This window comes from Podarcis bocagei (genome assembly GCF_964188305.1).
Source record: "Podarcis bocagei genome assembly, chromosome: 3".
NCBI classification, from domain to species: domain Eukaryota; kingdom Metazoa; phylum Chordata; class Lepidosauria; order Squamata; family Lacertidae; genus Podarcis; species Podarcis bocagei.
Genome location: NC_138127.1, coordinates 32,741,195 through 32,813,283, shown reverse-complemented (window position 1 = coordinate 32,813,283; position 72,089 = coordinate 32,741,195). Strand labels below are relative to the sequence as shown.

The window sequence follows — 72,089 nt, the reverse complement described above, 5'->3', positions numbered from 1 at the left end:
TCCAATGGTGGGGAAAGTCACACCTTCAGTGGAGCAGAGGGGGAAGGGGGGGGGCCGAGCGACGGGAGGGCTCGAAGATGCTACTGGGAGCCCAAGCACCTCACCTAACTCGGCTGGCCAGGAAACAGGCACGCAGAGGGGTGAAACGTAAGGAGGGGAGACGGAAATTTGGGGTGTCTAAGTTCTTATGTTAGGGGAGAAACTGGAAGGGGCCACTCCCAGAATCTGCAAGTGACTAAGACGGACATGAACTTTGTGGTTCAGCATTGTAAATAGTTTGCACAAATAAAAACCTGAAAAAGACAGGTCGGAGTCTTGCCTAGTTACTCGAGAGCAACCACCTCACCACCTGGCACATATGTTTGGGGGAAAGTGTGCATTAAAACTAATATATTAGTGAAAATACAAAAATACATTGCTGGCAAAAATGTGCGGATTAGTTAAAATGGCATACAGATTTTGTTCATTAGGAGAAATTCACACTAACATGCGGATGAATTTTTTTAAATTTAAAATTGCTGCAGAAATATGGAGAACTGAATTTAAGAGTGGGCAAATGAGTAACAGGGGAGATCAGAAACTGACAGTTATTTCCATCCTTAGCTGAAGTATACCATATGTTCAGGAAGGGCTTTGGAGAGGGTTATCGTCATTCTCAATCCTAACTGATTCTCCTTTTTAAAAGCTTATTCTGTTTGCTAGGTTAACACAATGAAAGTTGGAAATGGCAAGAAATAGTTAGATGTGGGATCCTCTATTTCTTTTAAAATGTCCATCAGGCTGTAACACAAGTTCACAGTGAATGTGTCACTGAAAAGCAAGGTCTTCTTCTTCTTCTTCTTCTTCTTCTTCTTCTTCTTCTTCTTCTTCTTCTTCTTCTTCTTCTTCTTCTTCGCCACTCCACTTTCAAAGCTCTTCTATACATACATGCAGCTTGTCAAGTGCTTTAGATTGCTGTGTTCATGTCCCAGCTAAGACCAAATACCTGTTTACATGTACTTGAAGGGGTGTGACAGTTGGCTCTACTCTGTTGCTTCTACACCAGGCTTCCTCAACCTCGGCCCTCCAGCTGTTTTTGGCCTACAACTCCCATGATCCCTAGCTAGCAGGACCAGTGGTCAGGGATGATGGGAATTGTAGTCTCAAAACATCTGGAGGGCCGAGGTTAAGGAAGCCTGTTCTACAGCATTCCCAACAACCTCATCTACATCCATGTGACTGAAACAGATTATGCTTTCTTACTGAGCGATCTACACAGGCAGGAAAGGAGACCAGGAGCAACATGGGAACAACCATAGAGATGGCAGCAAATATGCTGCACCAAATCATGCATAAATCAGGCAAGAGTGGCAGGATCCAGTATCAATTTTTCCTGCCCACCATCCCCCCTCTCTCATTATTACTGAGAATGCAAATCATCAGTAAACATTCATGTGAGATCTGGTGTAATTATCTGTATGAATATAGTTAGATAATACCAGAATCCACAAGAAACTTAAGGAGGAGGAGGTAGGAATATGGTTGAAGGTGTGGAGTCCATTCACACAAAAAATGCCACAGGTAAGGGTGAGATCAGAGTAATTTTCTATTCATGATCCCCCCTTTTTTTAGCAGACATGAGACTTGGGAAGAAAAACCCTTCTCTCTATTTTGGGGGGGGAAGGACAATGATAATATATATAAACAATACATAAAATTTGTACCTTCTTAACTTAACTGACCTCTCCGTTTGGTGCTTTCTTCCTTTCCTGTGTCATTCACTGCATTTCCGCTTCTTTCATGAACTTGGCCTCGTTAAAAGCCATGCAACGAAACTAGCTACCATCATTATGTTCACTCAGACTGATAGTTGTGATAGCCAGCACTTACACTGTTCATAATAACTGCCACTTAGACATTGCAGGGCCCCTACTGGCACCATGGCGGGTTTGTGTATACGTGCCTGTGCTTCTCTCTCCCGTACTTTTGAAATTTACATGTCTTCAGAACAACTAAAATTCACAAGAACAAACTAATTAATGGATTGCAGTTTTGACAGCTACAAGAAGACAGATGAGAAAGTAACATGCTTTTGGCAGCGTGTTATCAATTGGGAGGCAACAGTGCATTGCCTCTATGTGGTACAGTGAGCTGGAACAGACACTGACAGATGACACAGTCCTTGACAGTGAAGTCTGTACAAGCTGACAGCTCCACTTGCAGTCAGTCAAGTCCACATTTTGCACTGGAAGTGAACCAACTTGATTTGCAGAATATGCTTTTCTTTATCTGCCTTTCTCAAGGCCTGCTTTAGGGAGAAGGATGCCATTTTTGAGGCATTTGCATTTAGCACTGGATCCCGGTATGCACTGCAGTATGTTAAATACACCCACTTAGCGCCGAGTCGCTGTGAAAGGACTCACAATGAAAAGCAATTCATAAGCACTCCAGATTTTGTAAGGTAAGCCTTGATTTCATTTGTCACTTTGTTCCACTTTGGAAAATGAAGGGAAAGCCTTAACCCTTTCCACATCAGATACTCTTTTATATAAGGGGGTGTAAAAAAGAACAACGTTGTTTTGAAACCTAGCCCTGGTGCACAGCACTGGGATTATATCTTCAGGGGATAAGTAACAGCATGGTGGTTTTTGAAAAACAGCTCTCGTCAAATCCCTGTCCAAATAAAAATATTTCTTCTTTCTGAAATTTATAAAACTATTTTCTCTCTTTTAAAAAGATCACTGTGGTATACAATAGATGAAATATAACAATAGCATAAAATACAACAGAAACAGTCAATGCCTGTTTAATACCTAGGGGATGAGTGTTTTACAAAGACACCACTATAACCCTGAAGCTGCTACCCATGTGACCACAAGCATGCACCACTACTAAGAAGGTTTCATGGGCTGGCCGGAGGCCAAGGAGCCCCAAAGGAAGAAAGCTCAGAGCCTGGGATTGGTGGTAGGACAATGATGAGTCGTCAGAGGGAGAAGAGGGAGCAGACTGGGAGGAGGAGGAGTTGAAAGCTGAAGAGGTAACAAGCTTTAGTGAGCAGGAAGAGTCTGTGGCAGAAAGTAGTCCAGAAGCAGAGACAGAAGTGGAGGATGGGGGGGGGGCAAGAGGCTGAGATCAGTCAGGCTGCTGAAGAAGCCAGGGTTTCTCCTCCTGCTGCTGTGACCAGCTCCCCTCCCCTCCCCACCCCCAGTCACCCAGAAACAGAAGGGGTATGAAGTGGGAGGGAGCAAAGACACGCACGGCGACGGAGCCTCATATTGCTTGGGAAGAACCTGGGGGAGGAGACTTAGACAACGGTGGGAAGGTGGTGTCCTTCAGTCTCCACAACTGCTTCATAGGGGCAAGTTCTACTGAGACAATTTGCAGTGGTCACTAGGCCTGGCTTTCTGAGTCAACTTTTTCCTTGAATAAAGAGTTAACTACACTGATGCCATGTGATGTCCTGCTGCCCTGCTCCTGGCACCTGTTCCTGGCAGAAGTCTTCTTCTGTTGACTTCAGTGACTGAATGGGGAAAAGGTGGTCTTTTATGTATCCTGGTCATGAGTTGTTTAGGACTTTATAACCTAATAAAATAACCTTAAACTTGGCAAGTTCACATCTGTTTGTTGACTCGTGTATCACTTGCAAGAGAAGGAAAAAGCTGACCTCCTTCCTCCTTCATGAAACTGCAAACCTCTCTAGTGTTATCTGCCAGTCTGGAGAAAACCTTCATAGTTCTAAATATGCAGTTTGAATAGTACAACTAAGCGTAATGTGTCAGTTCGGTCCCAGTATCTCCCATCAGTCACATACAAGGAATAGATGGATAGAGAATGGAAGCTATGCTGCTGCCCTCCCCTTTTAAAAAATGACAAGCTTTGTACTCTCATGCAGGAGCTACCAAGAAAACACTGCATCTAAATATAAAATAAAGTTTTTTGTTTTTTTTTAAGGTTCATAAAAAGGCAGGTCACAGCCATAGGAAAGGGGTAGCTATTCTGGTGTTTGGTATTTTAGAAAGATATTACTGTATGAAGTGCTCTTACACTGGCCTTCTAGAGTAGAAGACTCCAGAGACTTCACAGAACCTCCCGTTCATAAAATAGTGCAGTTGTGTACAGAGAAGTTGTGGCAGCCATCATTAACGATGTCGCAAAGTCTAATACATGCCAGTGACACTTCCACAATGATGTTCCACAAAGTAGTCACGAGAGGAACAAATGCTTCCCCATCTGGGTGAAACTTTGCATTTTTTGATACAAAATGTTGCAGTTTGATTTATTTGAAGATGTGAAATGCCTGCAGTGCAAATGTAGCCTTGATGGAGAATGTGAGATCTGTGTGAAACAATAAGAGACGGGATGTAGAGCTTATGCAGACCCAACTGGCACAGAGCGTAATGCACGTCTGCAAAGCATTTTGAGGATGAAATCACTTGCATTTGCTGGGATCTTGATGCTACTGTTACAGCAGATGAATCTCAAGAGGTGTCTAGAGCACTGTCTAGTCCTGTTATGTTGGATAAGTTTCAGTTAATAAGGCTTGAGGATGTGGATGTGCTTGGATCAGTCAAGGTGACTACTTGCGCTCTGAACTCTTGCCCCTCTTGGGTAATAGAAACCAGCAGGGAAGGGACAGCTGGCTAGGCCAGAGAGGTGATTAATGCCTTCTTGCAACAGTAGGTTGGTCCCTGCCTGCTTGAAGGAGGCAGTGGTAACATCACTCCTCAGAAAACCCTCCCTGGATTCGGAAAATCCAAGTAATCACTAGCAAGTGGCCAACCTCCCTTTCTTGAGCAAGTTTCTTGAGTGGGTGGTTGTGGACCAGATCCATGTGCTCTTGGAGGAAACTGATTTTCTAGATCCATTTCAATAGGGGTTAAGGCCCAGTTTTGGCACAGAAACTGTTTTGATCCACCTGTTTGATGACCTCTATTAGGAGAGATACAAGGGCTTTCTATACCATCAACCACGGTATCCTTCTGGAGTGGCTTTCTGAGTTGAGAGTGGGTGACACCATTTTGCGGTGGTTCTGGTGCTATTTGGGTGGTAGTTCCAGAGCGTGGTGCTTAGGAGCCTTCAATGTGGGGTTCCTCAGGGTTCAATTTTATCCCCCATGCATGTAACATCTACATGAAACGGCTGAGTGGGGTCATCTGGAGTTTTGGATTATGATGTCAGCAATATGCTGATGACACACAGCTCCTTTACATTTGCAGGTGTAGCAGTGGATGTACTGGACCACTGTCTTTTCTTGGCAATGGACTAGATGAGAGCCAATAAACTGAAGCTCAATACAGATAAACTGAGACACGGTTAGTGGGTGGTTCCCTAAGCTGCTCACGCAGCATATATATATATATATATATATATGCAGGTTTTGGTGTCTTCGGGTGTCTTCCCGTGTAAGAGTTGGGGTGTCTAGGCGACGTTTCGACGAGGTCTCACTCGTCATCTTCAGGCTGGTGCTTTCGGCTTCTTGTTACTAGAACAGAGCAGGATCTCAGTGTTTGAGTTCCTATAAATACTGTTGAGGGGGTGTGGTGTATAGCCTCCAACGTTCTGGGCAGAGAGGAAGTTCCCAGGTTAGTGTGCCTTTTCTTCTTTTGTTCATTAATTACTTGAGGGATATCTTGAGTGATTTCTTGAGTGATATTCTGAGTACCACTTAGGAGGGTCATTAGGTGTGGATTAGTTGCTAAAGCTTTCGTGTCTTGACCTCTTGAGCTTGTGAAGAGTTTTTCTGAGAAGATGGCTGTACTGCACTTAGTTGTGCTCTGGCTTGGCTTCGTGTATAGGGGCGAGCTGTGGTTTTGTGCCCTGTGCCAGCCAGATCTGTGTAGGGATTGCAGGGGGGTGCAGCATCCGGAGGTGCCACTATGGTTTGGCTACTGGATGGTGTCTGTAATTTATCTGTGGAGAGGGTCTGGGTTTGGGTCTGGTGTGGTTGATTGGAGATGGCGTTCTGTGTGCCTCTGGTTCTGGTGTCGGTTTTTGTGGGGAGGGCTAATTTCCAGATGTCTGGCAGGCGGGACGTGTCGTCACGCTTGTTCATGTTGTGAGGGTGTTTCTCTATCTCGATGGCTTCCATGATTATTCTCTTGTGGTGATGTTCCATGTTAAAGAGCAATTTGGAATCTGCAAAATTAATTTCGTGTCCTGTTTCTTTCATGTGTTGGTAAAGAGAGGAAGTTTTTTTCTTCTTTTTTGACGGCATTCTTGTGTTCTGCGATACGTGCATTTATTCGTCTGTTTTTTTTGTCCAATGTACGTGGCTGGGCAGACTTTGCAGGGTATTTCATAGATACACCCTGCAAAGTCTGCCCAGCCACGTACATTGGACAAAAAAAACAGACGAATAAATGCACGTATCGCAGAACACAAGAATGCCGTCAAAAAAGAAGAAAAAAACTTCCTCTCTTTACCAACACATGAAAGAAACAGGACACGAAATTAATTTTGCAGATTCCAAATTGCTCTTTAACATGGAACATCACCACAAGAGAATAATCATGGAAGCCATCGAGATAGAGAAACACCCTCACAACATGAACAAGCGTGACGACACGTCCCGCCTGCCAGACATCTGGAAATTAGCCCTCCCCACAAAAACCGACACCAGAACCAGAGGCACACAGAACGCCATCTCCAATCAACCACACCAGACCCAAACCCAGACCCTCTCCACAGATAAATTACAGACACCATCCAGTAGCCAAACCATAGTGGCACCTCCGGATGCTGCACCCCCCTGCAATCCCTACACAGATCTGGCTGGCACAGGGCACAAAACCACAGCTCGCCCCTATACACGAAGCCAAGCCAGAGCACAACTAAGTGCAGTACAGCCATCTTCTCAGAAAAACTCTTCACAAGCTCAAGAGGTCAAGACACGAAAGCTTTAGCAACTAATCCACACCTAATGACCCTCCTAAGTGGTACTCAGAATATCACTCAAGAAATCACTCAAGATATCCCTCAAGTAATTAATGAACAAAAGAAGAAAAGGCACACTAACCTGGGAACTTCCTCTCTGCCCAGAACGTTGGAGGCTATACACCACACCCCCTCAACAGTATTTATAGGAACTCAAACACTGAGATCCTGCTCTGTTCTAGTAACAAGAAGCCGAAAGCACCAGCCTGAAGATGACGAGTGAGACCTCGTCGAAACGTCGCCTAGACACCCCAACTCTTACACGGGAAGACACCCGAAGACACCAAAACCTGCATTCCTGTACCCGTGAAAATCTACGAAAGCATATATATATATATATATATATATATATATATATATATATATATATATAAATAATTTATGTGTGTGTGTGTTTCTTATGGTCAGATTCTACTTGGGTTTTTCCACTTGGACTTATTTTAAATGGCTCATATTTATATGTAACAGCTTTATATTTATGTTCTGCCTGGTTTGCAGCTGAATTTAAAATGTCATCTTGAATTTTCAACACATGCTGATTGAGTCAGGTGGCAATCTTTCCATAAGAAAATCCTATTCTGAGTAACACTAAGACTACTGAGAATGTTGTTCTAACTTTTTAATATGTAACACTGTGTTGAGTCGGTTCCCCCCTGCCCCCCCGTAGTGTGTACCCTAATATATTTCAATAACTTCACTGGTAATGTGGTTTATCAAGAGAATTTCAATGAATATCCTGCCCAGATTTTCTGCTCATGTTATGTGTGATGCTCCAGTAACTTTAATAGAGTTATGCATTTTTCACCCAATACTAGCGCTCTGGCCTTTGCTCCCTTCCTGATCCTTCAGATTACAGAGACTGAAATAAATCTGTGCCTCACAGCGCCATGTATCATGAAGCGAAGTGAGGCAAACAGTAGAAGAAGTAGCCAAAAAAAGAGTTGCGTTCTTTTGAATGTTGTATAGTTTTGCATAGCAACAAACCAAAATACATAGGCAGCCTGCTGTATGGATTTGTGCAGCAACAGCTACAGGGACTTCTTACACAATTCAAGAAGGGCACAGATCTGATCAGCTCCCATAATCAGACCTTTCACCTGCTGCAAGTGTTTGCACTGATGCCATTCGCCACTACATGTAGCGCTGGGGTCAAAGCTCAGTGGTAGATAAAGGGAACCGCCAATTGTGATGCTGTCTGTGAGGCAGAGGGAATGGCTGCAGTGGTTGGAAGGGGAGGCAGCACTTTCCACTGCCTCAGTGTCCTGTGCTCCTAGAGAGCTTCTTGGACATTGCTGGACTTGTGGGCAAAGCCTCACAGTGTGAGGCCGGGATTTCTGGCCATTGCATGGCGCTGTGTCAGATTTGTAGCCTTTTTCTGCACTGGTGAGCAGTGTGTTCTACCAACAACATATGGTAACCCAAGACTGAGGCTCATTGCTCTCTTGGATTTCTTTCACATCCTCCTGAGTAACAGGAGAATAGGCATGTTTTTCACCATTATTGGACCTAACATTTCTACATCTCAGTAGTCATTTGCATATAATAACCCTCAAGACTTGGCTAGTGGGACAGAGCGGGAGGTAGAGAAGTAAGCCCCATGGATGATGAGTTTAGCCACTTGTCTGAATGTTATAAGCACAGGGACTGAACAATTTCCCCAGAGCTGGGAGATTCCTGTATTCAGCCTACTGGTAGGTCAGGGTAGGAGGTGCCCAGAAGATCTGGGGGGCTGTTGGAGAAGGGGCATGCCCTCAGACTAGCCAATGCCTCAAAAACCAATGCTTACATTTCACTGGTGACTTCCACACGAAACATTTAAAGCACAATTAACACACATGGCTTCCCCTTAAAAATCCTGGGGACAATCATTTCTCCCCACAATTTCCAGCACCCTGAACAAACTAAAGTTCCCTGGATTCTTTGGGAATAGTCATGTGGTTTAAATATGCTTGGATGTGCTTTAAATGTATGGTGTGGATCTGCCCTCAGTGCATTGTTCCTACAATGGAAAAGTGGGCTATACATAATTGAAATAATTAAATACAATTTCTCCTCTATGCTTCAGTTATTGGACTGAAACTTCAAATCCATTTAAAACCTAACAGGGAATATACTATTGTGTTTTATATGAATCAAGTGGCAGGCAAAATAAATACTGGCAATTTCCCCACCATTCTTAGGGATATCACCCCCCCCCCCATATTGTGCCCTGAATTGCATTCAAAATATTGAATGCAACTTGAGGTTTTTGTAACAATTTGGGCTTAATGATCTCAAAATGTTGTTCGTATAATAGTCTTCCATCATTCAAGAACAAGGTAAAGTGATGCAGTTGCTATTGACTTTGGCAATGGTGGGTTCAAAAGAGACATTTGCACAAATCCTTGAATCTTTGTTCCAGTTCATAAAGTTGGCCTGCCTCCATGTCTGCTCCAGACAGTGAGATCATACAGTTTATTGTCTGAACATCCTCCCACATTAATATTATGTTGTTCGTTCTCACTATAGTACTTGATCTACTATGAATTTTTAAGTGTTCTATGCATTAGCCACAACAGAGCATGTATATATTATGGACTGTAAAATAGCACATCAGCAAACTTGAGTGCTACTTAACCAAAGAAAGGTGGGAGAAGAAAATATAACCTACAGTGGTACCTCGGGTTAAGTACTTAATTCATTCCGGAGGTCCGTACTTAACCTGAAACTGTTCTTAACCTGAAGCACCACTTTAGCTAATGGGGCCTCCCATTGCTGCCACGCCACTAGAGTGCAATTTCTGTTCTCATCCTGAAGCAAAGTTCTTAACCTGAAGCACTATTTCTGGGTTAGCGGAGTCTGTAACCTGAAGTGTATGTAACCTGAAGCGTATGTAACCTGAGGTACCACTGTACTTATTTACCTAACTTCCTAGTGAATTTAGTGCTATAAGTTTGGGTTTTTAAGCTGGGTACCAGACCCTTCTAAACCCTGGATCCAGCAAGTGTCAGAATTAAATCAAGGCTTCTAATTCTTGGAATAGCCAGGCTAGCTTTCTGGTGAGGTGATAACTTAATGGGGATTAAGGGGCTCAGTGCTGGATGGCAAATGGGTAGGGCCCCTTCCCTCCACAGATAAAGCCAGAGTTTAGAGTAGAAGGTTTGGGGGAATGTTGTGACCTAGAGGTGGGGCAGCAAGTTGGAGAGAGAGTCAGAGCAACATTTGAAAGCAATGTTTGGTTTCTGTTTGAATCCAAGACTGCAGCTATGGGAGAAATAAGACACTTTTGGGGGTGCCAATGCTGTGAATCTATTCATTGTAGGCTCGGGTTGTAGATATGTGTAAACAAACCATAAAGCCATCACAGTCTCCTGTCCCTCCTTCCAAACACAAACCTTGGATAAGCTCCTGGAGCCCCTGGAATCTGACCCTGCTCAAAGGTTGGGGTGGTGTGCAAGATAATGGTTGATATCTACAAATTATGTTAAAGAGCATTTAGATATTGGTCGGGGTTGGATAAATATTAGCAAGAAGACTTTTTGGTCATTTAGCATTCTATTTACATGCAAGTGGACAATGTTCTCTTTTTAAGCATTTGAAATAATGGAGATGCATTCAGAGGTCCAAAATCTACTTAGAAGCCCTTGAAACAAAGAAGTGGACTTTAACATATTGTGGCAGAATTGAACTGCATAACTACAAGGCAGTAAATGGTCTTAAGTGGAACATAAATAAATAAAGCCACAGCATACAGCTCATGTTGGTTTTTTGCTTAAGGATGGATTTCACCTTGAGTGAGCATTAAATACAAGCAAAGAAATTTAGGCAGCTGAACACACTTGAATACATCCTAGTTTCAGCAGATTCCAGCTAAACTCTCTCGACATTCTTTTTAAATCCAAACATTATCCTCACAAACCCCTTGCAGGGCCCTGCTGGCATTTTACAGCACAATCCTATGCATATTGGCTCGGAAGTAAGTTCTGGTGAGATCCATGAGGCTTATACTCAAGTAAGGCTGCAATCCTAATGCCATTTACCTAGGAGGTAGCTCCATGGGACTTTCTTCTGAGTAGACCAGGCTAGGAGAATATCAAGATCCCCACTTTATTAGACAAAAACCTTATTCATCCAGTATCATGTTTTCCACATTGGCCAACCAGATATCTATGTGAAGCCCACAAGAAGGGCATGAATTGCCCCTAATATTACTTTGTCTCTAACTACTGTGAGGTACCACTTTAGGCATATCATCAGAGTGATGGGCCTGGCCATATAAATTAAGATGGCCAAACTCATGGCAAAATAATCTGTACTGTTGAAGAAAGACTTAGGTAATATCATGCTAACCCTTGGGCTTAACGGCACCTTTGTCTTTCTTCAACCAGAAGGGCATTCCCCAGGAGATTTGTGTGCGCTCAGCGACACTTACTTTCAAAGAAACGTGCTAAGGATAAGATTTAGAGTATTTTCCCACCAGCTATTTTTCATGCTATAAGAGATGAACTATTTGCATCAGAGGGTGGTTTTGAAAGAAGTGGAATGGTTTCAAGGTGGGAAGAAAGAAGGCCAGGATTTCAGGTAGGATTCTCTCCCACACCTTCCTGGAGCTACCGGGGATTGAACCTGGGAACTTCTGCATGCAAAGGCAGGTGTTCTACCACTGAGCTACAGCCCTTCCCCAGTTACAGTAACTATGAAGAGTTGTATTCAAGGTGAATGTTCCATCAGTGCAAGGGTTTCTCCTTATGCAGTGAAACATTCTCATCCTCCACCTGTGCAACCCTACACTTGTTCTGGGTATCCTCCAATCGTCTGGAGCAGATGTGAGGATGGTGTGGGGAAGGAAAGTAAGGGAAATAAAACAATAGGATCTTGGGTTTCTTCTGGGTGCCATGCACCACACTGAAATAGAAGTGGTTGTTAATAATAAAGCTTTTTCTGTATATTCATTTAAGCAGTGTTCAGTATGGGGTGGTATGCCATACAGCTGTTTCTTAGGTGAATCTATAACCATCAGCCTTCTTTTCAAGCTTAGATAGCTGTGTCTGGCCTATCTGCCTTCTTTCTTCCCACCTTGAAACCATTCCACTTCTTTCAAAACTACCCCAATTACTTCCTCCCCCAGCTCATTTTGGGCACTGCATATAATTGTTTATTACTGTAATCCTTGACATGGCTAAGAACAGGCAATATAAGTTCTGCAAATATACATGAGCACTGTTTAGATATTTTGCACAGTGTCCTAATAACAAAAAACTTATTTTATTGTACAGCCAGTGTTGACTGTTATCTGTACTTCCTTTGTGGCCTTTAAACTTCTCAGAAGAATTTTTTTCCATAATGAAAAATAACCAAAAGGCCTTTCATTCATGAAAATATGAGCGGCATCTGAAAGTCTGGAATATGTAGGAGTAATGTCCTGTTGCTCTATTTTGCTTTTTGAAATATCCCATTTAACCCATTTTCCTATTGAATAGAAGGAAGCATGTCCAGAAAACCATGGAAGATGGTGGAGCCATATTTTGAATGACTGAACAACTAAGCACTGGATGTCAACGATTCAATGGTAACTTTAGAGTTTAAGTTATTACACTAGGTGTAAGTTATGAAACACTAGGCAAACACATAGACTTGCTCACATTTTACTAATCTGATGTGTCATGTATTGCCCTAACATTGCATATTAACTAGACATGGGACAAGATGGGGATAGGCTGGGAGGGCTACTGAACATATACAATCAATGCAGACAGAAAATATGAATATCAGGTACTGCAGAGGATATCATTGCATCCCACTTTTTGTAAACATTAGCTGTGGTTTTATAATTATATATATATTAGGTAAAGGTAAAGGGACCCCTGACCGTTAGGTCCAGTTGCGGACGACTCTGGGGTTGCTTTATTGGATGAGGGAGCCAGCGTACAGCTTCCAGGTCATGTAGCCAGCATGACTAAGCCACTTCTGGTGAACCAGAGCAGCACACGGAAACGCCGTTTACCTTCCCGCTGGGGCGGTACCTATTTATCTACTTGCACTTTGACGTGCTTTCGAACTGCTAGGTTCTGGGACTGAGCTGGGACTGAGCAACGGGAGTTCACCCCGTCGCGGGGATTCGAACTGCCAACCTTCTGATCGGCAAGCCCTAGGCTCTGTGGTTTAGTTAATGCAGTTAATTAGTATATATTAATTAACTTTTTGTATTGCAAATATTACCCTTACATATAAGAAGCACTGACTGAAAACTGTTGCCTTAAGGTAAGTCATGTGTTAAAAAGCTTGGCACACTGGATATTTGATTAATTGATATTTGATTTTGTATTGTGATTTCATATGGATATAATGAGGTGTATTTTGGATTTTTGTAATTGGAAACTAATAAAAATTATTGTAAAATAAAATAAAATCTTGGCACAGGATACATAAAGTAAATATAAAGTTTGATCGTGATATTAATTGGCCCAGTAACTGAAGAAGTTGGTCTATATCAACTTTTTGGAGTGGATTTTAGAGAATAGCCTACCACCGTTCCAACAAGACGGATAGTTTCAAATGAAATTCAGTGACAGAAATTCATGAAAGATACCAGCTTTGCACTAGTGCAAAACACTTTCACGTGCACAAGGGCACAGCACCTGATTTTGCTGGTTTTGCACTATACAGCCTTATGTGGTTCAGGATCCAAATAACTCAAGGCCCACCTTTCCCCACATGAACCAACATGAACCTGGAACTTCTCACCTGACACTGTCCTCTGTGTGCCCCCTCTGAGGGAGTGTGAAGGGTTTCAGCACAAGAATGGGCCTTTTCATTGGTGGATCCCCACTTGTAGAATACCCTACTCTTGGAGGTATGCCTGGTGCCAAATCAACAATTTCTAGGCAAGAGCTTTTCTTTTTACGCAAGCTTTTATCCCATCTTTCGTGGTGGTTTGTTGTTGTAGACTCTCCTTTTTTATATATACTATGGATGTGTTTTTAGGTTTTTGATCTTGGTTTGTTTTTTTTATAGCTGGCTTTAATGTCTGTATGATCTTGTAAGTCACTTTGGGTCACGGTTTGTGTTTGGGGGAAGGCTACTAAAAATGCAGTAAAGCAACAGTGGCCCTTCAAAAGTACAAGGAGGAAGATGACACCTGGGCTGTGTGAGGAGAATTCCATTTTATTCTGCAGTGGAGGCAGCAATGGTACATGGTTAAGAAATGCTACCTCCTGTTCAAAGACAGTCCCTGTCTCAAAATCTTTGAATTGCAAAGATTGGCCTCCTGACAGATCAGTTTGGGGGCAATATTGTGTACACCCAAAGCATCACTGCTGGTATGTATATTTTATTTGCCTTGACTGACACCTGCAGTTTGGCATCTGCCGTCTTCATGACTGTACTCTTCTCTCTCCATCCCTCCTGCCCAGAAATGCTGCAAAGTCATTCCTTAAAGGTATTGTGTGAAGATCAAGATGCTATGGGCCATGATGTAAAAGTTGTGTTGCTTGCACAGAGACATGTTGTGTAGTTATTTCTTTCAAGTGTCAGCATGTAGAACTTTTGCACTGCTTAATTCCACTTTGGGGGTACACCAACTTTGGTTCACAAGTACATTGCCTGACATATATAATAATTTGCCAGGATAACATTTGGTGGAGGATTATTGGCTTTGACTCTCCATTCTAGTCTTAGCAACAAAAACCCAGCTTACGTTTAAACTGCGGTGAGTATCCATCCCTCTTTGCAGGGGCTCTGAAGTAGAAATGCGCTCCAGGCCCCCAAACCCCAGCATAACCTTTGGCATTCCAAGGTATCTCTGAATGTGTGGAGTTCCACAGCTGTTACTGAGGTTCTTTCACAAGGGCAAGCCTTAAGGGCTGGAAGGCACATTGACCAATCCCATCTCACAACAAGCACAGCATTTCAGAACCTAGCAGCTCCCTATGCTGCAGATTACCCAGCCACTGGAACATGTACACAACCCACATTGATATGCATACCCAGCATAGATCTCCCCAGAGGACGTCCATCTTCACAGTGCTCCCTGTACATCAGTTTTGCTCCAGGTGGACCCTCCTCATGGTCACGCTGTGTGTCTGCCTGAGCTCATGTGGTCTTGATGGCTGGTTGCATAAAAGGTTCCCTTCTAGAGTATAGAATGTGATGGCAGTGTGTTGGGGAGGGTGGGTGCAGGTATTGGCAGTACTGCATACCTAGTCCTGTGTCTGATTGTCTGCATGGAGACCACATGCCCCTTGTCTTCACATGCATGTCAAACCATTCTTCCTAAATCACATCACATGTACTATGAAGATTCATCTATTGTTAGGTTGATAGTAAGTGAATAAAAAAATAAATTAAGAGACGCCTGCTCCTTGGAAGAAAGGCGATGGCAAACCTAGACAGTATCTTAAAAAGCAGAGACATCACCTTGCCAACAAAGGTCCATATAGTTAAAGCCATGGTTTTCCCAGTAGTGATGTATGGAAGTGAGAGCTGGACCATAAAGAAGGTTGATCGCCAAAGAATTGATGCTTTTGAATTATGGTGCTGGAGGATACTCTTGAGAGTCCCATGGACTGCAAGAAGATCAAATGTATCAATTCTTCAGGAAATCAGCCCTGAGTACTCACTGGAAGGATAGATCCTGAAGCTGAGACTTCAGTACTTTGGCCACTTCATGAGAAGAGAAGACTCCCTGGAAAAGACCCTGATGTTGGGAAAGATGGAGGGCACAAGGAGAAGGGGATGACAGAGGACGAGATGGTTGGACGGTGTTCTCGAAGCTACAAACATGAGTCTGACCAAACTGCGGGAGGCAGTGGAAGACAGAAGTGCCTGGCGTGCTCTGGTCCAGGGGGTCACGAAGAGTCGGACACGACTAAACGACTAAACAACAAGTGAATAAACCATCTTCCCAGTTTCCTTTGTTAGTCCACTTCTGCGCTGGACTCCATTGGACCATGCCATCTTGCTTGCTCATTGACTTTCTGAAGTCCAACCTGTCCTCACAAAGTGTCCCTGGACTGTCACATTTCTTCATATGAAAAGCCTTGCATATTTTGAGGCTCGCCGTCAGTTGTATAGTCTGAGCACTGAGAGGCGCAGCCAGTTCTATTTGTCACATAATTTCACAAACACCAAATTGGATGAGACATTTAAAATATATATCTGCCAAATCTGAACTATTAATGGGATTTTTCATCTCCTCCTGATGTTGGTCTTGACAAGCCAAAGAATTAAATGAAAAATAGACTTGGCACTGACAAAGAGTTAGAAAAGACAATGTTTTTTGGTGGGTTTTTTTTAAGAGTTAAAGGGAAGATATTAGATTGAGCTTTATTCCTTTGACTGTAGAGGGAAAGTATTGATATTGCATTTCCCCACCCTTTACTGGGATTGATTATCACTTTTGCTATGGTTGTTTTGAACAGTTCCCTCAGACTCATACTGCATGTTACACCTAGAGCTCTGCAACCGATACTTTCCTTCTGAGTCTCAGCTGTGAGAAAGACAAGTCTGATAATTTGATCAGGAAAGTGATGCAGGGGTGAGTGGCATTAAACCAGTTTTCTCCTGCACAATTTTCCTGACCTAAATTATCCCCAACGAGCTGCTATTTGCCTTGTGTTTATTTGTGTGTGTATGTAACACAGGGACTTGATCATGGAGCAAATAGGTGTTGAAGAAATATAGATTGGAAATATAGTGTTGGTTGCTGCTTTCCAGATTAAATTAGCATCCCTTTCCCAAGGCTGCAATTTTTGTGTGGGGGGAACCCATTTGAAGATAAGTCCTGGATTTCTCAGGGCAATATGTAGCTTGGCCCACAATACCAATAATGTCATTTGTGAGATCATTGTAAATTCACAGTGCCCCTGCCATTGCTCTATGGGATCGACATACATGTATTTTTTACAATGTAGTATCTCTTATTTTCCAGGACTTACAATATTTTTTTCACTGAGCAAACATGACTCTCAGTATTTTGTGGTTATGCCCATATCAGATCTAGCTCTGGTGCACCCAAAGCTGAACAAGTCATTTTGCCATCTGAGGTAGAAAATGTTACAGGTACCTTTTAACATTTTTACTCCATCCATGGAAGTAAAAATGCAACAATAAATGGAAGGTATGGATTTGCTGAGCTTTCATGACATCCAAAACCATCAGCTTCCTAATCAGCCATCACTTTCTGCCTAATGGTAGGACTGGCCCTGCTCTTCTTTCTTTATCTTGTTCTCCATTTGCACAATAATTTCTGTTTAATAATAACAGTAATGTGTAAAAATCAGCATACCTGAGTAGATCAATGAAGTTTCGATATATTGGTTGCTTTAGTAATCTACTGCCATTGCCATTTGTTTGTGCTGGAATTTTATAATGTTTTGGTTTTACTATATGATTTCAAAATTTTTGCTTTGTATTTCTGCTCTGGAACTTTTTGGTGAAGGCCATGTTATAAATTTAAGTTTTTTAAAAAGAGTAATCGCTCTTGTAATTGCTGACACATTGAATACAGCCAGATTTCAAAGTGGGTGCAAAGCAAAGAGGAAATGTACGACGTGACAGAGAAATCCTTGCCCTTTCTTTGCTTAATGCTTTTCCTCACAGCTGCAGAAGACTTAAATTAACACCATCCTGTTTTGTCCTGATTAAGCAGTCCTTCTGGTACATTTCAGGTATTTTCACACTTACATTTACACACAATAATGAAGGGTTAGGCAAGTTCATGAATACTCTCTCGCCACCTAAAGAAGCTTCAGCTTAATAACACTTTCAAAATTACGTGCGGCAGAGTGGATGTTAAAAAGATGGTAACAGGAACTGATAGCGTGCTGCTATTATACCATTGCCATGGACTAGCAAAGATTATAACAAGGTATAATTGTTGCTTGCTCATTTGTTTGAACTCAAGCAAACTATATCAAATGGCATCTAATTATACCCATCGAATACCATTACAGAAGGCAGCATACGCAGCGGTTGCTCAGTGTAAACAAAGGCCCATATTCGAGGTGTAAACAGACAAGAAGTTGTTGCTGCTGCTAATTAGCTTGGCATTTTGGTGCTTACAACATCAGAAGCAAATTGCACGAAAATTTGTTTGGAGCCCGAGCACACAGTTTACTGCAGCTCCATCTGGTGCATGCCCTCTGATTACCCAGAGTGTTTGGCTGGTGGACTGAAGGACCCCATTTGATAGTGGGCCAAGTTGAAAGGTCTACTGGTGGTAAAACAATGGCCAGCCTTTTACAAGTGGGTCATTGTTGCCAAACAATAAAGCTTTCTGGCTGATTTGAATGTCAACAATTCAGAAAAGTTGATGTTTTGGAGCCATCAAATAAAATGTTTTTTGTGAAACAGTTTATTATTTCAGGGGTAATTATTTGAATCATTCATGGCAAAGGATGTTTACTAATGAGAGCTTGGCGGCTGCAAATTCCAAAGAGACTGAATGCTCTTTGTGCTGACAAAGAGGCCCAAATCACAAGAGAGCAACTGACTGGACAAATCATTCATCTATGCAAATGCCAGCTGAAATGGTCAGATGCATTTATTACCCTCCTCATTATAGTAAACAAGGCAGGAATCGTGACTGGCAGTTATCAACTTGCCCTGAAGTATGATTTGTTCTCCTACTACTATTTAAATGAGAGGAAAAAAGGCAGGCCACCAGGGACTTTGTCGGTGTATAAAAGAGTAAATGTCACATAGCCCAGTGCTTAAAGACTCTTGATTGACAAATGTTTTATTTGACATATCAAACAATGATGGTTTTCATATCAAACAGCCCACATTTCTGAGCCAGAACTTAACCCCTTGCAGGGTGATCTAATGCCAAAGTAGGGCCTACAAAGTAGGGAGTTACAATCAAAATAGACGCAAACAACTCCACTCCTAAGGAACTAAAAATATATTGTACATCAAGTGACAGGAAGGACAAAATGTTTTTATCACAGTGCGTGCACACACGCATCACGCAAACTACAGTGCAAAATATTGGATTTTTTTTCCTCCCAGTGGCTCCGAGTGACCTACTTGCATTCTGTCGCTGTGATGTTGCTATTTAATGGTGGAAGAGCTAGCTAGTAAAGAACTGATAAAGTCAGAATAAAAATATGCTCCTTTGGGAGAAAGGGTGGGAAAGAAATAGAATAAAAATAAACATTCAAATTAAAGTCTAATGCAACTTGTTTTATCTCAAGGTGAAATTGCTTTTTCAAGCAAGGCTAAGGCTCCCATGTGTGAAGATTAAGGCCCTTGCAGCCAGTTCAGCACTTCATTTATGAAGCATACAGGATTTGGCCTAAAAGTTCCTCTGCTGGTGCCATGTTACATGTGGCTGACTCCCTTGTCAAAGACATTGCCAAAACAGATGCCGTTTGTGTCACTGCTCTTGTGTGTCTTCCCAGCCCTTGCTTGGCATACCATCGCTATGAAAAACGGTAAATCCCGTCCTGCCTCCTGCTATGGCTTCTTATTGGCCATTCTAGCTCACTGAGGCTAGCTTTTGTTTTTCTTTCCTAAAAGGGAAAGATTTGGAGGGTGTGGATGTCATGTGTGATTCAAACCACATCTTCCAGTAATCATGTTCTAGCACTTTACCTCCTGGTACCAACAGAGCTCTGGTTTTTCTGCAAGCCTATCTAATAGAGTGGGATAGCATCTGCAGTTCAAGGATGCTACTTAGGCTACAGTTCTCCTGGACCATTGTCAGATGACCTTCTTGTCCACTAAGCTCTAACTGTAAAACTTGCTCCTGTCTGAGTACATTGTCTCTAGAATGATGACGCTAAGCCTCTGCTTCCTTTTTCTTGACTGCTGCCTAGGATCTTGGTGTATGCCTGGTTCTGACTCCCTGATCTGACCCCTCTAAGCCTTGTTTGCTGCTCTGGAACCCGACCCCTGCATCTTTTGCATTATATTTCTGCCTCTGTCCCTCTCAGACAGCCTGCTCTACGCAGTCTCAGCCCTGAAACCTTTCCTCTGATGAGACCTGACAGAAGGACATAGGGTGTAGAGTTATGCTTCAGTTGTATACGTCAATGCTTGTGTGTCTTGCAGCTTAAAATAGCTCTTTGCCATGTCAGACTTGGCAATTTTCAACGCTAAGTAACACGAACCATTTTAGGAAATGTGACACAGCAGATAAGAGCCTGGACCTCTTTTTGCCTGCCTTATGAAGGAAACAAAGCTGGAAAAAACGGAATTGCCATGAAGCTAGTGAGGCTGCACTTATTACATCAAAATATTTAGCTGATGGGTTAATGCAGAGGTTGGGAACTGTTATTTCTATCAAGGCCCAAGAAAGAAAGAAAAACAGTCAGGACCTGCACAGTGTTATTACTTAATTGTATAAATTAATTTTTACAATCCATAAATAAATAATAAATATTTGTATTGTCTCAGAAGCTAGTGTTGCCATCTCCTGAAACTCTGAAAAACTCAGAGCTTCTGGGATCCACCGACCAAGAGGAAAAATTCTATGGCTACCCCGGGAGAGCAAAGTGAGTGAAGACACAGATCTGCTTCTGCTTTCAAGGAGACAGGAAACAGAGTGAGAAAGATGGGGAGGGGAGGGTTGGACACTGCTGAAAACAGTACGGAGAGCCTTTCAGCAACAGCACCCAGCTATCTCCTCCTCTGGTCACTGTGGTGGATACACAACCTGACTGCGGGCGTCTGCAAGGGATTCTCATACGGTGGAGTTAATGTTGCCAGCCTTCATGTCATGTTTCTTCTTTGTAATGCAGAGTTGGTCTGCCAGTGGGTCTGGTGCCTGAATCTAGCTCCCCACAGAGCACATCCTTGGGGATCCTGCCACCTTCCATTCTGTGCACATGACCAAGCCAGTGTGGATGTCACTGAAACAGGAGTGCAAACATGCTGGGAATGAGAGCACATCTTTGTCTGAGACTCTGTCCTGCCATGTGATGCCCAAAATCTTCCTGATGGAGCTCACGTTAAAGGTGTTGTGAATCCTACCATGTGGAACTGAGGAGAACCTATGAAAGCTTGGCTGCCTTCAGTCCCCTCATCACAGCCTTTTTCCTGGCTGTACCCAGATAACAAGAGCTTCTGCATACCCAAAAGTGTGTACAGTGGTACCTCGGGTTACATACGTTTCAGGTTGCACACTCTGCTAACCCAGAAATAGTGCTTCAGGTTAAGAACTTTGCTTAAGGATAAGAACAGAAATCGGGCTCCGGCAGCGCGGCGGCGGCAGGAGGCCCCATTAGCTAAAGTGGTGCTTCAGGTCAAGTACAGTTTCAGGTTAAGAACGGACTTCCGGAACAAATTAAGTACTTAACCTGAGGTACCACTGTACTGAAAAGTGAAAAGGACACATTCCAGCCAGGCAAAAACACCTGTAACCTGGGGAGAGGCCTAAGGTTCCCTCCCTCCCTGCACCAACACCAACAACCACAACTTCCAAATGTCCAGAAATCTTATAATTCTAATTCTGGATCTTGTGCTGTTAACGTTTCTGCACACACCAACTATTACCACAGCTAAGATAGCCCAGTCACACTTTGGCTTTCTCCTTCAGCTCCATATCTCTCAGGGAACCTGAGCTCCCTGAGTGTTGAAGGAAGATGCAAGCAAGCTGGCCAAGCTGTCTGCCATTGATGCTCCTCCATGGGGGTTGAGAAGAAGGGTAGAAGATGTGCTTGGCCGGTGATGGCTTCAGAGCCCAGAGCATCTGAGTGCCAGACCCCTTCTGGGATGCTGCTTCAACAAAGCTGGAGAAGCCAGAAGTGGGAGATGTGAGCGAGTGGCTGCCTACATCATCCCATAGCTCTAATAAGCAAGCCCTGTGACTCCTCTAGGGGAGGAAGGGAAGATGAGCAAAAGGCTCATTTCCCAAGCAGCATCCAGAGAGCAGCACCTAACCAGACCAAAAAGCTATAGGGGAGCCAAGTTGCTTTTCTTGCTCCTTCAGTATTACGCTTTTGAAAGGAAGGTTGGGGATATATATTGTATAAGGACAGAACACGTTTAATGGTTTTACGAAGGCAGCTGTTTAATCTTGGACTAAGAACCAAGTAAGGCTAAGTAATAAGAGTTATTAATAGCCCTAATTGCAGTTCATTAGTATATACCAAATCAAAACCAGTGACAAGAAGAAATGAACATTTAAAGACCTATTACTCCAGACAAGATTAATAACTCGGTCTCTTAGTTAATGGGTTTATAATGATTTGATTGGGATAAAAGTTAAACTCAATCAAACAGGAATCTATAACGATGCTGAAGTTGGTTACTAGTTTCCAGTTCTGTACTGCTCAGAAGTTCCAAACCCTAAGAGAGAAAGTTCATGTATCCATGAACTCAGAAGTTTATATGTCCCCAAATCCTAAATTAATTGTTGGGGTGCCCTATCTCATGTATCTTTATGATCAGAAGATATTTGGTCCCAATGGTAATGTTACTTACTCAAAATCAACACCTGTGCTAGACAGGATCCAGTGGCATCTCACAGAGGACGCTGTCCCCTTTGCTTGAGTGTATGATTTGCTGTGGTCCTGATATATATTGGTGTGGGCACTCCACAATTACTATTTTTGTCAACACACAGCCCCTGGAAGTTGGCTCCTATGGAATGAATGTACACATCCACTCATACCCTATAAATATCAGGAAAATTAAAACAAACCTTCTCAAAACATAAGTATATGGAATGTTTTCCCTGAGGCAGATGATTGTTATACCCCATCTACAAAATTACCATTTCTATGAAACCTGAAGATACTGATGTGTTCAGAACGAGTTAAGCATGATTGAATTATGCACCATTAAGTCTGCATGTTCTGTGATTTTATCATTTGTGGATTGATTCCTGGTATGCTAATGAAGACCTATGTATAGTTTTCTTGATTAACTCATGGCTTAGAACTTGTTACTTTGAGTACTAAACAAGATTTAAGGGGTGGTTTTTTTGTTTTGTTTTTGAGGTGTTGCGTCTGATATCTCAATTATTCATCCCAGGAATTAATGTACAATTAGCATGAATTCCAGCTACCATAGAAATAAATGGCTATGTAAATTTGGATGCTGTTCCTGGAACATTTTAGAATAATAAAAAGTCTGGCATTAATATCTTCACGTTGACTACAGTTTTAGATTGTTTAAGGTAGTCTTCCCAGGTTTTAGATGTTTTGGACTACCATGTTAGCCAGGGCTGGTGAGACTTGTAATCTAAAACATCTAAATGATGCATGGATGAGGAGCTTGACTCAAGGAATTAGTCTGAGGGGTATTTGAAGGATTTCTCCTTTCTACTTAATTGTCCCTTCTGTTTCAGGTGATTGACGAATAAGAAAATCAAAGTCCATATAAAAATAGCATTTATTTATTATTTATTAAATTTGTATGCAACCCTTCATTTGAAGATCTCAGGGCGGCTTATCTTGTATAAAAATACAAGATAAAAACACAAATCACACAATACCCCCCCCTGCAAATACTGTGAGTAAAGCTAGCATGGTCCACTGGTTTAAATGTTGGTTTGGGATCAATTAGGCCTAAATCCAGAATTCCTACTCACCTGTGAATCTTTCTGAATGGGTTTGTACAGGTAACTGTCTCAAAGTCTCACCTACTTCACAGGAATTTTAGGAAGAAAAAGGTGATAAGAACTATACAACAGCTAGGAGCCATGATGGCTATATTCTGCATCCACTGCCAGAAGCATTATGTCTCTGAATACCAGTTGCTGGGAATTGGAGGTGGGCAGCGTGTTGTTGCACTAATGTCCAGCTTCCAGGCTTCCCATGGGCATCTGGTTGGCCACCAGGATGCTGGACTGGATGGACCAATGGCCTGATCCAGCAGGCTCATCTTTGTATTACACTTTGTTCAGTGACACACTTCATTTTCCTGGGCTCTATGAGAGAGACTTTCATATTTACCTTTTGCGTCATAGCAGTGGGCATATCATTAGTTGGTGATAATTCAAAGGCAGCCTTTATGACTAGAGAGTTGTTTTTGCTGAATCTTGTGGATGCATGGCACAATCAAGGTGTATCTATGCACACCAGATACAGTGGTACCTTGGGTTAAGTACTTAATTTGTTCCGGAGGTCCGTTCTTAACCTGAAACTGTTCTTAACCTGAGGTACCACTTTAGCTAATGGGGCCTCCTCCTCCTGCTGCTGCTGCTGCGCCGCTGGAGCAAAGTTCTACCACTAGTTTTGTACCTGGCATAAAGCCTTGTGTCAAGCTGCAAATGTTGTCAGGCCGTTGGCACGTGGGCAGCGTCCCTTGCCGGTCAGAAATAGTGCCTATTTTCCCTCTCTAAATGCTAGGCCGTTTGGTCTCTGTTTTGTGTCAGGTTGCTTTATATAATTCAATCCTTTTTTACGGTTGCGCTGTTGCTGATATCAACATTATCCACAGCTAAGGATGAATCAAGGCTCTGGGTATGGGCAGTCAAAAAGAGCAGGATGCCTTCTGAGGCCTGGAGGCACAGAACCGAAGATCGCACAAAATGTGGATTTCAAAATAAATTGCAGTGGCAATGCAACATGAAGCGTAGCTGGTGAAATAGTTGAATGGCTGCTTAATGTAGTTATGAAATCCAATATTTGGATTGTGCAGGATTGGAGAGCAAGGGCAAACTATCCCGAAAGCAGCCCAGAAAGGGCGATAAAAGCCCAAGCGAAAAGCTTAAATCTCCTAGAAAAGGATGGGTGGGCATTGCCACGGCAAGACCAGTCACAAAACGTTTAAGAAACGCTGTTTGGGAGAGCGCTGCAAACGAAACCCAGCCGGCCTCTCGCTATCAGCAGACAAACTAAGCAGGAAGGAGGAGCGAGCGAGCAAAGCCCCGCCCCCTGGAGCCCCTCCCGGCGTCATGGCGCGTCGCGTGAGCTGCGCCCGCCAGCTTCAAAGATGGCGGCGGTAGCTTCGGCGCCGGTCGCGAACGCGTCCCGCTGCCCAGAGCTGGCTCGGGCAGCGGAGCGAAGATTATCTGAACAGTAAGCATGAAAATGGGTGGGCAGGCTTTTTCTTTCTGGCCGAGGGCGATGCTGGAGCCAGCACCTGGCGGCCGCCCCCTGTTGCTCAGAGGTCTGCCCTGGTAGCTTGCATGGGGGTTTTGGAAGCCAGGGGCGAGGGCTTCGAGGCCACTAGTTGTCTTATCTCTGGCCGCATCAGAAGACTTGAGAAAAGGCCAGCGGATGGCAGAGTCCCCCTCCCCCCTTTCTTTTGCAAATAATGCAGTGTTTTTCCCTTGGCGGAATAAATCCCTTTTGCGAAGGAGCTCTTTTTAATTCCACAGCGGACAAGATCTTGGCGAAGGAATAAGTTATTTGTGATTGTTAACACGTGTCTCCAAAACTACCTTGTGATTAGGTTTTCAATAAGGCCTACCCTTGAGTCCTCATGATTTAAAAATTGCGTGTAGTTTTTCCCTATTGGAGGTCATTCCTGCGTTTACTTTAAATGATGTGGCAGTGCTTTAATATTATTATTGAGCTGCAAGTGTGTGTGAGAGGGAGAGAGGTTAGGCTAGTAATAAAACAGGCTTCCGGGAAAGCAATAGAGTAGGAGTGGTGAGAAGCAGGTCGGGATCTACACGCAGCGTTTAGGGGTGGTGATTTATAGTAGATCACCAAAGGTTACCTACTTGACATTTGGCAACAGCAGGAAGGTTTTCATTAGGCTTCTGTGGTGAAGAAAACATAAGGTAGCCAGGAGGGGACTTTGTGTTAAAAGGACTGTTCGCTTTATTCAATTCTGATACTGTAAATGAACCCTTAGTTTCCAGATGTGCTCAAAAGACACTCTGTTCTTTAATTCTAATGGTGTGCCATTTGCACTTTACTGGTTGAATTTCTAGTAAACAGCAACAACCAACAAACCCAAACTACTGTAGATCCAAGAAGCCTGAAAACCTGCCCCACCCTGCAGTAGCGTGAGTGAGATGGTTGTGCAAAGCCTTGAATTTGATGAGGTTTGGAATGAATGCAGGGGGTGAGAGGATACCAATGGAGAGAAGTGGAAAAGGCAGTGACAAAGTGGTGGGAGGAAGATAATTTCAGCAGTTATTTTGTATGGTGTGGAGAACAAAGACATGGTAAATGGTCTATGAAGAAGAGGTTGAAGTTGTGCAAATGACACATGTTAGGGACAATTCTACAGGACCTGAACATACAGGAATGTTTTGAATTGTTAAAATTGAGAAGAAACTAATGTCTCAGGACGGGGGGGAACAGATATAGTGAGGATTTAGTAGCCTTTAATTTAGATTGATAGGGGAATTTATAAGGCGAAACGGGAAGTTCAGGCTCTTCTTATTTGATCCTCGCAACAACCCCGTCAAGTTGGTTCGGCTGAGAGACAGTGACTGTCCCAAAGTCAGCCACTGAGTTTTATAACTGAATTGGGGTTTTGAACTCGAGTATCACAGGTTACAGTCTGACACCTTAACCACTATACCATACCTTATTACAAGTAATCAAATAACATCCACTGGGTTGAATCTGAACTCTTGGGCGATGTCCAACTCACTTTCTCTATAGCATGTTCCGGAGGGGAAAACAAGGTGTAAATAAGAGACATTTGTGGGAGTCATTTTGGAGGCTTTGACATTTCCTAGTAGAAGTGGCCCTCCAGCAGAGTGGGTTGCTGGCAAGTGTACTGCTTTGCATGATGCACGTTATGTAAAATAAAGCATCTAGTTTGAAGCAGAAGATGATGGAGTAGACTGTTGGCACTGGTGAAATCTCTGCTCAGCTACTGAATGGAGTGCAAGCATCCCAGCTGCTGGATATCGGATGGGAGAGTTCTCTTGCACTCATGTCTGGATTGTGAAGTTTGCACCGGGGTTTTGCTTGGCTACTGTGAAAACAGAAAATACCCTGAACACTGGGTGCAGTGGGGTCATCTTATGTTCTTGAGCATGAACAGATAAATCTGTAGAACAGTGGAGTTTTACTCGTCATTCTGGAGCTGTCAAAACAAAAAAAGTTCTCTCTGAGAAGATAGATTAAATATCTTTTAAAAATTTATAGCGTCGAAATGAATTAAGCTATCTTTACCTTCTTGGCTTTGTTTTCCAGCAAAACAAATAGTTTGCCTTTGAAATGCAGGCAACACTTAGGTTTGTGTTGTGCATGTTCGAGTAAATGTCTGTTACACAAATACTGCATCTATTTTAAGAAGTATTTCATCATCCCTGTTGCAGATTCAACAGGTTATAGGCACTTCTCTTTGCCGCTGAAGATAAACAGCTAAGAGCAGAGACAAGAAGATTAATTTGGGGGTCATCTTGGCTCATAAGTCTGTACATAAGTATATTTGTCAAGGTTAATACAATTCTGGGATTACTAAGGCACTTTGAACACATAACTTTTTGTTCTTTTTATTAAAATGTAGCTTCATTCCCTCCTTATGTTAATGTAGTAATTATGTATTTGAAACTAATATTATGTATAAATTATCTTTTTTAAGTGCTTCAATTATATTAACATTGCTTTAAGTTAATATTTCTGGGCAATGGCAAAGCAATTTTTATTTATTTATCTTTTATACTTTTATTTTGGGGTACAAAATTTTAATTAAATTTATTGTATATTGAATTTATAAAGTGTCTTTAAATTTTTTCTATGTTTTGATTTACTAAGTGTGACTCTATTGGGTGTTTGAAATGTGTGACAACTTGATATATTTGTTCAGTATGGCCTCCATTCTTTGCATCTCATATTTATATACTTTGCCTGCTTTCAGATGCAAATTCTTCTTCTCCTCCTCCTCTCCTTCTGCTTCTTCTAATAACCCACACTTCACCCTAAGGTCCCAAGGTGGACTACAATATGAAAACACAATATTGAAAACAGCTTTTAAAAACTGACAATTACAAAATTAAGGTGAATCCTAAAAATACACACCTCGTGTGTCAAAACATGGTGTGTGACATTGGGGATGCACTGCAAGATCTGGTTAGCACAGAAGATGCTTTCAAAATTAAAGTTACCCATGAAAGGAACTCTTGCAGAGCATGTTAACTAATGCCATCAGTAGGGTGTATTTGGTCAGTTGCATTATTCTTACCTCAAAAGATGCTGATTTCTAATATAAGACATTTACATTAGCAAAGAGATTCATGCGGAACAATAGACTTGCTTGCTTTAATTCAATAATGTGTGGAGAATAGTTATTTCTAGAGTCAGACATAAATAAAAAGAGGATGGGGTTTCTGTACCTTTTAATAGTGACATAGAAGGGAGTTTTCAGCAGATGTAGCTTGCCATGAAGCCTGTTAGCATTTACTGCAACAATTATAGCATCTCTCTAATTTTGGGGATTTTATTCATGCTTTTGGCAGATTTGATCAATGTAGCCTACTGTCATTTGGACCACAATGATCTGCTACTCCATATGGTGAATCAGGTGTGAGATTGCAGGGCAGCATATCTATATAACCTGTCCATGTTCGGTGATGCTGCCTTTTCATGCAAAATGATGTTATTTTGAGTACAGCGTCCAAGGTTATGATTCTGAAATTAATTGGATGCCTTTTCACTATTACTACTGCAAAAAATGAAGTGAAAACTAAGATTTGTCTGCAAGCTTTGTTTTTAAGGCAATATGAGACATTTTGTTAGACAATAATATTTTTATGAAACTTTTACTAACTTGTTTTTCTCAAATGTTGCAGTGGCAACTTAAGGCTAGCCAACTAAAACTAGTAAAATCAATTTTGTTTCTTGAATAGTTTTCGTATTAACTGTGCTTTGTTTTTGTTTTGATTTAGGTGCCTGTTGGTTTTTCCAAACGTCCCACAAAGAAGCAATGCATGTCTCTTGAGGCTCCCTGACCTTTAGCAACTTGATAATAGCTATCTGGATATCACCAGCATTTCCCATGTTAACAGTTCTGAACATGTTTTACTACATTTGCCTTCGACGCCGAGCCAGGACAGCTACAAGGGGCGAACCTATGAACAATCGGAGAGCTATTGAATCAAACAGAGCCTTACCTATCAATGTCGAAGTGGTCCAATATGCCAAAGAAGTGTTGGATTTCAGTTCCCATTATGGTAGTGAAAACAGCATTTCATACACCATGAGGAATTTGGCTGGAACTCCTAATGTGTACCCTAGCTTTGGTGACTTCACGCAGACTGCTGTATTTCGAACTTATGGAACATGGTGGGAAGTCTGTCCTAGCGCACGGTCACCTTTCACAAGGACACCACCCAATTTCCATAGTCACGACTTTGTAGAGCTTGCTTTTGATGAACCAGTTTATCCCACAGCAATACATGTCCTGGAAACCTATCACCCTGGTGCTGTCGTTAGGATTTTGGCATGTTCTGCAAGTCCTCATTCCCAAACGCTGCCTGCTGAAGTAAGGTAATTCATCTTATTAATTTACTTTTCATTTCCTTGATATGAGATGTGACACACACACACACACACACGCACAGTGGTACCTCGGCTTACAGATGCTTCAGGTTTACAGACTCCGTTAACCCAGAAATAGTACCTCGGTTAAGAACTTTGCTTCAGGATGAGAACAGAAATCATGCTCCAGTGGTGTGGCAGCAGCGGGAGGCACCATTAGCTAAAGTGGTGCTTCAGGTTAAGAACAGTTTGAGGTTAAGAACGGACCTCCAGAACGAATTAAGTTCTTAACCCGAGGTACCACTGTATATGCAAATTTATTAATGAAAGAGTGGGGGGAACACAACACAAAGAGAGTGGGGGAAGAAAAGAAAACAATCCGCTCATATTCACAATACAATAAACATCAGTACATCAATCTTAATTTACACATACAGTGCAACATATGCCCTCCAAATGTCTGAATGGGTATCCAGACAAAGTTGTTGTTTAGTCACCATTCTTTGAAGGGTTGTTTTTTTAAAGCAATATGTATGTAGACATGTTTCATACAGGGTCCAATGATGCTGAGACCCGCCAACAAGGTGTGGGGTTGGAGGCACAGAGGATGCAAACCCTTCCTTGGCTGGTCTTCAGCAGGTCCTGAAGATTATAAGAAGAACTCTGTAGGAAGATCCACCTACTCCCTCTTCTTTATTTCCCCAGTGACTAACCAGTTGCCTCCATAAAGCCCACCATCAGGTCTTTAAGGCAATAAACTTTTCCAGCAAATGATATTCAGTGTGCCATCCCATATCTGAACGTGGAGCTTCCATATAGCCATTATCCAAAATAGCTTTCGGGGCCAGGGTAGAATTAGGCAATGGCAGCCCTGTAATCTTCTGTCTTAGGTGGCATCTCAATATATTCAGCATGTGACCTATAGTTGTTGTGCTATAAAAACGTCTCTGCTGCTATAGCTGACAAGGAGCTGAACAGTAGCTCTTAAGAATGACAATATTGCATCACATGTTATTATTCATCATTATTTATTAAATTTGAACACCATCCTTCATCCATAGATCTCAAGGCAGAAGAACTTTGGAATTCAACATAATCTTCTCAACGTAATGGTGGGCATCTGTGTGTTACCATAGTGGACTGCCAATGGCTTCTTCATTATAAAGCCAGTCCTTGGACAAAATAGCTCTTGAAATGGATTCAGAATTCCATCTTTTTGAGCTATTTCGACGACAACACCACAATATCTTTAAAGTTTTATTTCCAGAATATTGGATTGCATAAACTGGGCATGTACTAGTTGGCATCCCAAGGAGACCATTTCTTCCGCATCAAGGCTCAGAAAAATCTTCTGCCATAAAATGTGTGCTGTCTGTATAGCCACTGTCTGGAAAAATACTCACATAAACACATATGTTGGTTATCACTTCATCTGCAATTACCTGCATTTTTTTTAATAGCCCCTTTAATTGTTCACTTACTGAAATGCACGTTCACTGTGCATTCTCTGTTTTCCCTCCTAAACCTGTGTAAATTGTGCTATATTAAGAAGAAATCAACATCGGAGTCAGTGAATAATGTTAGTATATTATCTAACCTTTTTATTTTGTGAGATACCGGTATTTATTAAGTTTTATGAGATAGAAGAGTTAAGTATTTTATATCAGCCCCCTTTTAGTGTTCTTCATGCTGTATTTTTTATCAGCTTGAACTTAATTTCATTACCAATACTAAAAAAAATTTTTTTGTCTTAATAATGGTGTTACATGTATACTTTTATTTTTGTAGATGGGAAATCCTTTGGTCAGAGCCACCCACCAAGGTAAATTCACCTCAGGCACGTCGGTTTGCACCTAGTATCAAACGGATAAACTTTCCTACAAACCTAATTCGTCTAGAAGTGAATAGTTCTCTACTGGATTACTATACCGAGTTGGATGCAGTAGTACTACATGGTTTGAGAGAGAGGCCTGTGCTTTCTCTTAATACTTCATTGATTGATATGAATGACCTGGAGGATGATGATGATGATGGTGAAGATGGAGAGCAAGACAGCTGCAGCATGGACATCCTTAATAAGCAGTTTAGTGCGGCTGCCTTCAAGGAATGGACAACTAATGGATACTTTGATAAATTGCCTTATGAGGTAAAGGAGTGGGGATTCTTACTTTAAAGCAGAATTGCCATAACCAATTAGGATACAAGGGTTCAAGATAGGTTCATATCCATGATTAGTAACGGCTTCACTCACAGTCCTTTGGAATCTGCCCATGCTTTTTAAAAACAAAATCCCATTTTCTTGATGTGTTTTAAATAAACCACGAGTTCTTCTCAAAGTGGTATTAAACAAATCCAAATAATATTTCGTAAAAATACCAAAATCCAACGAAAAGCTAGCTGAAATTCTGTTTTTAATGGAACTCCCTCCCCCCCCCATGAAAATAGCTTTCTTCTTTTGATCTGTTACGGAAAATAACCTTTGCAAGCATAGTTTATCATTGCTGGTTATACTGTGCAAAATAATTTTTGAAATTATTCAAATACAATGTTTGTTGTATACAATGTTTGTTGTATAGTATTGATTATGGAGGAAACTGATTGATAGATATTCATACTAAACCAAATCAAGGGGATGTAAAGAGAAAAGGTAGTCTCTCTAAATCAGGTGTCACCGAGGCTTACCTTGCCTGGGCCGGTTCACTCCAACACAGATCCCTCCATGGCTGGATTGTGCGCAGACTCGTTTTTGGCGCCTGCACATGTGCAGATGTGATTTCTGGTTTAGCACAGCGGCGGGGGCTCGCCAACGAGCGACTTGGTTCGGGGGCAGCTTGTGGGCCAGTTAAATGACCCCCTTGGGCTGCTTGTGGCCCACGGGCCTTAGGTTGCTGACCCCTGCTCTAAATCCTTCCATTTGTTAAGGCTATAACACCAGTCTCACTTTGGGAACTATTATTCCTCTTCAATTTCTTCCTTTTTTTAAACAAGTCTTAGAAATATTTCAAAATTCCCTCCACAGTTCTTTTCTTTTATGTAAACTGACTTTTTAACGAAAAGCTGTCAGAAACAAACAGCTGCCATTTTTCTTCAGTAATGCATAATAACCACAGTGGTTTGAAAGAGACTCTGCATGTTATAGGATTAGTTTTTAAAAGCGGATATTCAACAGCATTCTGGGAGTCGTTCTGAACACATCATGTCTCCTCACTTATTCATTATAGTATCAAATTGTGCTTTATGCTAGGGCGCGCGCGCACGCACACACGCACACAGCAAATTTCTGACAAGACACCAGACTCTAAAGTAGTAATGATTAATGGCTATTAGCCTGTAGGCTTGGAAGCTGTTATCTTTGTTTAATCAAAAGCAAAAAAAGTACTTCAGTTACATCTTAATGTCATAATCTTACTGACATTTCATTATACCCTTTTCATTTCAGGTATCATGAAGTGTAATTTTAGTCTAAAGTGGGATTAACTTTTCTGGTGTTGATACTGACATGTTAAAAGATTTTTTATCTCTAATGCAGAGTTAGTGATGTGTAGATTATCAGATACATTAAAAATGAAATTAGTTAAGGGGACATTATTGAGTTTTTCATATCCTTATTAACCATGTTATAGTAGAGAAATATGAGAAGCATAATTTTGTTCTCTTTAAAAGAACACTATTTTGCTTTTAAACCTTCCTTTACAATTTTCACTGCAATGGCAAGGAATGTCGTCAATTTAACAGTCTGAAAATTCACTTTGTACTTCTTTGACTAGCTGATGTGTGGGCTCACAAATAACAGCATACAAAGCATTTCAGCCTCATCCTATTTTTGTAACAAACAAAAAATACTAACAGTGCAATTTACATGAACCACAATAACACATAGTATGGAAGAAAACTTGCCTCTTGCACAGGACTGACTTGATTCCTACTTGATTCCTACAATGGTGTCATTGTAAAATAAGTCAGTCTGCAATTCTGAAAAGCCTATATTTCTGTTTTGCTTACAATAAAACCAAAACCATCATGTATCTCTGACAGCATTTGGAGCAAACAGTTCAGTGTGGATTTTGGTTCTTTTATATGAATGTCAAACTTGATTTTTCGGTTCATATGAACTTGAGTTGTTATAGTTGACTCTTGTTTTGGCTATGTGACAACATATAGGTCATGTGGCTAAATTCTGAATAACTAGTCGAATATTTTTAATATTTATATCCCATGTATCTTAATTTATAGGGTCTCAAGAGATCTAACTTTTATTTTATTTTATTTATTTTATATTCCACCCTTCATCCAAAGATCTCAGGGCATTTGCATTTTTGGTGGACACAATCAAGCCCCATTAAGTTCAATGGAAGGGAGTTAATAATGTGCTTCACTCTCTGATAGAAATTAATGTAACTTAAAAAGAACATAATCATGCCAAATAATGAAATAGCTGATTTTGTATGTTTGTGTTGGGCAAGCTGTGTGTGTGTGTGTGTGTGTGTGTGTGAGAGAGAGACTCAACTGATGTTGATTTTTAATCTTGAAAGCAGAAATACCTTCTGTTATGTTAATGCATGGTTTTAAAAATCCTTAAAGAGAGAAAAGCAGGTGTTTTTTTAAAATGAAGTTTAATTATGTAAAGTATTTTAAAAAGCAAGGTAGAGAGGAACGAAAGAAGCACTAAATAGAAAAATGACTAGGAACAGAAAATGTTTTTCTCCTTAAGTGTATTCAGTTTTTAAAAATCAGTGAACTAATGGGATATATTATCAAATGCAGTGGAAATTGTAATTTTAAGGACAGTGGTGTGATGTTCTTTTCTGTGTTTTCAATTCAGCTTATCCAGTTAATTTTGAGTCACCTTGCAGTCCCAGATCTGTGTAGACTATCGCAGACATGTAAGCTACTTTATCAGCACTGCTGTGATCCTCTGCAGTACATTCACCTCAGTTTGCAACCTTATTGGGCAAGAATAAACGACACAGCTCTAGAATACCTACAGTCTCGCTGTATCCTTGTCCAGTGGCTGAATTTATCTTGGACTGGAAACAGAGGAACCATTTCTCTATCTGCTTTTAGCAGGTCAGTGCTCTGAATCATGATGTACTAAATATTTGAGAATCATCCCCATACCCCTGCTTCCCACCCCTTTCAGGTAGGACAGAAACGTTCTCTTGTTTCTTTTTCACATTGCCCTAATCCAGCAACAGTAATTCAAACTCAGGTATGGGTTTCCACACATGGATTTGCAGCGGCAGAAGGGAATGGAATTTGACACATAACTACATTTCTAACAACTGGCTTTTGTGTGTGTCAGAGGCAGTGTTGCTCTCTTCTTGGAGTGAAGGTTGAGGGTAAGTTCAGCCTAGTTCTCTGCAGTCTTGCCATTTTATCCCATACCATTTCCCTTCCACCTGTCAAACAGTTGGCCACTAAAGCCGTATTTGACAATGGTAGAGATGTAAGTGGACCCATAACTAAAGCAGCGAGGCCTGTGACTTGCCACTGCTGTGTTTATGGATCCCTATATCATGGCAATAATGACCTATCTGAGAGAAATGAGGAATGTTTATTGGGTCAGAGAAGGTAGGCTTCACTGAAGAATTGGGAACATAATGTCATTTCTGAAAGGTTAGCAGTAACAGAGAAGCTAGCGAGAAGAGTTCCAGGATGTTGCAGTTCCACATATTAGTGCCAGGGTTTGGGTGGGTTTTGATCTTGCTCTGCCTTTTGATTTTGTGATATGCAAACTAGCCAGGACAGCAGAACTTGAGTTCCCAACCTTTAACCCAGTCAAGCGAAATACTGGCTTTCGTATTAGTTTTGATTCATATACTTTATTACTCGCTTTATTTACAGATATTCAACATCATTTATACAACGGCCTCATGGTCAGATCAATAATAGTAGTAACCTCGCGCCCGTGGAGATTCTCTACTAGATTGGGAAGTCAGGTTAAGGAATTATGATGACCCGAGATGCTTATAGACAGAGCAGCAAAATATTATTTGATGCTTAGTGGAGAATGGAAATTCTGGAACTCATGAAAGACTAGGCTACAGTTGTTTGTATGGTACTGATTTAAAAGTGTGGTTTGCTATTTTTAACCAATTTTTTTAATATTAGCAAATTTTATGTCAGACATATTTTTTTAAAAAAGTAATTGTCCATCGAGAAGTTATTGGGCTGGATGTAGACCTACCTTTTGCAAATGAAAGACACGTGGAAAGACTCAGTGGGAGAAGGGAGCAGAAGCAATTCCCTCTCCCTTTCCCCTGAAGTTCCCCACATCACCTCCCATATGGTTTCTGAAGGTCCCTCAGCCTGCTGGTCCAGGTTTTCAAGGGCTATATAATAATAATAATAATATTATAATAATTTATTATTTATACCCCGCCCATCTGGCTAGGCTTCCCCAGCCACTCTGGGCGGCTTTGAAAAAAATATTAAAATACTGTAATACATCAAACATTAAAAGCTTCCCTAAACAGGGCTGCCTTCAGATGTCTTCTAAAAGTCTGGTAGTTGTTGTTCTCTTTGACATCAGGTGGGAGGGAGTTCCACAGGGAGGGCGCCACTACCGAGAAGGCCCTCTGCCTGGTTTCTCGCAGTGAGGGAACCGCCAGAAGGCCCTTGGTGCTGGACCTCAGTGTCCGGGTAGAATGATAGGGGTGGAGACGCTCCTTCAGATATACTGGACCGAGGCCGTTTAGGGCTTTAAAGCTCAGCACCAACACTTAGAATTGTGCTCGGAAACGTACTGGGAGCCAATGTAGGTCTTTCAAGACTGGTGTTATATGGTCTCGGCGGCCGCTCCCAATCACCAGTCTGGCTGCCGCGTTCTGGATTAGTTGTAGTTTCCGGCTCACCTTCAAAGGTAGCCCCACGTAGAGCGCATTGCAGTAGTCCAAGCAGGAGATAACCAGAGCATGCACCACTCTGGCGAGGCAGTCCGCAGGCAGATAGAGTCTCAGCCTGTGTACCAGATGGAGCTGGTAAACAGCTGCCCTGGACACGGATTTGACCTGTGCCTCCATGGACAGCTGTGAGTCCAAAATGACTCCCAGGCTGCGCACCTGGTCCTTCAGGGTCCTATATGGGCAGAGCTCCTCTTGTGGTTAGCCTAGATCCAGCCCATTGCTTGAACACTGTTAGGCTGCAATCCTCAGCCCATCCTATTACAGTATATTGATGCTTGTGGACCCATGAGTAAGTTGTCTAGGATTTTAGTTTTTAGGTAGAAAAAACCAAGAGGTAGCTTTGCCTAGTATCTCTATCCTTTGGGGGCCAAACTTTAGATTATGTTTATAGTCCTTTAAAGTTATAGGTAGCTAGCTGTTTGTTTATATTTCTGAAAATGTTGAGTATTGGTAGAATATGTATTAACTCCAAGGAAATAGAACAAATTAGAATAGTGATCTAAGAAATCTGACAAGCAAAGGATATATTACCATGAGAGGACAGAATGCTTCAGGCATGTGAACATCCTGAGGCAAAGCTGAAGGTAATTTAACTTATTGATAATGTCCATCTCCTTAGGGCTATATAAGAATGTCATCATGTTTTACTTTTGAGAATTACTAAGTTTGCTAAACTTCTGTGCTTGAGCTAAAAAGGGAGTTTGGGAAATACTGATTGGGACAATAAATCAAATTTAGTAATATATATTTGAATAATTTTATATTGCTCTGTCAGTGAAAGAATGGCATGTGAATTGAGAAAATGGTGCGCATAATCATATTACATACGGATAATTCTGATTTGGCATCAGAAGAGCAGCAGAGTTTTTAACCCTGCTTGCTAATGTCAGTTGTAGCAGGATAAAGTTTGTGCTGCTGCAAAATATTTGAGTCTTTTGGGAGCAAGAAATTATATTTTAAAGAAATTATACTTCAAAAGTTGAGATTTCAATCGCTTTATTGCATGGAACATTGTAAATCGTGAAGACAATGAAACAAATTTATTTACATTTATTCTGTGTTGGGGTTTTTTGGGGGGAGTGAAAATTAAAGGAATGCTTATGTAAGAATTTGTCTAGGATGTTCACATTACTTGAATAAAGTTGGCTTGGTGTCTTATGGTCTTAAATTTCACAGTACAATAATGTTACAAAAATTAGCCTCTACAGTATGCTTCTTATGTATGTAAAATGTGTATGAAATAATGTGATGCCAAAATTCTAAGGCTTGATGTGTTTCAAAATTTCAATTGCATGGTATAATTGATACTAATAATATTTAATGAAACAAAATCTATGGTAGCACTTCTAGAGGATTCTTCTTCTGATCAATGGAAAACTGCATTAGAATAAGTTCAGTAATAAATACAGATCCTAAGAAAGTTTGCTTTTACTCTATTGGACTTTGTGAATGTGATCTGGTCTGCAAATAAGCTTAGATGTGCCTTGTGCCTGTACTCACTTATCCCGACACTGTCCCTTCCTTACTGTCTTCTTGGTGTGTCACATTTAATCTAGAGACAGTAGTTTCTGCCATCATCATTCTCTTGTTTCCCGGGTTGTGTACACACCATATTTTAAGGCACATTTTCCTCCAAAACACCCTGGGAACTGTAGCTTACCTCTCACAGAACTACAATTCCCAAAACACATTTTTAAAAACTACGGTTCCCAGGATTCTTGAGGGGAATGCTTTAAATGTATGGTGTGCATGCCGTTCGGGTCTCCCTGACACTACTGTCCCTCACAGCAGCAAGCATATCAGTGCATTTAGGCTTAGGGCACATGCTATGCTGTGAGGATATATGGGAAACCTTTGGAACACAAATAACTGCTTCACAAGTTACAAAATGCTTTCAGAAGAGACATTTCGGTGTAGAAATTAACTTAAATCCCAAGCATGAACCCAGTGACCTGTAATGTGTGATGATTACATGTCTGTGTGGTTATTTGCATATACAGTCGTCAAACCCCGGCTGTCGAACGTAATCCGTTCAGGAAGACCGTTCGACTTCCAAAACGTTCGACAACCGAGGCGCGGCTTCTGATTGGTTGCAAGAGTTTCTTGTACTCACGCGGAATCCACGTCGGACATTCGGGTTCCAAAAGACGTTCGAAAACCGGAGTATTTACTTCTGGGTTTTCAGCATTCAGGAGCCGAAACATTTGAAAACGGAGCCATTCGAGAACCGAGGCTTGACTGTACGTACATCAGAAGCTACAGTTGAATTCCCACAGTATGCACACATTGCAGCATTTCTGAGAACCAATTTTGTAATTTACAAAATGGGCTCTAGCTTTCTGGTTTAGGTGTATCATGATGCTTCCATGGTAGAATTTTCCTTCTTGTAGCTGTGAGGAAACTTCTCTTGGCTGGTTAAAGTGCTTTCTCTTGGTCCCTGGTGTTGATTATGCTCCCCCCTCAGTTCTGTGTTTAAGCTGTTGCTTTACAGTGGTACCTTGGGTTAAGTACTTAATTTGTTCCGGAGGTCCGTACTTAACCTGAAACTGTTCTTAACCTGAAGCACCACTTTAGCTAATGGGGCCTCCCGCTGTCACTGCGCCGCTGGAGCACCATTTCTGTTCTCATCCTGAAGCAAAGTTCTTAACCCAAGGTACTATTTCTGGGTTAGCGGAGTCTGTAACCTGAAGCATATGTAACCTGAAGCGTATGTAACCTGAGGTACCACTGTACCAATAAGGCTTCTTATTAGGCATGCATAGCATTGTTCTCGAGCTTCTAAGACATGGCAAGAGAAATAACTGGGTTTTATCCAGGTGGTCCCCCCCCCCCCAATTTAAACTACTGTAAGAAAAGACGCTTCTTTTCTTGTTGAATTAACCCACGTGACAATATGCTTTTTACAGATTCTTGAAGGTTTGTGGTTCAGAACTAGTGCGCCTGGAGTTGTCTTGTAGTCATTTCCTCAATGAGGCTTGCTTGGAGGTCATTGCTGAGACGTGTCTGAATCTTCAAGAATTAAATCTCTCCTCCTGTGATAAGCTACCACCTCAGGCTTTCAGTCACATTGCCAAATTGTGCAACCTTACACGTCTAATTCTCTACCGAACGAAAGTAGAGGTAAAGTTTTTCTTCTTCTTTTATCAGTGATGATAAGACTTAAGCCTCAGAAACAGACTAGAGTGTGACTTCTGTGAAGTACTCATGTTTGAAATATTCAGGAAAAATATATATCTTAGGGCAGTATCCAGCAATCCAGTATCACACATAGGATTTCCCCTCCTCCCTCCCAGATCTGTCCCATGGATCCCTCAATGCTCCAGAGCAGATTTTGAGGGAACACAAAGCGAAATTTGTTCTATCAACAGTGTCAGTTCTGTTGGTTGACAGCCATCACTGGATTTCGTACTTAAGACTGTAGCTAATAAATACAGCTTGCATCTGCTAGTATAGATATATTCCTAGTTTACCGCATTTCTCTGCTCCCTAATCCCTCAGGATTTTTAATGTGTCTGGTGGGAATTCAATACCATCCATTCTATCATGTGTAACTTAACTTGCTCTCTCCTGGAATGCTGATTGCTACTATGATGTCCTGAGAGTCATCTAAGCGAAAGTTGGGGGGGGGGGAATGCCGTAAGTTTCCTCCATCCTGAGTCAGTGACTGCCAAAGCATCAGTCACAATAATTTTGTTCAAAGTTTCAACTTCAGCAATAGCACATCTTTCTGTTACTAACCAAAGGTTAGTAAAATAATTTTTTCCTGATCTGTTTTGGGAGTTACTTACACACAGATGTAATGACAGCTTGCGTTCTGCAAGCGTAAATACCTTCCTTGCTGCCAATGGAAAATACACCTGTTGTAGTCTATGGGTTATTAAAGTATGTGCAGACAGAAGATTCACACGTACACATGTTTCATTTTCAGGCTCAAATTATTGGCTGCAATTGCAGCCAGTTTTATTGCAAACCTACGTCACCCCATGTTTATTCAATGCACATGGCTAGTTATCTCTGTGTTGGGCCAATAGTGGAACAATTTTACCATTTGAAAATGCCTTTTAGAAGAGACCTAGCCTTCTGCTTAAACAATCCAGCGGTAGTTTCCCTTCATGAAATGCAACCAACTGTACAAAACCAAGATGTAATAAATTTTCTAATTATAAATAATTACAACTTAAATATTCTTACTTTTTGAAAGCACTTATTACAAGTTATAATTTTGCTTCAGTCATCTAAGTAATCTTTAAGTTATACTAAATTAAGACTGCAGTTATACTAAAAAGAGTTTTGTGCTGGTGGTCTTAGTATTTGCTGACTCTTTAATCCTTTATTCATTGAATATGCATTCACAGCATACTTCCAGAATTTGTTGGCATTGATGCATTTGAGGTGCACAATGGACAATAAAAGTATTTGTTCATAGTAACTTGACAATACACATCATTATTTTGGCTTGTATATGTATGTTATCTTGATTTGATTCTTATCTTGATTTTCTGTTTCCACTTCTGTGTTGGAGCTAACATGATATCTTGATGAACCTATCAAATCTATGATTCTAGTGCTTTTACATTCAAAAGCATCAGGATGTCATGTTTTTAAAAATAAAGTATCAATTCATATGTTGTGTAACTAACTACCCGACCATTTCAAACTTTTTTATGCTGTTGTTGCATTTGAATGTACATAATAGGAATTATAATTTAGAACTTGTTGCAAACCTGTTTGTATAATTATATATTTTGTACAGCATGGTAACATCTTAGAACTGGCATTGAACAGTGTTTAATGGGGAATAGATTTGCAATCTATTTGCAATCTAGTATCTTAAGGAATCTGGAATCTGGGTACATACTCATCTTCTCCCTGCCACCTTTAAAGTCCTTCTTGCTGCACCCAAAAAAAGTGGTACAGTGGTACCTCAGGTTAAGTACTTAATTCTTTCCGGAGGTCCGTACTTAACCTGAAACTGTTCTTAATCTGAAGCACCACTTTAGCTAATGGGGCCTCCTGCTGCCCCGCCACCGGAGCACGATTTCTGTTCTCATCCTGAAGCAAAGTTCTTAACCTGAAGCACTATTTCTGGGTTAGTGGAGTCTGTAACCTGAAGCGTATGTAACCCAAGGTACCACTGTATATCCCCTGTAGTATAAAAGTTGCCTGAAGCAACAAAATACTTCTTTCAGTTTTCCGAACATACATGTAATTCCCCCCCCCCAAAGAACTGTACATTTTGTCCTAATTTGCACCAAAAAACTCACTTCTAAATATGTCTTAAAGTGGCCCTGTTTAAATAGAATCATACAACTTGTTTATTTTCATTTCAATTGCATGTCCAGGCATTGTGCTCCCCAGTCCCCAACCCGCAGACAAATAAAGGACCACATAGACTGGTTTGGATCGAAACAGGCCACAACTGTATTTAACGCAGATGAAAAAGGTTTGGCACGTAGGTCACTCCAGGCAGGGGCTTCCTAAGAATTATATCAAATAGGGTGACGCCTGCGGGGACCGCCATCTGGGGGGAATTCCCTTGGCCCTGGCCACACCAGAGCAAGTGGACATGGCCACTTTCCCTGGATCACTTTAACGGGATATGTTTGGAGGGGCAGGCAAAGACTACGACCTCCCCTCCATCCAAGACAAAGGATTGCCCCAATGCCCAACACAGTTGTGACAGTTGCTATGAGGTAGGCAAAACAAAGAATGGAAATATATTTGAAGCCTAACCAAGGCAGAGTGTACAATATTAAAATAAATACTGTAAAACACATGCAAGCAATAAGCAAACACCCTGAAGTGCAAAAAGCTATATTTATGATAATCCCAATATATCACCACTAGATCGGGGGGCGGGGCAGGAGGGGGGCGTGAGTGTTTTCAAACAATACGCACAATATAAGTAAAAATGTGAAAGTCACAACATATCACTCCATTTGAAAATTCAAATAAAATAATTACAGGAGCCAGGTTTGAGGAGGAATGGGATTTTTTTTTATGTTGGCTAAGGGGGCGTGTGTTACAAAAGCTTGATAAATACTTCAGTAGAATAAGGCATGTCCAACTATATTTGATTAGTCTGGCTTTCATTTTCTTTCACCATTAAATAAATGGAGTTGTGCAGCATTGTGAAAGCTGCACTTTGCCCTTTCCATTCTTTTCTCCATCTCCCCTTATGTTGTAGAAATATTCCTTTGAAGACTAAACCTATTGAGTCATCATGTCTGTATATTAAAGTAAGCCTGATTAGAACTCATTTGTGCCTTTAATAATTGATAATAATCAATTGTCCATAAAGACTACAGTACTAATTTGGAAAACCGTTATAAGGATACAGTACTAATTTGAAAAACCGTTATAAGGATATGCAATGAAATTCAACTAAGGGGAAACGAGGAAGTCGTTTTACAAAGTAAATAACTGTTATTTTCAATAAGGATATGATTTATGTTTGTTTTGTTTTGTGTTTTTCTTTGTCGTTCATATTGTAGAAACTAATAAATTTTTTGCAAAAAAAGAGACTACAGTACTAAAGAGGTTATCAAACATATGTTTGAATACTGAAAATCAGTATTTGCTTACAGAAATATTAAAAGTTATTTAGCAGTTTACTAACATTAAACGTATCAACCACTGTGGCGGTTACATTTTAATAGTAACTAACTTTTGCACAATATTGCCAATTGTTACATTAATCTGACATTGCAGGCAGATAATTAGTGATTAGATAAGACTTAGTCACTATTCATCAATGCTTAACTGTGATATGTATTTATGCATTTTTTTCCCTTCAGTAAAAATCCTGAAAAAGTCTTTTTCAAGCCTCAAAGAAATACACCAAACTTATTACATTACATTAAAATATAACATTTTTAATGTTTTTACTCTAGTAGAAGTAAATCATTCAGAATTTTTATTTAATTATGTTGGTCCCCAGTTTATTTTCCTGTGAAACCTATTTCTAAACTAAATATCACACTTCAGACTAAGATACGAAATACAGAAAACTACGTCTCAGGACAACTTGGACTACTAATTTAGAATATGTGTTTGTGATTATTTTGTGTGAGATGTGTATTATATGCCTAAAGTTGTAATGCTTACTGCAACCTCAAAAAAAATTGCCATTTCGCAAGGTGCATCTGATATTCTGGTGGAGTCCCTCTTGCTGTGTTTTAATGATGTGGCACCTCACCATAAGTATGTTTAAAATAGCAGCAACATGACTGTAAAGTGCACGTTGTATTTGTTTCCATCTGTATGTTGCTAGTGACAGGAGCTCGATGATTGTCAGTACCCTTGTCAGCAAGAGCATCCTGTGACATTAAAGTCACCAGCTCGGTCCTGATGCTGTGTGACTCTATTGGCAGTTCCATCAGGCTGCAGCCGATCAGTGAATGTCAGAGATGCTGTACTTTTCTGGGATGTCACCAGCCCTCTGTGTTTTTGGTGTGGCCTTGCTTGTTGTTTGAATTTGCCAGACTTCTAAGAGCTTTCCTAAGGGAAAGGAACTGATAGGTCATGGGAATAAAGGGGTCTTCAGGGCATGCAAAACCACATCCAGAGTGACTTATTATATAAAGGCTTGTAATGATTACCTTGACTCTAAGCCAATCAATGGTTAGAGCATCTGGGGACTCATTAAATGGCATTTGTGGTGTCTGTTACCTAGGTTTTGAGCTGAATTTCAGGGAAAGTGGTGACAGCCTTTAATGTCTAATTGACCCTTTCTCTTTGTGTTTGCTTTCTATATTTGCTTCTGATGTGTTCCCCAATGGCAGCAAACAGCACTGCTCAGCATTCTGAACTTCTGTTCAGATCTTCAGCACCTCAGCCTGGGTAGCTGTGTAATGGTAAGTTTTAAAAGTCCAGGCTCAGTGTATGTTATTAGAATTTAGACTTCCCAGCTCACTTGCAGAAAAATCTAACCGCCTGTTTTCATCCTTTCATCTAATACCTATGCACTTCTTATAAAAAGATAAAATAAATGTTTGCTTGAATTTACATCTGTCCATCTGCCAAGCTTCTATTTCATCACTTGGGCTACTTTGTAGGAATTGCAGAAATCCTCCTGTGTATAGTCATAGGTGGGTAGAATTAATTTATGTATTTAGTTCAAGTCATGGAAATCCCTGTTGTGGTGTTTCCCATACGATGATGTCGCTTGTCACGTGCATGTGTATATTCAAATATATAGCTTCCAGATTTTTAAACGTTCATTTCCTTCTACTCATGCACCTTTAGGATTATGAGCTGGACTGCATATGTTTTTGAGTTGTATATCCCCACCCCCAAGCTCAAATTATAATTATTCATCAGATTCCACTGCAGAAGCCGAAATCTGCCATGGAAAACCATTTTGTGTGTGGAGTGGAGTGGACATTATATAGTTTACATCCCAACCCTATTTCGCCCTCTGCTTTCCAGTGTCACACACAGCCAGATTGCAGCAGCCATGACTGCGTTTTGCGAGTACTCCCCACCCCCCCAAAAAAGTATAGGAAATAACTATACAGTGTTATCGGTGATTGGTCTGTGATCTGCAGCTTCCTTTCTCCTATGTATCACAATTCTTCTGCAGAACAGACATTGTATTATTACTACTATTCATTGATTTATATACCACTTCCATGCCAAAATGGCTTCTAAGCAGTTTGCAAGTATAAAATCAATTATAAAGTGTCTACACTTAATTCAAATACACAATAAAACAATTCTGTCAAAACATTAAAAATGATATATATATATATATATATATATGCTTTCGTAGATTTTCACGGGTACAGGAATGTAGGTTTTGGTGTCTTCGGGTGTCTTCCCGTGTAAGAGTTGGGGTGTCTAGGCGACGTTTCGACGAGGTCTCACTCGTCATCTTCAGGCTGGTGCTTTCGGCTTCTTGTTACTAGAACAGAGCAGGATCTCAGTGTTTGAGTTCCTATAAATACTGTTGAGGGGGTGTGGTGTATAGCCTCCAACGTTCTGGGCTGAGAGGAAGTTCCCAGGTTAATGTGCCTTTTCTTCTTTTGTTCATTAATTACTTGAGGGATATCTTGAGTGATTACTTGAGTGATATTCTGAGTACCACTTAGGAGGGTCATTAGGTGTGGATTAGTTGCTAAAGCTTTCGTGTCTTGACCTCTTGACCTTGTAAAGAGTTTTTCTGAGAAGATGGCTGTACTGCACTTAGTTGTGCTCTGGCTTGGCTTCGTGTATAGGGGCGAGCTGTGGTTTTGTGCCCTGTGCCAGCCAGATCTGTGTAGGGATTGCAGGGGGGTGCAGCATCCGGAGGTGCCACTATGGTTTGGCTACTGGATGGTGTCTGTAATTTATCTGTGGAGAGGGTCTGGGTTTGGGCTTGAATATCACTCAAGTAATCACTCAAGATATCCCTCAAGTAATTAATGAACAAAAGAAGAAAAGGCACATTAACCTGGGAACTTCCTCTCAGCCCAGAACGTTGGAGGCTATACACCACACCCCCTCAACAGTATTTATAGGAACTCAAACACTGAGATCCTGCTCTGTTCTAGTAACAAGAAGCCGAAAGCACCAGCCTGAAGATGACGAGTGAGACCTCGTCGAAACGTCGCCTAGACACCCCAACTCTTACACGGGAAGACACCCGAAGACACCAAAACCTGCATATATATATATATATATATATATGCAGGTTTTGGTGTCTTCGGGTGTCTTCCCGTGTAAGAGTTGGGGTGTCTAGGCGACGTTTCGACGAGGTCTCACTCGTCATCTTCAGGCTGGTGCTTTCGGCTTCTTGTTACTGGAACAGAGGGTTCCAGTAACAAGAAGCCGAAAGCACCAGCCTGAAGATGACGAGTGAGACCTCGTCGAAACGTCGCCTAGACACCCCAACTCTTACACGGGAAGACACCCGAAGACACCAAAACCTGCATTCCTGTACCCGTGAAAATCTACGAAAGCAAATATATATATATATATATATATATATATATATATATATCCCATTAAAATATTATATATATAAAACAAACCCATTAAAAAGCATAGCGCTTAAAGCAAAGCAGTTTAAAAATAGGAGCATGCTTAATTTTGTGGCAGAGTAATAAAACAGATAGTTTCATTTGAGTAATAATCTTCTATAGTTGAAGAATATTCATGGTGCCACTCATGACTGACTCATAGCCTAAGTGACATTATCAAGATGGTTGCCACCCATATACTCTGCCATGAAACAGGTTTTTAAACATTGTGTTCCCTGAGTATATGGAATTGCTTCAATACAGAATTTACCACATGGTGTATCCCAAATAGTCACAAAATGAAGGTGAGGGGGTCCCTGGGGGCCACCCATGACCTCTTGGCAAACTGGCCATCCTTATTTAGGATACCTGATGTTGCACAGAATAATGTTTGCAGGCTGCATATGGGTATTAAAGACAATTTGCTTATAAACACGCTTGAAATTTGTGGTACTTGTGTCCAACCTGTAACTAACAGGTTCATAATTTTAAATGCAAGATTGAGGGTATAAATACCAGTATCCTCCAAATGAGTGTTATTTCTTCACAGATTGAAGACTGTGACACAATAGCTAGCATGATGGGAGCCAAGTGCAAAAAACTTCGTACGCTGGATTTATGGCGATGTAAAAACATTACTGAAAATGGAATAGCAGAGCTAGCTTCCGGCTGTCCACTGCTGGAGGAGCTGGATCTTGGCTGGTGCCCAACCCTTCAGAGCAGCACCGGCTGCTTTGCGCACCTTGCGCGTAAACTCCCAAACTTGCAAAAGCTCTTTCTGACAGCCAACAGGTCTGTGTGTGACTCTGACATAGATGAACTTGCTGCAAATTGTACTAATCTCCGGCAGCTTGATATTTTGGGTGAGTAGCCATAAAAATACTTGGATCTTCTTTAAATCGATCGGTTGTATCAACAGCAGAAGATAAACTGTATGTGTTGTATAAAAGAAGATGTGGTCTTGAAAGTAAATACTGGGTTCATGATTCACATATAAAAAGTTTCCGTGAGAATGCTCTCACGGGTTCAAAGCGTAATGGATTATGGGGTTAGACCAGTTTAATTCCAGATTCTTTGATTTACTGGATTGTGAAGCAGGCAGCAAATTTGTTTAATCGTTTATCCTTTGCTGCTAAAGGGACTAGTTTTCTGATGATTTCCTGAAAATGTTTTAACTGCAATTGCCGGTTTTCAAAAGCTCTTGGAATTTGAATAGCGTGTGACAGGATATATTTATAAAGTGTGAACCTTATGATCAAACAGTTTCTTGCAGAGCACATAATAGAGTGCTCTGTTGGGCTTCTTTCTTCAAAAAGAAACCAAATTTTTATTTTTTGAAAAAGAAATCAGCATAATTTTTCATTTCCTATTGCAATTGGTATAAGAGACTGTCTCCGCACTCCCCCCCAGCCCCAAAAGCTTAAAACTTAAACTACAGCTTAAAACCGTAGAAAGCTTTTGCTAGTCAAAATGAAAGCGTTTTCATGAAGGTTAAAAAGGAGTTGTTTTTACAGGTTACACATCATGTTAACTATCTTAGCCAAAAGTACAATAATAATGGAAAGCTTTGTGTTCTGATACACAGTCTTGAAATATCCATACTAAATAGTTCATATGAATGTTCCTGTGTTTGTGGCATGTAAAGAGGAAGCCAAAAGAAGCTAATTCATTGACACATAAAATCAAAGCACTAGTTCTGGGTATTCCAGGCCTAGAAAAAATGCTGCTCCAGTGTAATGTGGTAAGAAGGGCGTTGTTCATTTACACAAGTGTCATGCTGTGTGACTGCATAGACAGCAGGATTCTTCCATCTTTGCTGGTGTTACAGAAGCCCTTCTATACAGATGGATTGATCTCAAACTTTCATACAGCAAAAGAAAACAATACACCAAACCCCTTGTATAAAGTTAAAATATGCACTTCCACCATTTTTTCCATGGCAGTGGTTAATAAAGCCTCCCCAGTTCTTTGTGTTTCCTCAGAAATAAGTCCCATTGTGTTCAAGTGTGTGTTTAGATCGAAGCCTGAGGCATTTTTCTATTTAGTCATGCTGTTTAGTATTCCAATAGAATATGGATTTGAAATTTTGTTTCCAAACGAAGTTCTCTTGCACATTTCAGGAGATCAGTCAAGACCTTACTTTTTAGAATGGATATGGTTTGTTGGATTAGTGATGCTTTGGTAAAGGTCATAAGCTGTGTGGTAAATCTTAGGTAAAGGTAAAGGGACCCCTGACCATTAGGTCCAGTCGTGACTGACTCTGGGGTTGCGGCGGCACTCATCTCACTTTACAGGCCGAGGAAGCCGGCATACAGCTTCCGGGTCATGTGACCAGCATGACTAAGCCGCTTCTGGCGAACCAGAGCAGCACACGGAAACGAGCAGGGACCAAGCAGCGGGAGCTCACCCCATCGCGGGGATTTGAACCGCTGACCTTCTGATCAGCAAGCCCTAGGCTCTGTGGTTTAACCCACAGTGCCACCTGTGTCCCGTGGTAAATCTTATGCTTTAACATATTGTTTTTATTCATCTTAAAATGTTTGTTGCAAGCTGCTTCTACTACTACTGAGGTGCTTGGGAGGCAGGCATGGGATATAAGTATTTTTTAAATTTTAAATTCCAAATTCTTCAAGGCTGAAGATGTCTTACAACAATAACTGAATCCATAAAAATGCAGATAGACTTGCCTTCACTACTTTTGACTGCTTCAATGCACTCCCATCTCCCACACCTGTATGTACTTCCTTCTTGAGCTCAGTCTCTGCCTAAATCTCTGCAATCTCTTCCATAGGGAGAACTTTAATCCCTTCTTTTGGAAAGTTAGTTTTGCCCCCTTTCCCATCTAGCTCTCTTGTTGGCACTAATAACAAAAAATTAAGAACAGAGAAAGATGTCACAGCAAAATGTTTAGTTTCTCTACTGTAGAAATTTTGATTCAGGAATCAGCGCAGTTACTGAATTTGAGAGGCACAACTAAAAGGACTTACGTATTTGCAAGTCTGCAACTTGGTCAACCTGTTGGATGATGTTGTTTTTCTTCGATCCACGAAGAAATGCCAGGTTTAGTGGACTGATTAAAGTATGAAAATGGGTAATATGTGAAAGTGGAATACATAGTTTTGTTCCTTGCCTGCAGGGCACCATATGCAGTGCCATTGTGTGATCACATAAACTGCAGCATATGTGTGGATTATGCTTAAATAAGGGCAAAGAACATGCTCCAGAAAAACAAACTCCCTTTTGATATTTTGACTGCAGCCAGGCAGCATAAAGTACAGCTTAGAAGAATGTGGTGGGTTTAAGCCATCTGTATTCACAATACATCAGTTGCTATCCAAACTCGTTGAATTAAAATCTGTAATTCTAGGTAAGTTCACACAAATTTAAAAGCTCTATTTTCAAATATGTAAAACCACCCGGGCATGAAAGGAGGAATAACAATGCGTTTCCCCCTTGTACAAGAATATTTCACTACCTCATACATGCAGTAACCCCCCCCCCCCAAAAAAAAAACCTCCCACATCTTCCTAGAATGCCAAAAGCTCCAACTGTCCCCTTCATGGCTGTCAAAATCATCAGCTTTCCTTGACAGTTTCAAAATGCAGTTACTCAGTTTCTGTACAGAAATAAGCAGCACATTAAAAACATAGTCCCCTCTCTAGAAAGGCATCTTGTGCCTGAATTTCTAAGAGTTTCCCTTCCAAAGGTCTCCACAGAACTCCCAGGCCACTCTTTAACCCTTCCACCACCATTTCAATGCAGTGTTCCCTGTCTTGGGAGCTGTCGGATTCCAAGAACAGTTTAGAGAACAATTTGAAGATACCGTACTTGTTCTAACTTCTTTCCCCACCGGGTAGTAAACAACTCTAGTCCTACTCCTGTGTAAACCTATTGGAAGTTAATGGGCATGACTAAGGTTTATTCATTTCTGTGGGTCTACTCTGAATAGGACTTAGCCAAATACAACCCACTGTTCAGATTTTTGAATAGATATACACATGGTAAATAAAGCAAAGGAATGAAATTCTGCTTGTTGGCAACAAGGTGGTCTTAAGCACACCTTAGCATGCCTGTATCAAATAATTTGTACAAGGAAAAAATTGACTGTTTTTATCTGTGATTATTTAAAACTAATTGTGGGTAGGTAGCCCAATGACAGCAACTATCAAAAATTCAGAACGAGCCCTGTGAAATGTTATATTAATACCTTTTGATGGTTAATGCCACGAAGCTTGGAGGAAAGTATATGATGTATGATTTCTTCTGACCTGTTTTCTAAGTGATGTCCCTCTCTAAATATTCACAAGAACACAGCGGGTGCATCTGGGGAGTTGTGGATGGAACACAGATTGACAAGGCATGCTTTTGTTTTAATTAAACCACATTTCTGCACACTGCAAAGATTGTGCAGAGCGTGTTTTGATTTCTGTAGTTAGTGCTTTGGGCTAGTCTCAACTGGGCCATTTTACTGATAGAAGACTTAGCGAGTACGGTACATAGAACTGGTTTTCCAGTATGTGTCAGAGAGGATAATAGGAAAGGAGGCAGTTAGTGTGAAACTAATGACTATTATGTGACTTTCTGCTAATTCCCCACCGTCACACATTTTATTCTACCTTTCTCAAAGAAGATGAGTAGCCCATTTATCATTACAGCAACCTTATAAAGACCATCCAGTGAGTTTCAGGGGTGAACAAAGTCTTCTGGGTTCACTATGCCACACTGCCCTTTAAGCCTGTGTTTGGATGTCAGAGAGGCTTCAGTTTATACTATTGATTTGGATAAGGGAAAGCCCCATTAAAATGAAATCTTTTTACTGACAATAAACATTGTACTTCCTCACCTTCCCAATAGCACATTGTACTCTGTTTATTGATGTAACTTTCAACTGGTTTCTTTTCCTTTTTGTCCCCTCCCTTTCTTTTCTAGGCACAAGAATGGTGAGCCCTGCTTCTTTAAGAAAATTGCTGGAGTCTTGCAAAGATCTTTCCTTACTTGACGTGTCCTTCTGTTCACAAATTGATAATAGAGTTGTCCTAGAACTGAATGCCAATTTTCCTAATGTGCTCATCAAGAAGAGTTTCACTCAGTGACTCACTTCATATGCTGCTATATGGAATTGATTTGACAATTCCGTTTCCTGTGAATTTGTGCTGACTTTTTTCACAGAAAAATATTCTGTGAATAATGGGGAAAAGTTAACTCTTCTTGACATGAAGGTTAAACGTCAAATCAAAGATTTAAAATGTGATAAGCCATTATTCCATGTACAGTTTCCAGTTACTGTACTTCACAAGTGGACCTCCATATTTGAACTAGAAAGAGTCATGTGAATATTAGGTGGCATACATTTAAATGCATATTATGGATCATTCAAGACTGCTTGGATTTTAACAGTGAAATAAGCTTGTAGCAAAAACTAAGCAAGAAATAAAAGAGAGACCTCAATTTTTAAGTTTTAGCATTAGTCTTTTAAGTTGTCTCTCATTGCTTCTACCTTCATTCTTGCTACAAGAAAGTTCTATGGTCCCCAGGGACTGTAGGATTGCACCCTAATAAACTAAACTTTTAGTTACACATAAAAATCTCTGACCTTCTTAGTTAATCAAAGAGCTGACAGACACTAAAGACGCTGCATTACATGATACAAGTTCTATGGGTGTCTCTTGCTTTTAGGAATCCTAGCAACTTAAGCATCGGGCTGTTGCCAGCCTTCCTCATTGATGGTTTCTCTCTCCACTTACGCTACTAGGTTGAGCCTAAGGATGGGGGAACCAGTGATGGTGCAGAAGAAAAGACTTTGAAAGACAAAGTAGATACAAAGCAAGCCAGGAGAAGTTGACCCATCACTAATTGTCAATCCTACATTTACATATCTGATTTTCAGATGTACAATTAAACTATATCTGTAGCTATATAAGAATCCCTTTCAATTAGACAAAGACTTCCAAGTTTAAAAACACAAGTATTAATCTGATAGATTATGATTGAAACAATGATAATAAAAGATTACAATTTAAGAGGAGACAAAGGAGAAACCCCGTGCACAGATTCAACCTCGGTTTTTTTCAGTTTCTGCATGTTTTATGCATCCAGCAAGCGCATCTCATTTGGATTTATTGCAAAGTGGGGGGGGGGGCACTTCATGTTATAGAGTCCCATGTGATTGGAAGCAAAGGCTCCTTCCTTGGTAGGATTATTCTGTTGGAGTAAGCCAATTTTTGGAAGCATATGAATATGATTTATTAGTGTAGCTGAAGCCATTACAAAAAAAACAAAATTTGTAAAACATACTACACAGTTAAAACAATGATTTAAACCAGAACTGAAATCAGTAAGTGTGAGATGGTATAAAATAGTTGTATCTCTTTTATTTTAATGAGTCTTTAGCATGTGTAAGTTTCTCTGGATTGCATGCTTATTCTGCTGATGTTGCTTCTTGTAGAAATAAGACAACAGGATTTCTATTCCAAGAAGTCTTCCGCAGCAGTGAATAGTACCCAAAAACCCACTGAAATTTAAACTGAAAAAGGAGGGACTCTTGGAGAAGGACATGATTTCAACCAGAAATAAATTTCAACTGTCAGTTCAGACATACATTAAGGCTCATATTTTTACTCAACTATTTTTACTAAAAATGGGCAGGTGGATCCACTTTGTTCATTTCTACCACTTTTCCTGAAACTTTTCTACAAGCCTGCAGAAAATGCTAAGTGTGTGTTGGTCTGCACTCCTACACAGAGATCACCATTTCTTTTAGGGAAATGGAGATAGCAGGATTGCTTAGCTGATGAAATCCTTGGTTGTGTCTCTTCCCCCAACCCCGTTGTGAGGTCAGGTATGTGTGTACACAATCATGTGTACCTGCCTATATAGGAATGTTACTGATATCCAAGAGGTATATAGAGATAACTACAGCATTCTTTGTGATCGTGGTAGCTGGAGAATTTGTTGCCACAATCATGGAAATCGCCGCTGGCTGCTTTACATGCTATGCAGCTCATATTAAAGTTCCTTCATGTGTTGGTTTACCAACATATATAGTCACACGTGGATACAATAAATATGCCATGCATGTGTGAACCAGGCTTTAAAACATTGTACTTTGCTGACCAATAGCTATCCTAAAGTTGTTCTGTAAAGATATTTTTTATTTTGCATTTTTAAAAATGTAACTTTATAAATTATATCCAGTGTAATTAAGAATTATATATGTACATACCTGTGACAGAAGAGTGCTTCTTTGGACTCTGTATATTTGCAGATGTTAACCTTCTAAAATAAGCCTTGTTTTATGTAGTTCAGGATATGCATGTTTATGTTTTCTTTGCAGTTAGACAAACACAGTTTTGTTTAAATATTGTTATCACTATAGTGTTTAAAACGTGTGCCTTCTGTTTTTACAATCAGTAATGTCTAAAGACTTTGGATTATTTTCTTCATGAAAATTAGGCTAGGAACGCAAGACTTGTCCAAGAACAAATTAAACTCTTTATTCAGACTTCCGCAGCCTTGTCAGATAATATTCACTGGTACCGTTCAAATGATTCGTAGACTGGCATTAACTGGAATGTTTAGAGAAGACTAAGGGTGCCACCAGACTGCCACCATTTTGCTCAAGGGAACTTTGTGAAGCTAAAGTGGATTAAAAGGCTCTGTTGCCCTAGTGCAATTTATCCACTGTAAAAAATAACAATAATCTGACATTTTGTAGCTTGAAAAGTGACAAGGAAATGCAATGAAAGTGTATGATGATGCTTGTCACATAACTGCTCCTCAAACAAATCAGAATGATTTCACAGCAAAGACTAGATTCAGTCTAACCTCTGCATAAACTTTGTGCAAGCAAACTAGGATGAATAAACAGGTTGTCTGGAGGTGACTTGAGGTTCAAATTAGATCCTACATTGGCTTTCACATCTGTGCTCTTCTAAGTGTAGGTTTTTACAACTCAAATTGCTAGCAAAGAAATCCTGGCTAGACCCATGGAAGCCATCCATCTAAGATAACATACATAAGCATAGCCTAGAGGAATTTTACAACACAGTTGAACTGTTGATTGATTGATTGATTGATTGATTGATTGATAATAATCCCAAGGCAGCATCCCTTCTATCACTCTTAGGTTTTTTCAAAGACTAATTTGTCCATATTCTTCTAACTCTAAAAAGAAAGGAAAAAGTATTCTGCATCCATTGAGGATAATGTTTTGCTTCAGAGTGTTGGAGAGTAGATAGTGGTGCTGGAGTGTTTGTGTATTTTCAGTTTGGTCCTATCCCATATAAAAGATCTAGTGCTTTAGATGGATTTTTTGAAATGAAAAAACATTAGGTCTTAAAGTAAAATATGGTGTTTGTAAAGAAGATTTTTTTCCTGTAAATTTGAACACTCTAATGCTTACAGAAATACAAGATTGGTAATTTTTGAAAGAAGTACAACCACACCAATATGGAATAAGAACCGCAAGAATTGAAGAAAAAAATAAATTAGTTATCTTTTTACTGGTCTGAAAACTAAAGGTTTAGACAGAGTGCTACCACAGCATATATTTTTCCTGGATCCTTCCCCAAATCCTCATGTTATATCCATTTCCCACACAGCAATATGTTTTTAGATGAGAATGCCCATTGCAGATCTTCACCTATTTTCACCAAATGGAGAAAACCTTCATAAAAATATATATTTTTAAAACGTTTTATGACATACAGTACATAGCAGGGAACAGCTTTATTAGTATACACCATTTATTATCCCAAAAAGTTAGATGAGTGCTTTGGGGCTTAAGCGGTGCGCTTGGCCTTGAACCTCTTCCTAAAAAGGACAAATGTCTCTAAAGCCGGATGGGGAACATTCTTCAGCTGGATGGCCACATTGCCTTCAAAGAACCTTTCAGGAACCACATACTAGTGGACAGAGTCAGGAGTGAAAGTGTGTGGAACAATGGAAGTGACTCTTACCGTAGTTATATGTGGAGGAAATGTAGTCTATGGTAAGTCAGAAGTTTCTACCCACACATTTTTCATTTCTCTATCCATGCAAGCAAGAGGCATTATTTATGGTTCAGGAACACAGTTCACCTGGGCGAAAGCACTCCGTGAGGGACTGGAGAAGGGCTAGTGAGAGACATGGCTTGGAGAGGGGACGGGAGAAGTCTGAAGACTGCATTTGGCCCCTGGATCAGAAGTTCCTCATCCCTGTTTTGAGGAAGCCCAAATGCCACAGACACAAGGGAAAGGCATTCCACGAATAAGGGGCAGGACGTAGGAGCAGCTACTGTCTTTTTCTTGCTTACATGATTCTCTATCCCCCATCACCAGAAATGGTAGACCTCAGACGATGTGCCTCGGAAGGAGGTTAGGCTTCTTGACTGCGGCTGCACTCACATGACTGTTTATTCCATTTTCACAACTTTTCTCTAGCTCAGTGTTTCCCAACCTTTTTTGGGCAAAGGCACACTTGTTTCATGAAAAAAATCTCGCGGCACACCACCATTAGAAAATGATTAAAAAATGAACTCTGTGCCTATATTGACTATTGTCAGAGCTGCTCGAAGATCCTAGCTCACAGAGGATCACGCTAGCCAGCGATCATTAAGTAAAAGTCTTTATTGAATTACAGTTTCCATTTTCAAGCTGCTGCGTGCAACTCTACGTCTAGTAGCTAGATCGGCGAAGCTCCGTCTGATTCTCCGCCCCTTGTGCACCAACTTAATATCCTAGCCCTGCTCCACCTTTTCCGCCTGACTGTTCTCCTCTGGGTCCCTCTGCCCCCCGGGGTTTCTTCCTTCCGGGATTCTTCTGACGCTGACCCGGACCCTCCTGCCTCCTTGCGCCGGGCTTTAGGACCTGGCTCCCTTTCCGGGCTGCTTACTGCGCCGCCTTCCTCTGCATTTGAACTTGGCGCGCGCGCCCAACCTTCCACTTTCCGCTTAACCGTTTCTTCGCTCCCCGATGGAGGTGTGGCCACTCCTGACTCATGCCCTCCCTCCTGTGGTGAGCTGCCAGCGCTTGCCCCCTGGCTCCCTTCCTCCTCCCTGCTCCCTAGCGGTGACGCTGGTCCCGATTTCCAACTGCTCTCCTCTGAGTCCCCTCTGGCTCTATCTTCCTGGGGTGCCCCCCTAAACTCCCCCCTTGCCCTGGCCACTGGTGCTCCTTTCTGTGAATCCTCTGATTCACTGGAAAGACTCGGAGATCTCGGGTCGTCGTCATCACTCATCTTTTCTTCTGCCTCCTCCCCTTCGCTCTCTGTTTCCTCCCTTGCCCTTGCCTCTGCTCCTAAACCCCTGACATCCATCCCCCCCTCGAAGCCCCCCATTCCCCCCTCCCCTCCTTCCGGTGCTGGAACTGGGTGCTGCTGTTGCAAAGGGACGAATGTCGGATATCGTTCGCTTCCCGTGGCGGGCCTCCATCTGAAGGCTCCCGGGTCTTCCTCCCTGCTCCCGTCGACGACGGTCACCTCCGCTTCCATCTCTGTGCCGCCGTGCTCGAAACCAGGGTCGTCCCCGAAAACGTCCATGTCCGTCTCTCCCTCACTTCCTCCTGGCGGCGTTGCTCGTCCTGGGCATTCCAGCCACTTTCTGCGGAACTGCTCCTCTGGTCGATCGTCCCACCAATACGAGGGTTCTGATGCAGATCCCGAGGGTGACCCCGCCGGGGAACGTACGTCTTGTGTCGGGTCCTCGTCCGAGTCGAACCCCCGGAAAGTGCTGGCCGAAAGCGTGGGCGTGAAAAGCCAGTCATCGAAAAAGTCTGCTGGCATTGGTCTATGTGGGAAGAGGGCATGAAACTCGTCTTTGAGTAGAGGTTCGTCCAAAGCGTAGCCCGGCACCCAGCTGTTCGCACTGGCCGGGGTGCCCTCCTTGGCGAGAAAGTATTCTACCCCCTCCTCCCCCCATCTGGAGTCCAAAATCTCCGTGACTTCGTTGATGCGCTCCTTCTGTGCCACTCCCGCGTGCCCTGTTCTGTCTCTGACCGGACTCGGCGCCGTTCCGGGTTCTTGGAACCTGTGCGGTGCCTTGTAGGGAGTGAGCACCGATCTGTGGAACACCGGATGCATTCTGGAACCCTCCGGAAGTGCCAGTCTGAAAGCTACCGGGTTGACCTGCTCTTCGACTTGGTAGGGCCCCAGTTGTTTATGCCCTAGTTTCTTCTTGGCCAACGACCTGGCCGGCACTGCATGGGCTGCTAACCAGACCCAGTCTCCCACGTGGAGCTCTTCGCCAACCCTTCTGTGCTTGTCCGCTTGTACCTTGTATGCGTGTTTGGCCAGCTCCAGGTGGCGCCTCAGCTGATCGTGGACTTCCTGCAGCTCCGACGCGAACGCATCTGCTGTCTGCGGCTCCCCCTCCCCCATTCTTTCCAGTCCCGGGAAGGTTCTGGGGTGCCTCCCATTGTTGGCGAAGAACGGCGTGACCCCCGTGGACACGTGCTTCGTGTTGTTGTAGGCGAACTCGGCAAGCGGCAGGTAATCCACCCACGTCGCAGGCTGTTGATTTGCATAACATCTCAGGTACTGCTGCATGATGGCATTGACCCGCTCCGCTTGCCCGTTGGTCTGCGGGTGTCTCGCCGACGCCAGGTTGATCTTGACGTTCAGGAAGCCCATCAGCTTCTGCCAGAAATTCGAGATGAACTGCCGCCCCCGGTCGGACAGAATAGACCGTGGCAGACCGTGAACCTTGAACACGTGGTCTATGAACAGTTTGGCGGTTTGCTCCGCCGTGGCCACCTTCGCACACGGAATGAAATGTGCCATCTTGGAAAACAGGTCCACCACCACCAGCACTGCCGTCTTGCCTCTCGAGCTGGGCAGATCTGTGACAAAGTCCAGAGCCACCCTCTCCCAAGGTTCGACCGGAGTTTGCAGCGGTTCCAACAGTCCGGCCGGCGGTCTGTGCACTGGCTTGGCCCTCTGGCAGGTGTCGCACCTCGCCACGTAGTCCGCGACCTCCCCTCTCATTCCAGGCCACCAGAAATCCCTGGCTACCAATTCCATCGTCTTCTCCTTGCCAAAGTGCCCGGCCGTGGGCGCGTCGTGCAGCTGCTGCAGCACCTTGGCGCGAAGGTCGTCTCCCGGCACGTAGATGGCCCCTTTACGGATGAGCAATCCATCTCGTAGCTGGAAACCGTCGGCCGCAGCCTTGCCCCTTTGCACCTCCGCCATCTTTGTTTGCGCGAAGGAGTCATCCTGCAACGCTCGTCGCACCGCCTCCAGGTCCACGGTGGCCGCGGCGCACGCCCACACTGTTGGTGCGAAGATGTGCATGGCGGCCGCTGGCGTTGCGTCCTCCAGATACTGTGGCTTACGGGAGAGGGCGTCCGCCATGATGTTAGTGTCCCCCGGGACATACTCTATGCGGAAGTCGAAGTTCGCAAAGAACTCAGCCCAACGTATCTGCCTCTGGATTAGGAACTGTGCCGTGCGCCAGTGCTCCAGATTCTTGTGGTCCGTGCAAACCTGCACCGTGTGCTTGGCGCCGATCAGGAAGTGCCTCCACGCTTTGAACGCTGCATGAATGGCCAGCAACTCCCTGTCCCAGATGGTGTAGTTCTGCTCGGACTTGCTGAGCTTCCTGGAGTAAAACGCTCCCGGTCGCCACACCCCCTGCTGGTCCTTCTGCAGCAGGACCGCCCCCACGGCTCTGTCCGAGGCGTCTGTCTCCACCCTCATCGGCCTGCTGGGGTTGACATGAAGCAGCTGCTCTTCCGACGCGAAGAGACGCTTGAGCGCCTGAAAGGACTGCTCCGCCTGCTCTGTCCAAACGAACTTCTTTTTCTTGGAGCTAAGCGTGTCAGTGATGGCCGCTGTCTGCATAGCGAAGCCTTTGATAAACTTGCGATAGAAGTTCGCGAAGCCGACAAACCGTTGGACCTCCTTCCGGTTGCGTGGACTCTTCCAATCCAACACCGCTCGAACCTTGGCGCTGTCCATGGCGAGCCCCTTGTCAGACAGCTTGTAGCCCAGAAAGTCCACCTCCGTCACGTCAAATTGGCACTTCTCCAGCTTGGCGTAGAGCCTATGCTGCTTTAGCCTGCTCAGCACTTCCTTGACGTGCCCGTCATGCTCCTGCTGCGATTCCGAAAAGATCAGGATGTCATCTAAGAAACAGACGCACGTCTTGTAGAGAAGTCCCGCCAACACGTGATGCATGAAAGCTTGAAAAACGTGGGAGCCATTTTGCAATCCAAAAGGCATAACTCTGTATTCGTAGGTCCCCAGTGGCGTGAACATGGCTGTCTTCCACTCATCTCCTTCCCGCATGCGAATGAGGTTGTACGCCCCTCGCAGGTCCAACTTGGTGAACACTTTTCCCTTCCGCACCTTCGCGAGGAGGTCGTCGATTCGGGGCATGGGGAAGTCCGATGGCTTGGTCCCACTGTTCAAAATGCGATAGTCCACGACCAGTCTTTTTTGGGGCGTGTCTCGCTTTTTAACAAAGAATACAGGACTGCCCCCCGCTGCCTTGGACTCTCGGATGAAACCGCGCTCCAAATTATGATCTATGAACTCCTTGAGTTCTTGCAGTTCGTCCTCTGACATGGAATACAGTTTCCCTTTAGGCAGCGCCGCCCCCGGCAGCAGGTCAATTTTGCAGTCATATGGTCTGTGAGGGGGTAGTCTGTCCGCCTCCTTTTCGCAGAAAACTTCCAAAAATTCTGCGTACTTGTGGGGAATCGCTTGCAGCGTGCCTAGCAGCAGCTGTGACTCCTCTTCCTCTCCTTCCTGCCGGGGCATGATGCAGTGTTCAGCACAAAAGGAAGAGCCGAAGATCAGCTGCCTCTGGTACCAAGCCAGCGTTGGGCTGTGCTTGTCCAGCCAACTCATGCCCAATACAATGGGCGTATCCGATAGCTGAGTGACATTGAAGCTGATGACTTCTCTGTGATTCCCAAGTCGCATCACCATCGGTGGCGTCTGCTTCACCACTTGCCCCCCTAGCAGCTCCCTGCCATCCACCGTGACAACCTGCAGGGGCAGTGTGGCCGGCAGCAACTGTATAGCGTGTTTGTCGACAAAGTCCTGCCCTATAAAGTCCGCGTTGCTGCCCGAGTCCACGGTGATTGGCACGTCCATGGTGATGCCATTGGGCAGCTGGAGAGATGCGGTGAGCCTCACTACTGGTTTGGGCGGGAGGGGGTTCACGGGCTGTAAAATCTCTGGGGACTGCGTCACTAACACGTCTGGCTGGGCCCCAGTGCCTCTTCCTCCAGCCAGACTGCGTCGTTTCCCTGCTGTGGTCCACCTTGCTGCGTCGCTGCAGTCACCATTGCTGAGGCTGCAGTGAGCTTGTGGGGCCTCTGGGGACACTCTTTCGCCATGTGCCCTGGCTCCTCACAGACGTAACACTTCCTGTTCCCTCTAGGAGGCTTCGCTTTCACTGCTGCCGGTGCTAGGGCTCTGGTTGCTGACTGAGCCCTTGCACCTCCCACCTCCATAGGTTCCGCTCCTCCTCCTGGTGGAGGCGTGGATTGCGCCCACGCTGCGTCTCTGGGAAGGAAGGAGGGGCCCCTGGCTGGTTCGCGTCCTCCACGCCCTTCGTCCCTGCTCCACGGACGTTCTTCCAGCCGCACCCCCACTGCCAGTGCCCTCTGAACGACCTCCTGGGTGGTCCGGGGTCGCTCCCCCCTCGCAATCTCATCTTTAATCGAGCTGTGCAGCCCCTCCCAAAAGAGGTCTCTCACAGGGGCCGAATCTCTGTCCCATTCCAGGGCACTGACCAAAGCGAAAAAGCGGGCATGATATTGCCTTACGCTGGCCCTCCCTTGCCTTAGTCCATGCACCTCCTTCCGGGCAAGATCCACGTCAATGCTTGATAAAAAACACCCATCCATCGCTTTAATAAAGGCATCCGCATCTTGGAGCGCCGGATCCTTATCTCTCCATAGATTGCGCAGCCATGCTTTAGCATCCCCATGCAAATGGGACATGATGAATCCCACCTTCTCTTGCTCATCTCTAAAGTCTTTATTCAGCAGTTGCAGTGCGCACAGTACATCTGCTCTAAAGTTGGGATACTGTTGCAGGTTCCCATCGAAGTGAGAGACCAGACCGCCTCTACGTCTCGCCAACCCAATTCCCTCCTGTCTGGGTGTCTGCTTTGTAAGCACGTCTAACCTGACTTGGAGATCCCTGCAGGCGGCAGCTGCCTCCTCCTCTCTCTTCCGGGATGCGAGAGCCTCTGCATTCAGTTGTGACACTGCTTTTCTGAGTTCCTCTATCTGCTGCTCAGCCGTCATGTCGGCTGCCGTTCGTGAGCTCGCTGGTAGGCACCTGCTTCTCTCCCCTCCTCGAGGCTGTAGATGCCCACACTTGGGAGACGGAGCTTACTGTCAGAGCTGCTCGAAGATCCTAGCTCACAGAGGATCACGCTAGCCAGCGATCATTAAGTAAAAGTCTTTATTGAATTACAGTTTCCATTTTCAAGCTGCTGCGTGCAACTCTACGTCTAGTAGCTAGATCGGCGAAGCTCCGTCTGATTCTCCGCCCCTTGTGCACCAACTTAATATCCTAGCCCTGCTCCACCTTTTCCGCCTGACTGTTCTCCTCTGGGTCCCTCTGCCCCCCGGGGTTTCTTCCTTCCGGGATTCTTCTGACGCTGACCCGGACCCTCCTGCCTCCTTGCGCCGGGCTTTAGGACCTGGCTCCCTTTCCGGGCTGCTTACTGCGCCGCCTTCCTCTGCATTTGAACTTGGCGCGCGCGCCCAACCTTCCACTTTCCGCTTAACCGTTTCTTCGCTCCCCGATGGAGGTGTGGCCACTCCTGACTCATGCCCTCCCTCCTGTGGTGAGCTGCCAGCGCTTGCCCCCTGGCTCCCTTCCTCCTCCCTGCTCCCTAGCGGTGACGCTGGTCCCGATTTCCAACTGCTCTCCTCTGAGTCCCCTCTGGCTCTATCTTCCTGGGGTGCCCCCCTAAACTCCCCCCTTGCCCTGGCCACTGGTGCTCCTTTCTGTGAATCCTCTGATTCACTGGAAAGACTCGGAGATCTCGGGTCGTCGTCATCACTCATCTTTTCTTCTGCCTCCTCCCCTTCGCTCTCTGTTTCCTCCCTTGCCCTTGCCTCTGCTCCTAAACCCCTGACATCCATCCCCCCCTCGAAGCCCCCCATTCCCCCCTCCCCTCCTTCCGGTGCTGGAACTGGGTGCTGCTGTTGCAAAGGGACGAATGTCGGATATCGTTCGCTTCCCGTGGCGGGCCTCCATCTGAAGGCTCCCGGGTCTTCCTCCCTGCTCCCGTCGACGACGGTCACCTCCGCTTCCATCTCTGTGCCGCCGTGCTCGAAACCAGGGTCGTCCCCGAAAACGTCCATGTCCGTCTCTCCCTCACTTCCTCCTGGCGGCGTTGCTCGTCCTGGGCATTCCAGCCACTTTCTGCGGAACTGCTCCTCTGGTCGATCGTCCCACCAATACGAGGGTTCTGATGCAGATCCCGAGGGTGACCCCGCCGGGGAACGTACGTCTTGTGTCGGGTCCTCGTCCGAGTCGAACCCCCGGAAAGTGCTGGCCGAAAGCGTGGGCGTGAAAAGCCAGTCGTCGAAAAAGTCTGCTGGCATTGGTCTATGTGGGAAGAGGGCGTGAAACTCGTCTTTGAGTAGAGGTTCGTCCAAAGCGTAGCCCGGCACCCAGCTGTTCGCACTGGCCGGGGTGCCCTCCTTGGCGAGAAAGTATTCTACCCCCTCCTCCCCCCATCTGGAGTCCAAAATCTCCGTGACTTCGTTGATGCGCTCCTTCTGTGCCACTCCCGCGTGCCCTGTTCTGTCTCTGACCGGACTCGGCGCCGTTCCGGGTTCTTGGAACCTGTGCGGTGCCTTGTAGGGAGTGAGCACCGATCTGTGGAACACCGGATGCATTCTGGAACCCTCCGGAAGTGCCAGTCTGAAAGCTACCGGGTTGACCTGCTCTTCGACTTGGTAGGGCCCCAGTTGTTTATGCCCTAGTTTCTTCTTGGCCAACGACCTGGCCGGCACTGCATGGGCTGCTAACCAGACCCAGTCTCCCACGTGGAGCTCTTCGCCAACCCTTCTGTGCTTGTCCGCTTGTACCTTGTATGCGTGTTTGGCCAGCTCCAGGTGGCGCCTCAGCTGATCGTGGACTTCCTGCAGCTCCGACGCGAACGCATCTGCTGTCTGCGGCTCCCCCTCCCCCATTCTTTCCAGTCCCGGGAAGGTTCTGGGGTGCCTCCCATTGTTGGCGAAGAACGGCGTGACCCCCGTGGACACGTGCTTCGTGTTGTTGTAGGCGAACTCGGCAAGCGGCAGGTAATCCACCCACGTCGCAGGCTGTTGATTTGCATAACATCTCAGGTACTGCTGCATGATGGCATTGACCCGCTCCGCTTGCCCGTTGGTCTGCGGGTGTCTCGCCGACGCCAGGTTGATCTTGACGTTCAGGAAGCCCATCAGCTTCTGCCAGAAATTCGAGATGAACTGCCGCCCCCGGTCGGACAGAATAGACCGTGGCAGACCGTGAACCTTGAACACGTGGTCTATGAACAGTTTGGCGGTTTGCTCCGCCGTGGCCACCTTCGCACACAGAATGAAATGTGCCATCTTGGAAAACAGGTCCACCACCACCAGCACTGCCGTCTTGCCTCTCGAGCTGGGCAGATCTGTGACAAAGTCCAGAGCCACCCTCTCCCAAGGTTCGACCGGAGTTTGCAGCGGTTCCAACAGTCCGGCCGGCGGTCTGTGCACTGGCTTGGCCCTCTGGCAGGTGTCGCACCTCGCCACGTAGTCCGCGACCTCCCCTCTCATTCCAGGCCACCAGAAATCCCTGGCTACCAATTCCATCGTCTTCTCCTTGCCAAAGTGCCCGGCCGTGGGCGCGTCGTGCAGCTGCTGCAGCACCTTGGCGCGAAGGTCGTCTCCCGGCACGTAGATGGCCCCTTTACGGATGAGCAATCCATCTCGTAGCTGGAAACCGTCGGCCGCAGCCTTGCCCCTTTGCACCTCCGCCATCTTTGTTTGCGCGAAGGAGTCATCCTGCAACGCTCGTCGCACCGCCTCCAGGTCCACGGTGGCCGCGGCGCACGCCCACACTGTTGGTGCGAAGATGTGCATGGCGGCCGCTGGCGTTGCGTCCTCCAGATACTGTGGCTTACGGGAGAGGGCGTCCGCCATGATGTTAGTGTCCCCCGGGACATACTCTATGCGGAAGTCGAAGTTCGCAAAGAACTCAGCCCAACGTATCTGCCTCTGGATTAGGAACTGTGCCGTGCGCCAGTGCTCCAGATTCTTGTGGTCCGTGCAAACCTGCACCGTGTGCTTGGCGCCGATCAGGAAGTGCCTCCACGCTTTGAACGCTGCATGAATGGCCAGCAACTCCCTGTCCCAGATGGTGTAGTTCTGCTCGGACTTGCTGAGCTTCCTGGAGTAAAACGCTCCCGGTCGCCACACCCCCTGCTGGTCCTTCTGCAGCAGGACCGCCCCCACGGCTCTGTCCGAGGCGTCTGTCTCCACCCTCATCGGCCTGCTGGGGTTGACATGAAGCAGCTGCTCTTCCGACGCGAAGAGACGCTTGAGCGCCTGAAAGGACTGCTCCGCCTGCTCTGTCCAAACGAACTTCTTTTTCTTGGAGCTAAGCGTGTCAGTGATGGCCGCTGTCTGCATAGCGAAGCCTTTGATAAACTTGCGATAGAAGTTCGCGAAGCCGACAAACCGTTGGACCTCCTTCCGGTTGCGTGGACTCTTCCAATCCAACACCGCTCGAACCTTGGCGCTGTCCATGGCGAGCCCCTTGTCAGACAGCTTGTAGCCCAGAAAGTCCACCTCCGTCACGTCAAATTGGCACTTCTCCAGCTTGGCGTAGAGCCTATGCTGCTTTAGCCTGCTCAGCACTTCCTTGACGTGCCCGTCATGCTCCTGCTGCGATTCCGAAAAGATCAGGATGTCATCTAAGAAACAGACGCACGTCTTGTAGAGAAGTCCCGCCAACACGTGATGCATGAAAGCTTGAAAAACGTGGGAGCCATTTTGCAATCCAAAAGGCATAACTCTGTATTCGTAGGTCCCCAGTGGCGTGAACATGGCTGTCTTCCACTCATCTCCTTCCCGCATGCGAATGAGGTTGTACGCCCCTCGCAGGTCCAACTTGGTGAACACTTTTCCCTTCCGCACCTTCGCGAGGAGGTCGTCGATTCGGGGCATGGGGAAGTCCGATGGCTTGGTCCCACTGTTCAAAATGCGATAGTCCACGACCAGTCTTTTTTGGGGCGTGTCTCGCTTTTTAACAAAGAATACAGGACTGCCCCCCGCTGCCTTGGACTCTCGGATGAAACCGCGCTCCAAATTATGATCTATGAACTCCTTGAGTTCTTGCAGTTCGTCCTCTGACATGGAATACAGTTTCCCTTTAGGCAGCGCCGCCCCCGGCAGCAGGTCAATTTTGCAGTCATATGGTCTGTGAGGGGGTAGTCTGTCCGCCTCCTTTTCGCAGAAAACTTCCAAAAATTCTGCGTACTTGTGGGGAATCGCTTGCAGCGTGCCTAGCAGCAGCTGTGACTCCTCTTCCTCTCCTTCCTGCCGGGGCATGATGCAGTGTTCAGCACAAAAGGAAGAGCCGAAGATCAGCTGCCTCTGGTACCAAGCCAGCGTTGGGCTGTGCTTGTCCAGCCAACTCATGCCCAATACAATGGGCGTATCCGATAGCTGAGTGACATTGAAGCTGATGACTTCTCTGTGATTCCCAAGTCGCATCACCATCGGTGGCGTCTGCTTCACCACTTGCCCCCCTAGCAGCTCCCTGCCATCCACCGTGACAACCTGCAGGGGCAGTGTGGCCGGCAGCAACTGTATAGCGTGTTTGTCGACAAAGTCCTGCCCTATAAAGTCCGCGTTGCTGCCCGAGTCCACGGTGATTGGCACGTCCATGGTGATGCCATTGGGCAGCTGGAGAGATGCGGTGAGCCTCACTACTGGTTTGGGCGGGAGGGGGTTCACGGGCTGTAAAATCTCTGGGGACTGCGTCACTAACACGTCTGGCTGGGCCCCAGTGCCTCTTCCTCCAGCCAGACTGCGTCGTTTCCCTGCTGTGGTCCACCTTGCTGCGTCGCTGCAGTCACCATTGCTGAGGCTGCAGTGAGCTTGTGGGGCCTCTGGGGACACTCTTTCGCCATGTGCCCTGGCTCCTCACAGACGTAACACTTCCTGTTCCCTCTAGGAGGCTTCGCTTTCACTGCTGCCGGTGCTAGGGCTCTGGTTGCTGACTGAGCCCTTGCACCTCCCACCTCCATAGGTTCCGCTCCTCCTCCTGGTGGAGGCGTGGATTGCGCCCGCGCTGCGTCTCTGGGAAGGAAGGAGGGGCCCCTGGCTGGTTCGCGCCCTCCACGCCCTTCGTCCCTGCTCCACGGACGTTCTTCCAGCCGCACCCCCACTGCCAGTGCCCTCTGAACGACCTCCTGGGTGGTCCGGGGTCGCTCCCCCCTCGCGATCTCATCTTTAATCGAGCTGTGCAGCCCCTCCCAAAAGAGGTCTCTCACAGGGGCCGAATCTCTGTCCCATTCCAGGGCACTGACCAAAGCGAAAAAGCGGGCATGATATTGCCTTACGCTGGCCCTCCCTTGCCTTAGTCCATGCACCTCCTTCCGGGCAAGATCCACGTCAATGCTTGATAAAAAACACCCATCCATCGCTTTAATAAAGGCATCCGCATCTTGGAGCGCCGGATCCTTATCTCTCCATAGATTGCGCAGCCATGCTTTAGCATCCCCATGCAAATGGGACATGATGAATCCCACCTTCTCTTGCTCATCTCTAAAGTCTTTATTCAGCAGTTGCAGTGCGCACAGTACATCTGCTCTAAAGTTGGGATACTGTTGCAGGTTCCCATCGAAGTGAGAGACCAGACCGCCTCTACGTCTCGCCAACCCAATTCCCTCCTGTCTGGGTGTCTGCTTTGTAAGCACGTCTAACCTGACTTGGAGATCCCTGCAGGCGGCAGCTGCCTCCTCCTCTCTCTTCCGGGATGCGAGAGCCTCTGCATTCAGTTGTGACACTGCTTTTCTGAGTTCCTCTATCTGCTGCTCAGCCGTCATGTCGGCTGCCGTTCGTGAGCTCGCTGGTAGGCACCTGCTTCTCTCCCCTCCTCGAGGCTGTAGATGCCCACACTTGGGAGACGGAGCTTACTGTCAGAGCTGCTCGAAGATCCTAGCTCACAGAGGATCACGCTAGCCAGCGATCATTAAGTAAAAGTCTTTATTGAATTACAGTTTCCATTTTCAAGCTGCTGCGTGCAACTCTACGTCTAGTAGCTAGATCGGCGAAGCTCCGTCTGATTCTCCGCCCCTTGTGCACCAACTTAATATCCTAGCCCTGCTCCACCTTTTCCGCCTGACTGTTCTCCTCTGGGTCCCTCTGCCCCCCGGGGTTTCTTCCTTCCGGGATTCTTCTGACGCTGACCCGGACCCTCCTGCCTCCTTGCGCCGGGCTTTAGGACCTGGCTCCCTTTCCGGGCTGCTTACTGCGCCGCCTTCCTCTGCATTTGAACTTGGCGCGCACGCCCAACCTTCCACTTTCCGCTTAACCGTTTCTTCGCTCCCCGATGGAGGTGTGGCCACTCCTGACTCATGCCCTCCCTCCTGTGGTGAGCTGCCAGCGCTTGCCCCCTGGCTCCCTTCCTCCTCCCTGCTCCCTAGCGGTGACGCTGGTCCCGATTTCCAACTGCTCTCCTCTGAGTCCCCTCTGGCTCTATCTTCCTGGGGTGCCCCCCTAAACTCCCCCCTTGCCCTGGCCACTGGTGCTCCTTTCTGTGAATCCTCTGATTCACTGGAAAGACTCGGAGATCTCGGGTCGTCGTCATCACTCATCTTTTCTTCTGCCTCCTCCCCTTCGCTCTCTGTTTCCTCCCTTGCCCTTGCCTCTGCTCCTAAACCCCTGACAACTATATATAAAGTAACTCTCTTTAATAGGAATCAAATAAACACAAAGAAAGTATTTTATAATTACTTTATTATGAAATAGTAAGTTGCAGAATTTATTCAGCACGCAGAAAATGGCCTTTTGGGGGGTGAATGTGGATGAAGCAGGAAGAGAACTTAAAAAAAAGGCATGCATGAAATCTAGCCCCAAACACACACACGCACACTTTCCCCAAAGTGGTTGATGGCGCAGGATATTTCCACATGCTTCTAAAATGCACATTAAATAAAACGAGAGAGAGAAGTGCACGCATTCACCTGCCAGCCTCGGAGCTGTGGAATGCAGCGACATGAAGCAATCTGTGTCCTTCCAGGCACCAGCTCAGACCTGCCGTGCTGTTTCGTTCCCCCGGCGTCGCTGCCTTCATCCAGCCGGATGCCTCTCATGCCCAAGGGACGTGTCAGCAGCCACCCGGCGTGGGGTAGAGGCAGGACGGCCCCACTTCCTGCTGCCCACAAGGCTTTGGGGTGAGAAACACGGAGGGGCAGGAGAGTGGAGGTTGCCTTAATTGGAAAAAGCAGGGAGGTAGGCTGGTGTGCCGTGGGAGGGAGGCGGGCGAGTCGGGCGGCGAGCACACGCGGGGCGGCGAGCGAGCTCCCTCCCACATCCCATCGCCGCTCGCTTCGGCCGGCCTACTGGGCTGTCGCAGGCGGAAGGCCTGCGCATGCGCGAGGTTTTCGCGCCTTCCTCCAGTAGGCCGGCCGAAGCGAGCGGCGATGGGATGTGGGAGGGAGCTCGCTCGCCGCCCCGCGTGTGCACGCCGCCGCCGCCCCGCCTCTCGCCGCCCGACTCGTCCGCCTCCCTCCCACGGCACACCAGCCAACGTCTCGCGGCACACTAGTGTGCCGCGGAACACCGGTTGGGAAACACTGCTCTAGCTGTTAAGTTATGCATTATATACAGTGGTACCTCGGGTTACATACGCTTCAGGTTACAGACTCCACTAACCCAGAAATAGTACCTCAGGTTAACAACTTTGCTTCAGGATGAGAACAGAAATCGTGCGGCCCCATTAGCTAAACTGGTGCTTCAGGTTAAGAACAGTTTCAGGTTAAGAACGGACCTCCAGAACGAATTAAGTACTTAACCGAGGTGCCACTGTATGAGCTTTCACATGTGATGTGAAAGCTACTTCTGGAACAGTGGATGTTTAGTGCTCATTTTTGTGTTCTTTGCTTCCAGAAAACAAAAAACAAATCCGTTTGCAAATAATAATTGAAATGAGTGCTAAACTTGTGCTGTATTTCACTACAGGCCCACTAAAGCTCACTATAGTTCCGGAAGTGACTTTCTTTTATATCATGTGGAAGCTCAAACTAACACAACCGAAAGCAATGGAGAGAACTTGAAGAGGCGTATATCCCAAGATGGATGGGAGATGGGAGAGAAAGAAAGATCAAATACAATGCAGAAATTAACAGGGAAATATCATGAAAATGGAATTAACTGCCATGGGAATGCAGCTTGGGTGTCCCTCTGCCACCCACTTTTCCAGCCTCAGCTGCAAGGCAGGAGAAAGGCAGAGAAATTACTGTTTATGGCTTACTGCGTGATCACAACTCACCAGCAGCAGCTATTAATTGGCAGCTTTTCCTTCAAAATAAAAATGGCAATGTTGGAGCACACTTTGTTTTGAAGTGCGCTTAACAGAAACACTGGTACCATCTTGCTGCTCTCCTGTGAACTCATTCCACTGTGTCTTCAATCTTAAAGTGTGGGTTTCTGCATCACTTTCCCAGGACCTTTGGTCATTACTGAAGTTTGGGGGAGAGAGCAACAAAGGAGTTTTCAACAACAACAAAAGTTTGGATAGAATATTTGTTCTTCAGGTAAAGGTTGGGTTCTTTATGTTGTATGATTCTATTTGTGGCATTTTTTGCATATTAGAAGCTGGAAAATGTTAAAACTATCATCAGAATCATTAGCATTGCAAGGGCTTGTATTACATAAAACACAAAAGAACAGTAATAACAAAAAAACATGTTAAGTGCACATTTAAGGGCTAAAAAGCAGAGTTGATATCAATGAGTGGAAAAGTGAAATTGAACTGAAATTTTGTTTCATGCAATTGATAGCCACAATTAAATTCAAAGTTAAGCACTCTTGAGCCGTTTAATTTGAGAGGCTTAAAATATGTTTACTTCTGAGTTGGGTTGTGGCCATTTCTATGGAAAGACTGAAGAAAATAAAATTTATTTTGGAATAGTTTCTAAGCAAGAATGTATTTCAGTGTTCAAGTTTTAAAGCAGTATTAGTTTTCCTGCCTGCTGGGGGGAAATGATTAAAATCTATATTTTTATTTGATTGTGGGTTTCATTTTTTTTTTATTGAGATAAGTAACATGGGAAAGTGCCTGTAAATGCAGCACTAAGAACATTTTTTTTCATATTCCCTAGGAAATTATAGGTATCTCAGATAATATTGTAAATGTTTCAGTTTCATTACTAATTGTTTCACCATTTTGGTCTCTCTGCTGCTTGTATAAGATAGCTATTGAAATATTATTCTGACTGGCTGGTTTGGGGTGGGTTTTTTTTGCTAAATTAATTCATCTTTCTCTTTTGACTGAATTTATTGTGAAGTACTTAGTGTGCAGATCAGAATAAATGGTGTGCCTCTGTTCACTAGCCCCTCTTACATGTTTTTAGAAACACTTAATAAAGCCAAACTGTGGTGCAGAATTGTGATTACAGAATGGTTTGAACTTAATTGCTATTACATAATGCCTTTTTATTAGTTGCTGGTTTGTGTTATGCGCGCACACATGCGCGCACACACACACACACACACACACTCCTTCAAAGAGAGTTTGTGAAGCAGAATATGGAAATAGCCAAGATAGCTTAAGGATTCCTTTGAAGAAAAAGCCAGTGGTGAAGTACTTGCAAATGTTAGATGTAATGGCTGTTGTAGTTTGCACACAGCCTATAAAATCATTATTACTAATATATTCTTTAAAAAATTAAGGGGGTAGGCAATTTTATTTTGTTAAAGATGATGAGAAAACTCAAACAACTCCATTTTATTATTATTGTTAGGTCATATCCTAACAATGAGGGAGGCCTGGAAATGAGGTCTCTTGAGTGATGCTCAACACAGCCCTCTCTCCCTATGCAAAGAGCCTGTCCAAGATTCTTATATCCATTGGTAATACCTTTTCTACCCCTGGGTGATTTGCTGGGTATGAGAGAAGAAAATGAAATATTGAACTAAGGCTTTCTTTTTAAAAAATTAAAAAGTCAGATGCTTTGTGAGAAAATTAGGTATGTGTTGAATTGAAGTAGGGACCCCTGAAGTATTTCAGGACACCTTGGCAATTCAGGCATTTTATTTAATGCAGAAGACAAGTGTATTCTGAAAGCAAAGAGAGTATCTCTAATCTGGCCATAACACTACTGGGGGGTTGACGGGAGAAGGGCAAGCAAACACCAGAGAGGGAAGAGAGCACGTAGGAAGACCTCTTCTGTGACTCGCAGGTCAATCGTGTAATCAAGGCCAGCCCTCCCATGAGGCAAAGTGAGAAGACCACCTCAGGCAGCAGGATCCACAGGGACGGCAGATCCAACTCCAATGAATGCATCACTTGCTGCTGCCGCCATCACTGCAGTGTCAGCAATGGCTGTGATGTGCTCATTGGAGGCTAGATCCGCCTCCTCCTTAGTAGCCTCACCCCCATACTGTCTCTACAGCGGTCTCTTGGCTGCTGGTCTCCTTCCACCCTTGCTCCAAATGTAGTTTTGGGTTCCTGGTGTAGATCTTCACTCACCCCTTCTTCCCTGGTGGGTGGTTCGCCTCAGGTCTTGGACTGGCCCTGCCTGTAATCCAGGGTAGCTGGATATTCAGCCATCAGGGAGGTCACGGTGGAGCAACAGGACTTTCTCCGCAAAAAAGCTCGCGAATGCCTCACAGCTGTGGGTTGAATTTGTGCTTAAATTTGGTTGTCCTCCTAAGGACATTATTGACCTAATTATTCTAAAAAGTTGTGCCGGGCGAGAGCTAGCGGATGCAATGGAAGCTGCAAAGTAAGATTTCTTAGCAGCT

The 72,089-nt window shown here is 43.9% G+C and overlaps 1 protein-coding gene across 4 annotated transcripts; it reads left to right on the top strand.

The window, feature by feature from the left end:
• The first annotated feature begins 24,729 nt into the window (after window positions 1–24,729).
• FBXL4 (F-box and leucine rich repeat protein 4) lies at window positions 24,730–53,638 on the top strand. 4 transcript variants are annotated; one of them, XM_081186600.1, is made up of 8 exons: window positions 24,730–24,860; window positions 28,640–29,240; window positions 31,020–31,377; window positions 34,054–34,298; window positions 39,043–39,256; window positions 43,921–43,992; window positions 46,688–47,000; window positions 51,067–53,638. In XM_081186600.1, exons 2-8 carry the CDS (start codon window positions 28,750–28,752, stop codon window positions 51,228–51,230), a joined length of 1,857 nt encoding a protein of 618 aa, XP_081042726.1. In that variant the 5' UTR covers window positions 24,730–24,860; window positions 28,640–28,749; the 3' UTR covers window positions 51,231–53,638. The 4 variants fall into 4 exon arrangements, with proteins under 4 accessions (XP_081042726.1, XP_081042727.1, XP_081042729.1 ...); XM_081186601.1 differs by having other exon boundaries at window positions 24,764–24,876; XM_081186603.1 differs by lacking the exon at window positions 24,730–24,860 and adding an exon at window positions 24,933–24,951.
• The last annotated feature ends 18,451 nt before the right edge of the window (window positions 53,639–72,089 follow it).

Bases quoted from the DNA above. Each gene is read 5' to 3' on its own strand.
- FBXL4 (XM_081186600.1), top strand. From the start codon at position 28,750: ATGTTAACAGTTCTGAACATGTTTTACTACATTTGCCTTCGACGCCGA. The intron at 31,378-34,053 runs GTAAAGGAGTGG...TTTTCAATTCAG, and splicing joins TTGATAAATTGCCTTATGAG to CTTATCCAGTTAATTTTGAG. The intron at 43,993-46,687 runs GTAAGTTTTAAA...ATTTCTTCACAG, and splicing joins GCCTGGGTAGCTGTGTAATG to ATTGAAGACTGTGACACAAT.